Consider the following 72,089-nt stretch of genomic DNA (forward strand, 5'->3'; position numbering starts at 1 on the left):
TTTCATCTTGAATCCATGCTTTATACACTTATCCTTCATCTCTAGTCCTCCAGGTTTTCAAAATCTTCCTACCTGTGGCTCAAAACATAATATTTACACTTTTTTATTCCTTCCAGTGTGTAAACTCTTCGTGGTGAAGCATTCAGAGTAAGACACAGCTGTATTGCTTCTTTGTGTGGATACAATCTACTTGATATATATCCTCTGAAATGTATATCTGTAGACTTATGGGAAAATTAATAAAACAGAAATTAAAACTGACAGCTTTGAAATGATATGCTACCCTTAGCATATGGACTACCTCACACGAACACTTTACAGGATTTGTATCCAGATTATGGACAGTAACTCAATGGGGGATAGCTTCTGAACTATATTCCTAAATCTCATTTGACAGGTTTTGGATGCTGTATAACTCTTACAGTATTATAATGTCACGCCAGTGATGCTAGAGTCATCATTAAGATAGTCCTTTCATTCTTAGTGCTAATTTTGTCTTATAATTGCTTTTGCAGTGAAATTTCCTATTCTTTTTCTGAGCAGACAAATGAGCTTCCTTAAAAAAAATTAAATGCTTCATTCTCCACCAAGACATGTTCTGAAGATCCAGTTTCCTCAGGAATAGGAAGCCATATCTTGAGAGAAAAAACACCACCACCAATGCTTTATGCTCTGAGCTTTTAAATACATACTGATGAGTTGTAGTATCAGCTTTCACGCCATTATAAAAAATAAGTTAGGAAGTAAAGACGTGTAAACAGCATTAATTTTATTAGGATTCTATACTAATTTTCTTCAGTATTGGCATACATCAAGAATCTTACATCTTTAAGGGAATGAGTGAAAGATTAGGACAGGCTTAATTACATAAGACAGAGAGCAGGTTCTTCTGCTGTCCTCTGTCACATCCAAATCCTAGAACAATGGTTAAAGCATTTTCTTGGAACATGGAAATGACAGCAATTTAACTTGGAATACTTTTCTACTGGTGAGCCTGGTTGGTATTTCCAGCAGCTGTTACCACTTTGCAATCCTTGCAATTTAGTGTTTTCCTCTTGGAAGTACCGGAAGTATGAGGAAAGAGATGGGGTAAATATCAAAGTTCTTCAAGTCAAAGCAGCCAAAGCCTGAAGTGAGAGTAACAGGTAACTTGAAGTGAAGGAAAGATTGCTTACTGCGGGATGAAAACACAGTCTTCCTTTCTGCATAGCTGTAATTATCTTTGTTGACTTAACCTCTCTGTTTATATTTATTCAATCTCCTTGAAATGAACAGGTATTACCACTGGTTTGATGTAAGGACAGTGGATGTATTTGAACTTTAGTAAGTGTTTCCACCTCATATATAAGAGTTCTTTGCTGATAGGAGCCTTCTTTTGTATTTACTTCTGCTCATTCTGTGAAACCCACCAAGCACGTTTGGCAGTTACTTGTGCTCCACACTTGTGCTCTAGATAGAGGTTAGGACTAGCTTTGCAGGGTATAAGCTGTGCTTTGTACTGTCTGGAATACCTTTGTTCCAGACTGTGCATCTCTGTGATTGTTAAAATATTCTAGAAACATGTTTTTTGCTTTTTTGGAGACAGATTGTTGCTTTCAAAGACTAGCAATACCCGCTTTCAAGATATATGCTTTCAAGATTATAAAATAGAGTTGGTTCTTCACTCCAGATGCAATAATTTCATAGATAGTAAATATAAATATAGCCAGACAATGTATCATTGTTTTCAATAAATATGAAGATCTTTATTGGTGGGATGTGAAATTCCAGCCATTGTGCTTCATTAAAGTCCAAACTGATTATGAAGCTCAAGGAGAAGAAAAAGCAACCTTCCTCAGGTCACATGTAGTAGCTGAAGAACCAGTTTGTGGAAACTGCCAGGAAGAGACTTGGAGGTTCTGCACAGCAATTAATATTCTAGCTCTCTGTGTATTCTCACTTTCTGTTCAGAGCCATCAGCACAAGGAGTTTCAGTGAATTTTGGCTGCCTATAATGTAGTCTATGCTAGTCCCATAGGAATTCCTGTTGATTGTACCCGTATATAGTACAACTTTTCTTCTATCCTTGTTTTATTTTCTTGTGAAAGTATATTAGAACATATGTGAAAAAAAGTGCATTTTCAAATATATGTTTCATCACAAAATAGTGAAAGTGGCATATAGGGGGTTAAGGGAATCATGAGGCAAAAAACTGCAGTGCCAGCAGAATTCCCCAAAGGGTAAACAAAACTCTTAACTGTTGCAAACAATAAATTGTCCATACCTTGTAGAAGCAGTGGATAATGAAAAGTTATAATGCCTATAGTTAGTACCCTCTTTAAAAGAATTTACGCAGGATATGAAATTAAATTCTGTGCACAGTTCTCTTAATTTGCCCTTAATTAAACAATACTCCATAAATGGTGCATTCAGTGACCAAATGTTCAGAGACAGCAAAATGGTGGGTCCCAAGCCATTAGGAATGAAATAAAGTCAGTCCCCTGAGAGCCTGCTAGAATCTGGTCTATCTAAGTGACAACTGATGGTTTAGGAAAGATAATTAACTTTGCAATTACAAAACCGCAGCTTTCACCAATGCTGTTTCTTTCAGTATTCTCTTCTAAATGTTCTACTATTTTTACAGTGAAATAAAATGTTTTTTAAAAATACTCAGTTCATAGGGATTCATTTTTCCTACACAAATATAATTTGAATATTTTATTTTAAAGATTTCAGATCAATACGTATATGTGCAATTATTTTATAAATTACAAAATGTAAATGTTACTTTTTTTTTATGACTGTCAAGATTTTTTTTTCTCTACTTTAAAGATAAAAGGGACATGCTGCATCAAACAAATTTTATTTTTTTTTCCTTTAGTAGGAAATCCTGGACCTAGCAAATCTAAATTTGGTTTGTTCTTTAGCCATGTAGATTGAAATTCTCTTCAATATAGGGAACATCAGTTCTAACCTACTAACGTAACTTCATATTGATAAAAAATACCTGTGTTGAAGGGGGATTACTAGTTGAATCCATATGTCGATACCCTTGATTATCTTTACCATAATGTCTCCTAGCATGTAAATTAATGTATTTTCATGCTGGCATATGTGTCATGAAATCACCAAATACCACAATATGCTCATACTTATATATGCAAGTACCAGTGTTTTGATATGATATATTAGGGGATTAGGAAAATGCCTAGCTTAGAGGTTATAATATTAATATTATGTTCAATTTTAGAGTTTTGTTGAGACTGTAAATGTCTGTGTACTGAACAGAGTTCCAGGTAGGTATGGATACAAGTAAGCAAGACAACAGAATCAGGACTTAAACTTCGTGAAAAATCTATTTGTGACTCTATTTGCTGTGATTTCATATATTGTAACATATCGTATAGCACTAGAACTGGCTTCAGAAAATCTTCAAAAAATATTTCAGAAAAAGCTTTAAAAGAGCAAACCGAGCTAATTTGGCATGTTACAAAGGACAAGTTCCATACATTGACGTGATAGCTGAGAGTAAAATTTAGACCCTGATGTCCTTATCATCAGCTGTGGACTGATGCTGATGCCTGATACCAGGCTCTGCTGTAGGCAATGTAGGCTCTGGCACTGTGTTTATTGGGATGTCCTGTGGAAGTCCGCTGCTTTAACCATCTCCTCATTTTGCCTGTCCTTAGGGCAAGCTGATTTATCAGTCTATGCCACCATGATACGTGATAAGGACATTTTTCTCACACTCTTTTTGTTTGAATTGGAAATTAATTGGAAACTTTCTTGCTGCATACATGTACAATCCAGAATGCAATACTCAGGTCTCAGTCACAGACTGTGGATGCTCTGTAAGAACAAATTATTTTAAATAATGTACTTTCTTTCTGGTAAAGGTGCATTTCTGTGAATTGTGCTGTATCTCCAGTTACAATGGTCACATCCGTACAACTTCACATTTGCCATTTATATGTAATTAACCTTAGAAAAGTTAAAAAGGGAAAATACTATGGTAATAGTTTGATATTTAATTACAGTACTTGTCAGTGGCATTTTTAAAGACTTTAATGACCGGCGCTGTATACTAACACGTAAATTTATAAATTGTCAGGGGGAGAGATGTTATTGCTGATAACTCATATATATTCTGTTTCCCTAACTAATCTTCCTTCATGAATATGCTTTAAAATATTCATCTGTCTTGTATGTAATTTTGTCCAACTTTGCCACTTGTGAAGTGATACACACATATGCTTTGTCACAGATAATAGTTCTATCATATCAGAGGCTTTAGGGTTTTAAGGTAGTCTGAAAACTTGTATGAAAGGAATTGCCGCGTTCAAAATGCCTGGTTGCCCTCACTGATGTTTTTACAGACCTCTGGATGTTTTGTTGATATTTACATTTAACATCTCTTTCCACTGTAATGTGGTGCAATTCTCTGCAATTGTGAGGGATTTAAAATTCCTGTTGATGAGCATCACAAAATCTGCAATGCTATTTCCCTGTTTTTCAGTGTTGATATGTCTGAAGACAATACACAGAAGTAGAGGACTATTGTAATACAGGAATCAGTAAAGATCTTTTCTTTGAAAGTTCCAGAATGTTTGCATTTTTTCTTTATTTATTCATACAAAATGCATGTAGTTACTGTCAAGCACTGTCTGTTAATTTGTATTTAGAAGTAACTTAAGAAATTACATGGTCTAAATTCATCCCAGGTTAATAAAAAGTGGAAAAAAATAATACATCTATGGGAAAATACAACTTATACATCTCGTTTCCTATAAATACAAAGAGGGATAATTATATTAATACAAAAAGAATTAACTTTAGTTCTTGTCCATTCTTTTTGTGTAAAGGCTTTAGTAGTTTTAATTCTAGATCTTAGTTTGAACTGATGCTCCATATGGATTAAAAAACAGATAGTAAGAGATGGATTCAGGTTTTCAAAATCATCAAGTGATTTGAAAGAAAAGTGCTTCACAGTGTTAAGTTCCAACAATTTGATTTGGCTGTTATTGTGGAACCCTGGTATCCAACACTGAATTTCTTCAGAGAGGAAAACTTTATCTCCACCCTCTTTTATGATGTGTGATCCAAAATGCCAATCACTGGGAATGGAATACAATTATATTCACTAATATGTCTAAAATAGAAACTCTTGCTGTCAATATATACTCATTAGTACTGAGCTGTAAATGAATTCTGGAATTGTGCTCTTATTAATTAGGTGGCAGACTAGAAAACTTCCTTGCTTCTGTTTAGCCAGATGGAGGGACAGTGGGTGTAATGACCTATGTTGGGCCTTTCCCAGGGGATTTCTTTGGTGTTTCTTGGTGTCAGTATGGGTCCCTTTTCCACTTGCCATTTAAAATAATCAGCCCCAAACTCACACGAGTGTGCACTCAAATTACATTCACAAAAAGACATGATAATTTTGTTTAGTTTTAAAATCAGTTATGCATCACTTTCTTAAAATTCCAAAAGGATACGGGCACACAGATACAAGGTGGAATAGTTTTTTTAGGAAAAGGTAAAGTCAGTCTGCTTTGTTTTCCTGTTACACTATCCTACATAGTCTGCCACATAGTCCATCAATTTACAAGGGTTTAGTTTTAAAACTCACTCTCTTTCTTGTCTTTTACTATTTTTTTTCACTAGGAATTGTTTAAAATTCTAAGAGGCTTCAGTGATTCAGAAACAGACTTTGGTGGGAGGGGAGGAGCAGGGGAAGTTGGTGACCAGCCCACATGAAAAGTCCCTAATTCTCTAATTGACCCTTTATATTCTAAACAGCCATGAAGATACTTAAATGTGTATCTTCATTGAAGGGTATGAGTAATAACATACTGAATGGAATTACTCATACTCTTTAAGTTTTGCATGAATCAAGTATCATCCTGCATAGTAGCCTACATAAGGAGATATTTCAAACAGTCAGAAGATATCATGTCTTTTTTTTTGGTTAAGATTTTTAGTAGATGCTTCAGCTTTGTCAGTGTAAGAATGATTCTTTGAAAGCTGGTAATTCATTTCAAATGAATAAGAAACAGAAAAAAACACTTTCAAAATATTACATAACTTCAAGTTGTGGGTTTTCATGGTACATTTTTATGGGTACATTTCTGTATTTGAAACAAAGTTTTAAAATCTATGGCACCTGAGTTAATTGGAAAAAGAAATTTTCTACTGACCTTATGGATGACTCAATTTTCTGCAACTAACTTTATTCTGTGTGAGCTCCCAGCTGGTGTTGGTTCTGCCAAGTAAAAGCTAATACCAAAAGAATTAGGTGAGCACTCTCATTTCCCACTGTGTTTCTTTTCAGCTCCCACTGTCCTACTTACTGCATAAACAAATATTGACAAATATTAACATCTGAAGGATCTGGGGCTGTTTAGCTTGGAGAAGAGAAGGCTGAGGGGAGACCTTATCGCTCTCTACAACTACCTGAAATGAGGCTGTAGCGAGGCGGGGATCCATCTCTTCTCCCTAGTAACAAATGATAGAACAAGGGGAAATGGCCTTCAGCTGCACCAGGGGAGGTTCAGGCTGGATATTAGGAAGAATATCTTCACTCAAAGGGTTGTCAGGCATTGGAACAGCCTGCCCAGGGAGGTGATGGAGTCACCATCCCTGAAGGTGTTTAAGAGACGGGTAGATGTTGTACTTAGGGACATGGTTCTATGATTCTGTGATTCAAAAGTTTATTATTTATATGAATATGACAAATTTCTGTCTAAATGCAGAAGAATGTGCAATTTTTGCTCTCTACAGAGAGAAAATCCTTTGTAAAAAATATCTGGATAATAACTTCAGATAATAGAAAGGCTTCAGATATTTTTTAACAAACAAATCAAGAAATATATTTAATAACTTATTCCTAGTAGATCATTCACTTGGCTTTGCATTTATAAAACTTTAAAACAGAAAATTGTGACAATGTTTTTTGGATTTTGTGAGTCTAAAATCATACATACAAGTCATATGGTAGCTGTATTGTGATACAAGACTTAAAAGTTTGCTATTATGTGGTAACATGTTTTCTCATTCTCATATCCACTATCTTCAGCTTGCAAATAAGATGTTTGATTTGATTTGATATTCTTGTGAGTGCTTGCAATCTTCGCTCTGGCCTACCCCTTTGCAAAGACATTGGCCCAATGAGTCCGTGATTTCCTTCCCCTCCTTTTGAAATAAAGGATGAAAGGCAATGTGATTAAAATCTCTTGCAGGCCTGGGGACTATATATATACATGGAAGCAGGCCGGCTCTGAGTATTTGAATCTGGAAGACAGACAGAGCGTATGACTGAAACAGTTATAAAGGTTGTATCATATGCTATAACGTATCTGATCTCTACATTATGATGGCAGTGGAATTAATTGCCCACATGTAACTGTCTGCCATAGTACCACTGCTACTGTCCGAGATAATCCCATTTTTTACTTTGTGTGCTAATGATAAAATCATTAAGAAAAAAAAAAAAAAGAATTTTATTTCAGAAGTATACAGTGTGACTCTAAGTGCAAAAAGAGAGCAGATGAGGAGTAAGCAAGATGCTATTTTGACATAATTTCCTTTCAGAAGACAGTTGTACTTCAAGCAGTTTTACAGGCATGGCTTAATGAGTGCCTGCCTGGGGCCAGCCATATCAACTTTGAAGTCCTCTGAAAGCTGAGGGAAGAGAGACTGGGTACTAGTCGTTGGACACTTTCAGAATAATGTAAAAGGGCATGACTCTCATGAGATCCATTTTTCAGTTTCCTACATAGTAGGTCACTTTTTGAGGCTGACCCTTCTATCAGACAGAAACAGTGAATGTACAAAAGCTGTCATCTATCATGTCTGCCCATCATGTTCAAAGTAGGATAAAATAAATTTTATTCTCCCTTTTTCTTTTAAGCTTTTTATTTTCCTCCTATTCTTTTACTTCTTTTTAAAGAAATATACAAAAATATGCCCTGGTGAACTGTTAAGTTCCAGGCAATATTTGCCTTTTAGTATTCTTTTCTAAGTTTTGCATATCTTACCTTTTTTTTTGGTCTTTTTTAATCAAAAAGTATTAATGAACCAATGAAAATATATGCAAGTTCCTATTTAACATTTAATCATTTTTTTTTCCAGTATTTTTAAATACTTATCCGTATAAGACTTCTATGAGGGCTTAAAGTCTTTAACAGTGTCTGAAGGACCACTTTATCAGACTTTAAATAAATAAATTAATATATTCTGCTGTGTGAAGTAGGTTCAAAATAATATCTACACAGTAGATAATGGAAACATGTTGACATTCTTAAGGTTATAAACACATTTGAAGTTATCTTAATTGTAAAATTGAAGATTGTGAAGTACAATGTCCCTGAAAATCCTAGAACAGCATCTTTCTCATTTTACTAATTGCTGCAACACTTGAGATCTCAGTATGATGTTTTTTCCACTGCACAAATGAGCAAGTGGAGGCCACAGAACCTCTTTAAAAAGGCAGATGCGTTAAATAATTAATTTATAAAGAAAATCAGTATGGGGACTAGAGTATGGATATTATGACTTATCCACATGAGGTTTTGGTAGGCTGAACTAGGGGTGCAAATTATTTTTTGTGCCAACAAGCACTTGTTTCTTGGCACAGTACGTTCCAGAGCTAGGATCCATACATCTGTGTGCTATGCTTGGTGCTGTGGAATGGCTTTGGCTGTTAAGGCTGTGTGTTCATCTTGGGCTTCTCTGTGTTTTATGCGTGCATGAGCCTTAGTTCTCTTCAGAAATCCTAAATTGTCTTTTTTCAACTGTTCTGATAAAGAATGTTTACCTTCCTTGTTCTCATTCAAAATGCTCCATTGTTTTGTTTGGGTTTTTTCCCTGTTCTTTTTCTCAAAGAAAAGGAACAAGAAAAAAGCTGCACTTTCTACAACAATGCAAGGAACTGTACCCATCACTGCCTGGTAATCATAGAATATCAGGTGTTAATTTTGCCTTGTCCAGCAACAAATAGGAAGAGGCACAACAAAAATTTTCTCATGAGGGAGTGACACTGCAATTAGGAGCTCTGAATGCAACTCCTTTTTGTTAGAAATCAGAAGTGTAGGGTTGTTCAGATCGAAGTATAGCTACTGAACACATACATTTGGCCCCCATAGCAGTGATTGTGACAAAAATTAATTCAGATTAACTACTCAGAATATTTTTGGAGGAGACAGTCCAAGTGGCAAAGTGGGTAGCATCTGAACTAATTTCAACCCTGACCCCTCTGGTGTTTGTCAAGCCCTCTGCCTATTGACATCTGCTTCTTCAGGATGGATAATCACATTTTCAGCCCCAGTGCTGGTTTCTCTTCTGCCTATTTTGAAACCTCCAGCTTGTGTAGTCATAGCAAGTTACAAGGAGTGAGGATACATCTAAGGCTGAAGATAAGATGAAGGAATAGTCATTAGAAACCATTACCTTAAATAAAATTTCTCTGAAATGAGCAGATCAGGGTCTTTATTACTGTTTCGCATGAGGACAAGCAAAAACCAAACACTCTGTCTCACCTTAAGACATATTTGGTCAGTAGGAAAACCTGCACAAGGACTGCTACAGGCTCCGTGTGACTTCTGAGGGATCTCTTCAAGAACAGATCCCTTTCTCCTGTCAAAAAATGACCACAAAGAAAATGTCTTGGAATTCCCACTTAAACTTCAACCATACCTTGTACCATTTAGACACTTAGGGATACCCAGATTCATGGACAGCTATGCAGTAAGGAGCCTGGAAAGATTACAAAGTCTTTGAAGTATCTCATTAATTTCATTCTGCAAAGCATGACGTACTTCAATTTTTGTTGCTGCTTTTACTTAAATTTCAGAATTTCTGCTGCAGAATGAGTTGGTGCAAGGGCCTCAGCAATTTGAGTAGAAAAGGTTCTTCTCTCAACCCCTCAAAAATTCCCTTAATGATGAAAGTATCATATACAGCCCAAGTACAAGAAAACACAAGTGCAGGTGGTCTTATGCTTTGTCCTTACCTATATGATGTCTCCAATGACATAGGTATTTTAAAGAAACACATACCCTAAACCACATTAGAAATGGAAAGGTTTAATTGTGCTCTGTCTTACAATTAATTGAATTATTGTTGGAAACATAGAGAACCTGATGAGAAGTGGTCTTCTCACGTGCCTATTCTTACTTCCAAATAATTTAAATGAGGGTGAGTGTGAGGAAAAATCCCAAACTCACTATTTTCAACTTTACAGTAGAAATTTAAAAATTAGGATGGAAAATGTGCATTTCTCTAGAAAACTCTTGTGTTATCTATCATGTGCACAGATAAAACTCCAGCTAGAGATGGTGATGATTCAGCCTATTGTGATTGAAATAGATAAGCTGGAAAGCTTTGTTCACAGCTGCCAGAGGGCTATCCGAAAAAATGATGATGTACAATAATAAAGAATGGAGACATCACTGTTTGAACAGAGATTGCTTAAGATTGCATTTTAGTCATTGTATTTGACAGTCCAATAGGCTCATTGAGGTAGCTTTTTTCCAATAGTAGACAGGCGAAAAATGTTTAGCTTTAGATATCCCTAGCCAGCTTTGCAAGCTTTCTCATATATAGGTAACATGGAGAGAATACATCAGAGGACCTAAGTATTTTGAATATTTTTTTTAAAGAAAATTGAGTATACTTAATTACCACAGTATTGCATGCATGAAGAAACAATTCTATTAAATGTTCTGAGAAATTTGAGAGTATTTCCAAGGTTTTTCTCTTTGAAAGAAGTTATTTTTCTAGCATAGTAATCTATGTGGAATATGGAGAAAAAGTATAAATTACAGGAGAGAAGAACTTTGAGGAGAAACCTACTGGAATGTTTCCTGTTGTGGCCTCTGTAAATAATTATTGTACTAAAAAATTTCTTGAATCTTTGAAGCCTGTATAAATGAGAACTGAATTTTTCTACTGAGGAGATCTGTGGACTCTAAAGTCTGGGATCTGTCTCCAGTATCCTCGTTTGGTTGGGCTAGAATCACAACCCAGCCATGCCAGGCAGGCCATTAGCAGTTTCAGGTCAGCCAGGGCAGCTGACCTGCATTAGCTACAGGGGCAGCCCACACCATAATGTCATGGTCATTATAGAGGGAGAAGGTTTGCTGAGGAGAAGGAGCTCCTGTAGGGTTCCTGCTGGGTTTCCTCTTGCTGCTCCTCTGGCTTCTCCTGAGGGCTGCTGTCTGGTTGATCGTGACTGGATATTCATTTGCCAGTACGTCTCTGTATATCCGTGTTGGTATTGGTGCTGTTTCATTAAAGCTGTTTCACTTCTACCCATGGGTCTTCTCCCCTTCCTGGCTGATGAGGGGTCATTAGGTGATAGAGCAACTGTTATAGTTTAGCCCTGGGTACAGGCTAAACACAGACACACCAGTATTTCTGTTGACCTGTATTCTTACCTTATGCAATGTGCTTTTAGCGCTATCTGTTTATCCACTCTATGTTTACCTATTTAGACTGTGAGTGCTTAAGATACCTGGACAAGCTCTTACTACATGTGGTTAAAGTGCCTCACTTAATGAAGCTATGATTTTTCTTGGAGTCTTCAGCTTCTAGTGTGCTACAGCTGAGTAACATTGTTTTGGTATGTAAAAATCATTATTAACATAATGGTTTATGTTTAGAGTCCCTTTCATCCAAGGATCATGAAGTACTTTACAAACATAAAATTAAGCCTCACAAAATCTCTCTATGACAGATACAGATTAAACAGGACTCACTTTATCCATAACAAAAATGTTTTCAACTTTATGAAGGACAATGGCAACAATTCAACACCATAATGTAAAACTAACAACAGCCTACAGCAGAAATGCAATGATACTGCATGTATCCAAACCATACACGTCACTGAATTTGATAGACAGGTACAAAAGGCGCAACAAAAAAATCCTATGAAAATGCTTGGAAAACACTGACTGACTATGAAAACTAATCCTCAGAGTGATGTTTTACTTTAAAGACAATGATTCCCGTGCTGTATTGCTTACTGTGCCACGCTGTTTTACTAGTTCACCACTTAGATCAATTAAACTGAGATTCACCTCTTAATGTAGAGACCTTGAACTGTAAGGCTTCAGTGATTTGTCTCGCATTTTCTTTCTCCACCTTCTGCCACTCACTTGATGTCTATACTACGTCTGGTGGCTACATCCAGATGCCTAAAATTTTTAAGGTGTTCCTTTTGCGTCACCATTATACCCATCCCCGAGACTTTAAACATCTAACATGGGCCCAGCTGTCATGTAGTGCAGATTCTGTTTTGCAGATGTCTAAATCCTACAATGATTTTGCATTTTCAGCCTTGTCCGATCAACTCACTGTGACAAGGCAGATCTGAATGTCCTGAAGTATCAGTGACATTCAATGATCTGTGTACAAGTGCAGCCTCAAATATATGTGGGCTGACTTAGTGAACAATCTCAACAAAGAAAGACAGGAGATAATGACAGAAAGATTTTTCACAGGATTTTTGAGGTAGGTTAGTATAAGGCAGTTGGCTGCATAGCTTAGAAAGGAACCGATAGTATATAGCAGGGGGACCTGGTGAGGAAAGGGACAAGGTTAGCACAGTAGTTGTTTTCTAGTGGCAAGGGGGAAGGAGAGCCAATGAAGGAAGTACAAGGAGGCAGGAAGGGGTGTGTGCAAGCTAGAGACATAACCTGGAAAAAAGCCAGTATGTTTGTTCTGAGGCATTGCCATCCCACTTGCACTTTGGAGGGGATGAATGAGTGGAGCTGGGCGGAAATATTAACCTGTCTCTTTGTACTTTATGTCGTTATACCTCACAGCTGAGGCCTGCTTTGAACACTGCAGGTTGAACATCACAACCGTGCAGACATCCCGTGACCTCTTCTTGAATATATCTGCTCCTTACCGTATTGTTAACATACAGTTTCACTTGAAGTACATGGAGATATTGCCACAGTCATCCTTGTCATGCTTTCTTTCAGCACATAGATAGATTATTGCCTGGCATTAGCAGGTTGACAAACTCCAGGATCCTGGGAATGTTGCCCTCTGTGGATACATGAAAATCTTCATTAGTTTTCCAGCAAAATGCAAGGCACTGTGAACAGAATGTAATCCAAATTCTGAATGCCATCTCTGTGACAGTAGTGTGCACATCTCAGCATCTGGTCTGTGAGAGATGTGCCAGATTCCAGGACCCAATCTGTAACGTGAATGTCTAGTCCCAATCTAACCACAGAGTCCTGTGGTTCTTTATAGGTAGCTCCTGGTAGCTGGCTGCTCACTCAATAACCATGTTCAGTAAAGCTATCTTTTGCCAAACAAACCTTTTTCCTAGCTGCCCCTCAGCATTAGGGACAAGTGCTGCTTCTGGCCTGCTCTCTCCTATTCCTCTGTACTGAGGAGTCTAAGAAAAAACAAGCCCTGTTCTTGATTTTCACTCTTTCTTCTGTTTTTCTTTTCTTCACAGGAATAATGTCTCTTCCCCTGTGCTTTCTCCTATACCTCTGGTGAGTAACTCATAGTTAAAATCCATGTTGTTCCTGCTTCATGACAGAGCAGACCTGTGGCATCTCAAAGATGAAGTGGTTTTTTCACCATTTCTGCTTGACTCTGCTATTACCTGAAGTGTGATGAGATGAGGAGGGCAGCCAGAACTGATGAAGAAAGGCCTGCAGGAGGGTTTTGAAGGTGAGGTGCACCTCTGCAAGACTGGGTCCACATCCACTGGACAACTTAGCAGCGGACAGCTTGTTGACCAGAGTAAAGAAATTACAGGTTGTCAAAGCAGGAGGCCCTCCAACAGATGGGATCATGTGAGACAGAGAATGAGGGTGAAGTAATTTGACCAGCAGGGAACCGATCCTGTAGAGCATAACTGTAGCAAGAAAAGCACTTTGTAGAAGGTTTGTAATAATAAAAACATAAAACAGGCAAAAGAATTAAATCTACCTCCTTCCTGCCTCTCAAGACTTGTCACAGTCTCCAGTGTCCAGGAACACTGCAGCGTGGGAAGCAGAGTAATCAGGGGAGCTCTGGCTGGAGCTTTAGTTACTACTCTAGTAACAGCCTTGAGAATATGAAACTCACTATGTCTCATAAGACTAATGAATTGAATGCCACAGTGTGCTCAGTGTTCATCAGCCTCTGAAATTTTTATGATAGTTGGAGAAGGACATTGAGTTGGGCTATATCACTTGGGATGTGGGCCCAGATATCTAGGGTGTATTTTACTGATTATCTGGGGGAGATAGTCATGTGTCTTGAGTAGTTACATCCTGACTATTTGTGGATGCCTAGGAAATGTTTACTGAAAATTTAATTAGAGTAACATTGCTGTCTTCTTGCCATCCTTCTTTTTTTTTTTTCCTATGGGCTCTGACTGCATAATAGTAACAATAAATGTTCTCTGGTACTGAGGGTGACTGGCATGGAAGTGCTTCAGTCATACTATTCCATGTTCTTATCCTTCAAAACAGGGTGGCTGCATGAAAACTTATACCTGGGAATAGTACCTGGCTTTTACTAACTTTCCAAACCCACCAGGGAATTTTAGCTGGATCAAAGGATGTGGTATCTTTAGGGGACAGTGCTCTCTGCATCAGCCAAGTTGTGCAGACCTGTGTCTCCCATGTGCATGATGCAAAATTTCTGTAAGATGGGGAAAACAATCAAAAATATTCAGGTGACGAAAACATTTATTTGAGATTTTAGGTACTTTTTTGAAACCTATATAGATATATAAGAGAAGCAACCTGAAAAGTAGCAGTATATTCAGCAGTCATTTTCTTCAAGATGGGATCATGTTACTGTAGTTCGGCTAAACACCATACATTCGCTGATTCACAGGTTCACATGTTCTTTAAATATAGAAGTAAATGATCTTGTATAAACAATGAGACATTAAAATCTTTTGTATGGTACTGTAGGCAAATATTATGCATTTTAAACTGAAATACAGTAAGAAGTTGCATAACTTTCAGAAGGCCATGTAGCAAGTCAGTGGCACAGCTAATTATTGGAATATTTTTCTAACTGTACTTTCTGCTGTTTCTGTAAGCTGCTGCCCATATAAACTTTTTCTTTACCATAGCACATTCAAGATTGTAGGCATAACATGTTCATTTTCTAACATATTGGCTACTATAACCAGTCTGCTAAATCTGATTTTACTTCTCTCCCATCAAACACTCATTGCAGTTCTTGTTACTGAGTCTGACACTGGGGATATCTGGCAATCAGCATACACATTCATTGGTTTGCATAAGGGGAGGAGATAGGACTGCAGAGTGGCAGCAAGTATGCAAACAACTCATTTCACATTAGTTCCCCCAGGTAAGAGGTTCTTTCAAAGGAGATCATTGAATTTACCTGTTTCATATTTCAGCCACCATTGTCTGATACCCAATTGCACATAAAGCATCTGGTGTAAGCAAAACTAATTTGGATCTTCTTTTGTAAAATGTTAGCTGGATTAAGGGATCAGGTAGCCTCTTTCCTTGCAAGAATCACTAGAGGGAACCATACTGTGGAAAAAATAAAATAATTAGGACAGCAGAAAACAGGCAGCATGCATCTCAACTGCAACTGTTCTTGTGTAAACTCAGCCTATAAAATTATATTAGTTTGCTTATCAAGCAAGCTTCTTTTCAAGTTTAATAGCTATCTACTTTAGACTGACTGTATCAGCAGCTGTGACTGTTATATTCTAGATGTTTTCTAGCTCTTATGAGCTTGAGTTCTTATCACATAGGCAAAAAAGATTAATATTCCACAGCCTGTTTAGTTTTTAAAGACATTTTTGGGGAAAAGGCAACGTAAAGTAGTACTTCATCAAATGCAGTATTTAATGCTCACATTTGTAGTAGAATAAACACTACAAAAGTTACTAAACGTAGAGCCACTTGGCCAAAGTCTTAAACACACTGCAAGGATTCCTAGGACTTACTATAATCCAGTTAATTGTTAGCCACAAGAACATGCAGAAGTGTTAGATATTTTTAAATGCATTTATACATGAGTAATCTTCAGAAAACTTAATGTCATTCTCAGCAAACAACATCTCCTTGCTTGAGTCAAAAAAATTAAATACTGTTAGAAACTATTCTAAAAGAAACAGAATACAAAAGAGAAACACCAGTTTTTATGATGCAAATACATATTATGTATGCATCTAGAACAGTCCAAACAGTGCAACAAAAGCCTAAACTCAAAAGTGAGCTAAAGAGGTACAGAGATGCAACAGAATGGTTACAGGTATAATGCAGCACTTGTTTGATGAGATACTAGGTTGAGCCCTCTTCATCTTGCAAAAGTGGCAGCTCTTGGAGAATAGTAATAGGGTTGGCATTGAAAATTTTGAACATCTAACCTGCTGATTGCGAAAAGGCAGCAATTATAAAGAAAGGATTCTCCTACTTGTTCTGTTTCTTAGACTTTTTTTTGAAGAATGCATGACTGGACATTGGGCTAAATGGACTTTTGCTCTGACCCATTGTAGCCAGATCGTTTGCTGAAGGCAGTCAGCAGATTGTTTTCTGTGATCACCAGATTCTACAGAAATCTCCTGTGAATTTTTAAAAATGAGATTAATGCTTTTGCATGTTGGTAGCTATTAACTGAAATGCCACATCACACACAGTATTTGTGTTTAGTTTGTATGCTGTTCAGGAGATTTGAGTTTTTTTCCCCACTGCGCGGTCAGAATGTACTTGGCACATTTCCAGTCTTATCTCAGTATTAACACTGAGAAAATCAAACATATAAAGAAAATAAAACTTGTTGCTTTGGAAAGACTAATGCTTATTCCTGTATATATAACTAAGGTTCATTCTAAGAAAACAACAAAATGTTTTCATCACAATCAAACAACACAGCACATAATTACTAAATTAGTTTGGAGATTTCTGAAAATTTTGGCCCATTATATCTTGGAATCCTATAGTGCTTTGCATGTCTGCAAAACGTGGTCTAAATGTCAGCAATCTTCTGACACTATCTATTCCTAGCTTCCCATATTTCTTAGTCCATTCCACAACTACTGATTCTGGGGAAAGAATAAGCAAACATTAAAGAGTCTCTCATCTATCTAAATCCTATTCATCCCAGAAATACTCAGCCTTTTCTTACTATATGGTATGCTACATTGTTTCCTTTATAGTTCTGCAGTATTGTAGTTAAACTTGTTTCAGTATTTGTCTTATAACCCTTTACACTCAATAGCTTTGTCGTTGACTTAAGATTTACCCCCACCCGGCAGCAAGACACAAAAGCAACCATTTTAAATATAATTCCTATTCTTTATTAACACAAAATAAAATTACTACTTACAGAAACAAGCTCTAACAGTATTACAACAGCCAGTTAATCTTCCTGCCCAGCCTTCAGAGCCCCCTGTAGGCTCAGTTCCCACCACTGCTCTGAACTTGGAACTAGCAAAGTCCTGACTGACTGCTGTCTTTGTTCCCTTTCCAGGAAGAATCATTCCCTGATTTTAAATGTTCTTTTAAACACTTGATTCTGGAATAAACATATTGCAGGCCTATGTGCCAACTTAGAACATTTCTTACTTAGAAGTACTCCATGGAGTTTAGAGTAAATAAATAAATAAAACAGTGGAAAAGACACTTCTGCATTTTTACTTTGATACTCAAAGAGAATAAGAAGAAAATCTAGCAAGGGAAACTCATGGGATTAGCCTGATGATAATAAAATAAAGGTATATTTCAGTACTGATATTATACTAGTCCCAGTACATTAAATGTTCAGACAACCTCTGAGGAAGAACTGTTTTTTGCATGGGTAAGTTTACTAGACCTTTCAGATCTTTTTATTAATGCTACATTTGTGTATGCCACTGGATGCAGCGGGTAGAGTGAAGAAGAAATCTGTGGGAGCATATTAATTGATTTTTATATTTGAGATTTTTCTTCAGTCATCTGAAGTGTCAAGGACCCGTTCTGAGGATGAGCAGCCTCAAAACATGGAAGCACTGAATTTAAAGAAAATGTACCCTTCAATACTGCAATAACTTCTATTTACCACAAGGTGGTACAAAACTGTAGCTGTGTGTTCAGCACCAGTAAAGGATCCAGAATCCTAGGATGAATGTCAGTCTCATGGTGATTTGCTGTTCTGTATCTCCTTATTATCCGTGTGTCTGTTCAGCAAAACTAGGTAGCTTCTTCATGGCAGAGAAGAAATTGCATGCTGTAAGGCATAGGTTTTCACATGTAACAGACAGCAGTACAGCTTTTACCTGTAGCCCTGTAAGAAGGCCCCTCTGGCAGACCACTCACAGAGAATAGCTAGAGATTTGGACGTGGTTGAGTTTACCTGGTGTAAGAAATTACTGTTGCTGAATAATGGTACTAGTCAGGGAGCTAAAATGTGAGACTTGTAAGTGTGTTGAACTTATTCCAACAGAACAGTCAGAATGCCTTTTATGTAGCTAGGGTCCTAGCAAGAGAGACTTGAAAGTAAAGGTGGTATAAAGATAACATAGCCTCTCTAAATCACCAGAAAAATCTCCCCTGAACTGGTGTATCTTGAATTTTGACTTGCTTTTTTTCCCTGTCAGAATCTGGTCCCACATCCTCTGCAGCTGCAGAAGAATTCAAACAGGCTTCTTTTTTTTTTTTTTTTTTTTTTCCATTATTTAACCTTCTGTCATATACAACAGCTGTGGATAGTTAGAGTAACACACCTGTTTTGGCCCAGATCAACCCAGTGTGTTTTTGATTCATGTCTGTTTGGACTGGTTTTAGTAAGTGTTTATGTGAGAAATGCATTTGCAGTGGAGTTAAAAGAGTAAAAGAAGAGATCAGAAGTGTGAAGATTTTGATTACAGCACAGTGTTTTGCTGAAATGGAGATTTATGTAGACTTCTGTATTTCTGCTGTTGGACCATCTTTGGTCAAGGAAAGCAGGAAAAAGTATCATAAATAAAAATTGGAAGCTGTATTTCGTAGGCTGAAAAGTAACCAGTCACAGCAGTGATGCTCCTTGCTTCCGTCATCATCATCTAGTTGGTCATAGCTCTTATTGGCTGCTTAGTCTTTTAATATTAAAGCATTTTATACTGTGGCATAGATGAGTATTAGCTGTTAGGTTGGGAACAGTTGTTTTGAAAAATACTAGGGTGGAGTCCAGCTTCAGGAACTATTCCTGGACAGAGAGATTTGTTTTTTTTAAAATAAACAGTGAACAGCCTTTGTATAGAAAAATCCTGTCAGTTGCCCATAGAAAAGGAATAAGGATTTTTTAAAAATAAAATATTAAGAAATACTAGCAAATAAATTCTGATATTTGCATACATGGATAAAAAATTGTATTGATACAATAAAGCCTTAATCTTCCGAAACAATTTTATTAAACATGCAATGCAGACCTTAATATAGGCTTTGTTAACATTCTCATTCACATTTTAGCTTCCACTAAAATTTAAAATTGGTTTACAGATCTGTCTTTCTAAAGAGAAAAAGCATCACTATACAGATGACACGGTTCAAAGGGGACAGTGACAGAGTAACCTTTCACTATTATGTTAAAATCTCTTTTTTAAAAAAAAAAAAAATCCTATTTGCATTATGACTTTCTATGTATTGTTTTAATATTACTCTTTAGCCTGTAAATTCACCCACATTTCTGGGTACTGTAGGGTACAAAATGACTGGCTACAAAATGTTTTTTCAGAGACAGAAATTTATGATGTCAGCAAAATACAGGACTTCAGGGAATGTGAAACTCATAGGCAAGCTGTCATTAAAATATTTTTAACAAACTTCATGTACCAAGGCAAGGATGTGAAGCAATAGCTGTCATTGAAGATACCTTCCATCTTATAAATCCAGGATTAAGAGTGGGAAGAAAATTGTTGTTTGGTAACAAGTGCACTGCCCCACAGTGGCTGATATATCTCTCTCACTGCTAAGCAAATGATGCTCTTTATTGTCACTTCCCTTTCCTGACTGGATGATGTTTGCACATGCCCAGAACACAAAGACATTGGTGAGCATGGTCAAAAGTACAGCCTTCACTTAAAAACACCCCCGCAAACAAACCCCAGAAATAGTAATTGGCAGTGGTTCCTCCCACCTCTTAGACAATTTTCAGGTGGATGGATTCTCATTCAAGAAATGTAGACACCTGCCTGAATCATGACATCAGGATGAGAAAATTTGTAGGACTTCAACTGCCAAGATTCTTACACCCTGCCTTAGATGTTTCCTCATTCACTGTGATCATTGCTGTAAATTTCATTCTTAGGCACTTATGTCTACTCAGCTAATGAATAAGGAATGCGAATGACTGGATTGATTCATCAATGTCAAAGGCCTTTGCCTTACCTATAAGTAAAAGTTTGAGCTATATGTTCGTTCTGAGCTTTAGTGTTTCGACAGTCCTGAAAACTTAGCTCATATAACCCAGTTTTTGCTAAAGTTTGGTTTAATGGTCCATACTTATGAAGAGCTAACGCTCCCAGAAGTGTTGTACAGTTCTTAGGAAAGAAATGCTTCCTGAGCTTTTGGCTAAAATGACCTGAATACCCCATTAAAGATAACATACAGACATCGGTCACAGAATCACAGAATGGTAGAGGTTGGAAGGGACCTCCAGAGATCATCTAGACCAACCCCTGCTAAAGCAGTTTTGCCTACAGCAGGTTGCACAGGACTGCATCCAGGCAGATTTTGAATATCTCCAGGGAGGGAGACTCCACAATCTCTCTGGGCAGCCTGTTTAGACCCCCAAAGTAAAGAATTTTCTCCTTATGTTCAGGTGGAACTTCCTGTGTTCCAGTTTGTGCCCGTTGCCCCTTGTCCTGTCACTGGGCACCACCGAAAAGAGCGTGGCCCCATCCTCTTGACACCTGCCCTTTAGAAATTCGCAAGCATTGATAAGATCCCCTCTCAGTCTTCTTCAGGCCAAACAGACAAAAGTCTCTCAGCCTTTTCCTCATAAGAGACATCCTCCAGTCCCCTCATCATCTTTGTAGCACTCCACTGGACTCTTTCCAGCAGTTCCCTGTCTCTGTTGAATTGAGGAGCCCAGAACTGGACACAGTACTCCATATGTGGCCTCGCCACAGCAGAGTAGACGGGGAGGAGAACCTCCCTCGACCTGCTGGCCACACTCTTCTTAATTCACCCCAGGATGCCATTGGCCTTCTTAGCCATTAGTACACATTGCTGGCTCATGGTCAACTTGCTGTCCACGCAGACTCCCAGGTCCCTCTCCACAGAGCTGCTCTCCAGCAGGTCAATCCCCAACCTGTACTGGTGCACAGGGTTATTCCTCACCAGGTGCAGGACCCTACACTTGCCCTTGTTGAACTTCATGAGGTTCAACTGTTCATTAGATCACACTGTACCAGTAAACAACATTTTCCACAAACATACCAGACTTATTTCTTTCTGTACCAATACTTGTATATGTTCACACCAGCACTTCTGAAGCCACATTTTGACCACAGTATGCACCCCTTACTAGGAGATTATATCTTGCCTTGCAAGATGACAGCTTTTCATTACTTTGCTTTTCAGTCATCCTTCATTCAATCACTCAAGAATACAGATTAGATCTGTTTCCCTGCTCTTGCTTTATGTTTTTAAGCAGGATGTCATTTCAAGGAAATGCCACTTCTTCAGGCTTGATATTTCTAGGAACAGTAGTTCACCATGAATATGAAGATACACAGACATGCAGGAGACAAGAAAAGAAAAAGAGGATATGAGGTAGAGCTGTGAGGAGACTTGAGAGATTACAGAACACAAATGTTTGCACTGAGGCAACATCAAATTTCCAAGGCACTGCCAAAACAGAGAAGACATTTCTCAGTAGCTGTTCAAGCTAGGCATAAACTAAATTTTTTATTCAGCCTTTCAGTTCAGATAAAGGTTCTTTACCTGAAATGCATAATGGATTTTTTGATGGCAATGTTGTAGCCATCTACATATTTGTCAGTGTTGCCTTATTGCTTCATTTTCTAAATCTATAACTAAGTTTAGAAAAGGTAAGAAGTATTGAATGTCCAATAACAACACCCTTTTCCCTAGTCACAACAAAACAAAGTAGAACCGTGAAAAAAATCTTCTAAGCAAGAATTGTAAGCTTCAGTAATACATTACTGACTATTCTTAACTGTTCCTCTTCTTGCCTTCTGTCTAATCTGGTTTTCAAATTCCAGACTGCTATGGTTTTCACTGTAGATCTTCAGGAGCTACTTCCTTTATCTTAATGACTCAAACATATGGTGTTTTTTTGTTGTTTTTTTTTTTTTTTAAATATTACCATAAGCATTATTCTAAGGCAGAAAAAAATCGTTGTAAAGTGGACTATCAGGAGTATGTGATTTTTATTTCCTGTTTCTAATGGCCTCAGTTCTTGTCAGACAAGAAAGGATTTTGTCTACATCTGGAAGTAATGGGGAAATATAAATACTCAAGTTTAATTTTATACTGCTTGTAGAATCATGTCTGCCATTGCTGACTTATTTTGTGTTGGTTTTAGTTATTCTTTACTAGTATGGCAACCCCAGAAAATGTATCTGTTCCAGGAACTGAGGTTGAAGAATCAGTAGCTGGCTCTCTTTTGTAGTCAGTAGTGACACAATGTACTACTACAAAATCTCTTTTGGCTCAAAATACTAATCTTGGGAGAAAAGGCTAAAATATGGAACTTCACTCTTAGACACCTATGTAAGCATAGAAGGTTTAGATAAAGATTCGACACATTATAAATCCCTTTGTGAATAAACTAGGTTGAAAATCTTCTAAGAAAGCATGAGTAAGCATCGTAACTAATTAATTTAAAATAATCACAGAGGTTGTGGAGGACATCTAGAGACCCTCTAGTACTAACTTCTGCTCAAAGCAGGGTCAGCTACAGGAGGCTGTTCAGCACCATGTCTAACCATGGCCTTGAATATCACCAAGGACAGAGGCTCCACAGCTCTGGACAACCTGTTCCAGTGCTTGATCACACTCACAATAAAAAAGGGGTTTTATATATTTAAATGGAATTTCCTGTATTTCAATTTATGCCTGTTGCTTCTCATTCTTTCATGGAACACTACTGAGAAGGCCACTGATGTGCCTTCATCTTCTTCATTCCCTCTCATCAGGTATTTATATGCATTGATAAGATCCTCCTGAGCTTTCTCCAGGCTAAACAATTACAGCTGTCTCAGCCTGTCCTTGTACATTGTATCTCCAGGCCCTTCAACACCTTTGTAGCCTTTCATTTGACTCTCTCCAGTATGTCCATGTCTCTCTTGCACTGAGGATCCCAGGCTTGGAGCCAGCACTACAGATATAGCCTCACTAGTGCTGTGCAGCAGGGACAGATTGCCTCCGTCAGTCTGATGGAAAACTCTTCCTCATGCAGCCCAAGATGTTGTTTGCCACATTTGCCACAGGGCACATTGCTGGCTCATGTTTAACTCATCAATCACCAGGACCCACCAGTCCTCCTTTGCAAAGCTGTGCCAGGTCACAAATGGTGTTCCCCAGGGCTCAGTACTGGGACCAGTTCTGTTTAATATCTTTATCAATGATCTGGATGAAGGGATCGAGTGCACCTCAGTAAGTTTGCAGACAGCACCAAGTTGGGTGGGAGTGTTGGTCTGCTGGAAGGTAGGAAGGCTCTGCTGAGGGACTTGGACAGGCTGGGTAGATGGGCTGAGGCCAATGCTATGAGGTTCAACAAGGCCAAGTGCCAGAACTGGTCAGGCAGTTGGACTAGGTAACTGTTGTAGGTCCTTTCCAACTGAACTATTCTATTCTATTCTATTCTATTCTATTCTATTCTATTCTATTCTATTCTATTCTATTCTATTCTATTCTATAATACTAAATCATAAACTGAGCGTGGCTTGTTATCCAGCCTAGGCAAAACTTCATGTATTCCCACCACTCTCTCATGTAAAGGGCAACTCCCCACGAACACTTCCCAAAGAGCATGTTCCACCCGCTACAGATTGACAGTTTTATGTAATACCACAGAACACCCCATTATTAATAGCAATAATAACACAAGTAGTAAAATAACTTTGCATCTAATATAGCTCTGCTGCAATAAGTGGATCTCTTCATTACTGAGAGCTGCATAGCCCAGTATTTTATTTTGGGTATGAATTTCCAATAGTCGTAACTCTTGGAAATCAAACCCGTTCCTTACAGACTAAGTTCAGGTATGGCTTCTCTTTGACATCCTCCATCTTCAAATTGCAGTTTTATAGTCTTACGCATTTTGACAGTTGCCCTATTCAAATTTGGGTACCAAGATTTTTTTCCACGGTGGGAAACATGGAGTGTTTAGATTCCTCTAAAGAGCTGAACTACCTTTTTTTCAAACTTTCTGAATCCACATATGAACAGAACTTGTGACCTAAAGGTGAATATTTCACCATGTGTTGGTTGTCTAAGACCTGACTATTGTGAAACTCTTCATCATAGCAAGACCTATAGTGCTCACAGCAGTTGCTGCTTCTACCATAATAATGGTTTCAAATTAGTTTATAGCCATTCTGCTTCACCTTATAATAGAGATTGCTCGGCAACAGGCATACTTGCTTGTCTGCAGACACAATTCTTTTAGGATTGCCATTTCTTCATATAGGAGATTGGTTTTTTGTCTGAAAGATTATCATAAGCATCTTTTGAAAATGTAGAAAGTTCATGAAAATGAGACCGGCAGTAAAAATGAGTGCTGCAGAAGTCACAAGGATATTGTTCTGCATTCTTTCTGCCTTGTGCTTGTACCTGTTTCTGTAAGAGCTTTATTTGTCTGTTGGTTGAATTTTAAGCTTATACATTGCTTTCAGTTCTAAATTAAAATTTGGATTTCTTTTTGGTTTTGTAATTTCCTGAAACTGCAATCCATTTTCAGTACAGACTATTACATATTTTAATATTCCTCAGAATAGCACTCTGGTGTCTTTTTTTGCGTCACAGACACACAACGAAAATACCACAAATGAGACATTGTTGACCAGGTTTTATGCTTCTCATTGCCATTTTGCAAAAAACCTAAATTACTCAATGTTGTCTTGGCCTTTTCCATAAATACTGACAGCCCACAATTTCCTCTTCCACTTTTTAAGTATCAGATTTTTTTTACAGTAGTCTATAAACTACATCGTTAATCAGATAGTGTAAAATCCAATTAGAGACATTAGAATCCAGAAATACAAGTGTTAAGGAATTTATTTCTTGATTGACAAGAAAGCCAAATAGACTCATCTATTTAGAATCTTAGCAACAATTAGCTGCCTTAGTTTCATTTATTGTGACATAAAAAATCTGGTTTATTGAGAGCTCTATTGAATAAGATTTCTATGATATGCACCAAGAGAAAATATCTTCAAACTAAAATGATTGTTTTGCTGTAATAAATTGAACCATATGTACACTATGTTATTCAATCCTTTTTCTTCAAGGCATAAATTGATATTAAAGAACATTTAAGTCATAACACATGGTTATCCAGGCATGAACGAGGCAATAACCCATATAAGTTGTCAAGGTGAAGCCAAAGCATTTATTAGAGGTTTGTGTTGTTTTTGAAAAGTGCACGGTTGGATAAACATGGATTAGTGCTATTATGCTGCTACGATGACTCAAGTGTGTTTTTACAGTGTCAGTAATTTTTATGTTTAAAAATCACTGGTGCAGTATATTAGCTATAATTTATGTTTATCATCTTGTGTACTCTAATAGGTTTCAACAAACCATTTAACACTTCAGCTTGTGCATATACATTACTTAATAGGTATTTATCTTAAAAAAGAGATACTTAAACGGGACTTTCAAAGCTTGCAACTGCATGCTAAGAGCAAATACTGCAGTTAGGCACATTAACTTTTTTTCCTCTGGTCTGCATTTAACTTTGAACAGTGTGACCACACAATTTCTTTGTACACTTTGTTCCCAACTGAAGCAAGAAAGATATATCATCTCTGAACCCCGTCAGTCTGAATGACATCGAAATCCCTGACATGAAGTGTCCGTCACACTTACTAAGTAGAGTAGATGTGATAAAGCCAACGCAGCTGAAAATGCCAATAACTTCCTGTCATCAGAGGTTGCCCTTTCAGCATAGCATAGGACTTTATGCTTTCCTAGTTAAAGGATATTATCAATAGTAGACTGTAATAAATATATGTCTTTCGATATTGTTTTTTAGTATCTTGGTCTACTTATTTTTAAAGTCAGTTTCCCTTTCTCATGACACTCAACACTTCATTTGGGGAGCAAGCTCATCTGTATGTAAAAGAGTTGAGGAAGGCAACATTAAAGAGAGGAGAAATGAAGTAGATGCTCCCACCCAGAGAGGGTTTTTGGGTAGCAGCGTCTGAGTTGTGCATAGTTTATGATACTATTGAATGCTTCAGACAACATGTTGCTTATTATATGGGTTGTGCCGAGGATGTGTTTCTGTTCTAGACAGTCTAGGTTTGAATTACTAGTGTTTAGTACTTTCAATGAGGAGACTGATGGCAATTTAAAAAGTTTTTTAAATGACAGTTTGGTCTTTTATTGGGGGGAGTGTTCTCCTGAAGTTTCCTTAAGCTAGCTATTAGTCAATAATTTGGAGAAAAAACCCAAACAAATATAAGTGTAATTTCTGTTTACCAATCTCATAAAATGCTTGATTCATTCACAAGTGAGGTCATTTCAGAAGAAGAAAGAGTTGATGCAGAACCCTGAGATTATGGACATGCTGATCTGGTCTGTAATAGATTTTTACAAAGAGGCTATCAATTCTCCTGACTCAGTCAAGCATATCTGTTGGCTGAGTTGGCAAACAGGGAGGATTTATTACTCACATGGGAAAAATTGACCAAGATGGACTACTTAGTATTGCAGGCTACTTTTTTGTAGCAACTTTATTCTTAAACATAATTAAAGAAATATTCCTAAACATAATTAAAGAAACACTGATACAACTTAGAGAATATTCATAAGTGCCTGAAAACAGATAACTTATTCTCTCAAATTTAATTTTTATAGTAGTACATTTACAGGTTTTAGATTTCAATCAATACCTTCAATAATTACGTATACATAGAAATGCCTTTTTTTTAATATTCACTTACCTAATAACCAACAAGCTGCACTTTACTTTTTATTACACAGGAGAAAAATATGCCATTTTCAGTGCTTTAGAGTATACACTTCCAACATATTTTGGGAAGATGTACTACTTGCTTCCATGTTGCCTTCTGCCAGGGCATCATGCAAGTTTATACTGTTGACATTTTTAGTAGTTTTGATGTTCTATGCAGTAGGTGATGCAGTGTAATCTGTGTTTGATGTGTTTCCTGGAAGCATTACTTATTCATTTTGTTACAGTACTCCCTGCAGACCATACAGGAGTGTGGTCCCATTTTACAATGTGCTATACAAAAGCGTAATGAAAGAGTGTTTCTGCCCCAGGGAATTTACAGGCTTACGTATTTAGAAATACTTGAAAGCATGAAGTTTTCCCTGATAAACAAGGACAAGGAAGTGAGAACTTAATTTTTGTGGAGATCTGTACTGTGTGTTTAGGTTTTGGTGGTTCCCAGTTTAAGAAAGAGTGATTTTATGTATCACAACTGATGTAAGGAAAAGACTGGAGCAAAACTGACATTAACAGCCTCATACTGACATGGCTTTTCACTTTTCACAGCAAAACTCTTAAAACCCTCCCATGGGGGAAAGACTGCAGTTCTCCACTAGTACTGTTGTCTCATCTGTAAGGCTTTTCAGAGCTGCTTTTAGTCCTGTGCAAAAATTCGGAGGCTTTCCTGTGAGCGTGGGGACCCAGGATGCTGCAAAGGCCAATTGCTGCCCATGGGACAGAGAGCTTCAAGACAAGGGCTGAGCTGCAACAAGGTCAGCAGGGTGGATGCATCAGTGGCCCTGGTGGGGCAGAGCTTGCTGTGATGGCAGCCAGGGTTGCTCATCACCCAGATTATCAGGCAAATTTATCAAGTCTCCTGCTATTACCAATCTTAAAACTATATAAGGTATTAGAAAATCTCTTCTTTTTTTGCCACTTTGTTGATGGTAGTGGCTGTTGCAAGTGGCTGCATTGTCAGTGTAATATTTTTTCTCACTCTGTGGTGGAGCTACTTTTGCTGGCCATGTTGGTAGCCTTCCATAGTCTTTCAGCAGTACTTCAGACTTGGGTAAGATGAATAGGTTGCTTTAAAGAGACCACATCATGGCTTCTGCTATTGTGCACCAAAGACCTCTGACGACATCATCTACTGTAGTTCCTTACATGTCTACCTCAGAAAGCACTGTCCTCTTTCTGTCCCAGTGACTGTTTAAAGGAGTCATCTGGAAGAGAACTAAAAGCTGAAAGTCTACAGAACAAAACAGATAAATGGAAAGTTGGGGAGAAATGTATGAAGGGGTAAGCAGACAAGGTTATCTTATTTTTTATTACTCACTGGAAATGCCTTTCATGTTGTCAAGACACCTCAAATGGATTTAGGTTTCAAAGAAACAGTTGAAACAAACATCTAGAGGTTCTGATTTTGGTGAGGCTGTACCTATTCAGTCATAGCTCTCCTGGATCAGGAAGGATACCAAGAAATTGGAGAGGGTCCAGCAGAGGCCTCTTAATATGGTTAGGGTTCTTGTGTATGTGACCTACTGGGAGAGGCTGGTGGAGTTGGTTTTATTTATTCTAGTGGAGTGATTGCTAGAGGGAGATCCACCTGAAGCCTACAGCTGCTTGAAGAGAATTATAAAGATTATGGAACCATTCTTGATACTGACAAATGATATAGCAAAGGAAAGAGTCATGCACTGCAGTTTGAAAGGTTCCAGCTGGACATTAGGAAAATATCAAGGTGAGTGGCATGGAACTGGAATAGTTTCCCAAAGACCATAGGACCTCCATCCTTGGAAGTTTTCAAGACTCAGCTAGACAAAGCCATGGCTGACCTGATCAAGTGCTGGCAATAATCCCGCTCTGAGTGGGACATTGTACTAAATGACATCCAGATGTTTGCAGACAGCATCTCTGTGATCTATGAGATATAATCCTCCAGATTTCAACTGGTTTTCTTTTTGGTTGTGATTTTTCACTAGAGATCCATTCTTTCCATTATAAAATTGTTTACTGTGACAAAGTGACAATACTTTGTCTAGGTTTCCTCTTGTCCAACTTTCAATTAAATCCACATGAATGTTCCTTACCTTCAAGACCTACAAAATAAGTTAAACTCTATTTGCCTTACAAACATTTTCTCCTTTCCTCGTGGGAAAAGATTGTTTCCAATTGCTAATGAAAGCCCATTTTGAGCACAAAAGAGCTAGAAGCAAAATCTTCTCTATAGAAGGCTCTCAGGTAGAAAACTCACTAGAAGTATACTGGAGGATGTTTTTTTCTGACATTTTTTTTTATGGTGGTGTGCCTGTAAAATTGGGACCTGGTGTACTTCCACAGTAAAAACTGTAGGCCTAAGTCGATAGTAGAAGTAATTTGGAAGGGCTGTTAGAACTGTTTTTACAAAACCAGTCTGAAAGGACTAGAAAGTATGGTTCTTGAGAGTGCCTGGAACTCATTTTCTTTCTCTATGCCATCTCTTTCTTTCTACAAGACTCTTACTATTTGAGAGAATTTCAAGTTGGTTTAGTTTGAGTGTTTAAAATTACGATAATCTTCTAGTGCACAGAAAGCTTGATGCTATTAAAGCTAGATGGACTGTACATGGAAGCGGGATATTCAAGAGCTTGATGTGAACCCTATTCTTAGTTAATCAAGATTAGCTTTGATGGCTTTTCATGACACTCCTGACATCATTATAAGTAGATCAGCTGTAAAATATGGGAAAGAATGTAAATATTATGTTCAGATGTTGAAATTATATTGTTTAATTGAAAAATCAAATCACAAACCGGTTTTGTCAAATGTATATATTTAGATTTTTTTTCCTGGTCAGATAGGTAGTTTACATTTTAAAAGGTTAATTAATGTTATATTCATGTGAGAAAAGGAGTTTGCCAAACTTGATCAAAGGTTTTTGATTGTTTATTCTCTGTTCTCAATGATGAAAAGGTAATGATACTCCTCCAGAAATAAAATTACTGCATATTTCTTCAGTAAGGCCCTCTTTTTCACTATTATGAAAGAAATGGAGACTATGCTGAATTTCTTTTTTATTACTTGCCATGGCAAACCTGTTCTTGCATTATGGAAGAAGAGTCAGAAGAGTTTTCTTCAGAGCAAACTGTACAGAAGAAGAAATATACGTCCATCTATTTAAATGTATACATATACTAATAATAAATGCACATGCATAAGTATATATATGAAAATAATGTGTATATAATGTACATGTAAACCTTTCAATCATTCTTTCATTTCTTACATTGTTCATCTGGTGACTACCTAAAGATAAATCTTTGGTTACGCACAGAGGTGTGGATCTAACGCTGATATTGATGGCAAGTTTCTTCTACCATATGAAATGAAGATGATATTAATAGTGAAGAGAACAGAACACTCTGTACCTTACCTGTCCTTTCTCCCCTGATAAAACTACAACTAATAGGTCTAATTTTATTGTAATTTGATTGTGGCTTTGGACCCATGGTTAATAGCTCAGTTTTGACTGGGAGCACTGCCTGTTTAAATGCACAATATGACATTACTTCTGTCCTGGAGAATTTTGTCTTCTAATTTGAGAAAAAGAAATTTTGAGGGGTAAGAGTAGCAAAAAAGAAGAAGCATTAAGGACAATAAAAGTCATAGCAACTGTATGGATAATTTCTTCCATTATTTCTGAAGGATCTTAGAGAGTTTATGAAATCTGTTATTCCTACACATGTGCCAGCATCTTAAATTACTGCAGCTGTGCTCGAATACTGCTTTATATTAATACAAAATCATTTAGCTCTAAAAAATATAATTTTGCTAAGATATTTCTTCTTTGGATAAAAACATTTGCACTTAATATATCTCATTAATCAGTTACTCGATAAAACAAAACTGTGAGTGTTCACAATAGTCACTGTCATACACTGGTTAAGCCTAAATCTGAGTTACTTCTCTAAGGCAGTAGTCTAAAAGCTGCATTACATGAACTCGCACAAGACTCAACTCTCTGTTTCTTGATACTTGTGTAAGTGTACTCCAATGTTCGTGAATATCACGAGTAATTCAACTCATAAAAGCAAATTGAGAAAAAAAAAATCCAAACTCAATGACCCAGTCTAAAGGGCTTTTCCTTTAATTGCAATTTCTTACAAAACAAAAAGTTTTTAGCCTTTCTGGTTTGGGAAGCAGTTACTTGTGTATCATGCACAAATCTCATACAGGACATTGAAAGCATGCAGAGTTTGGCCACTGTGCAAAAGAGGCATTACAAGGTACCAGGCAAGACATTTTGTCTGAATTCCAAGGTGGCAAATTTCGTTCACTGATTCACTTGTGATAACTTTGGCTTGTCATTTTGTGCTCGGAGTTTAGAATATTTTCTAAACAAATACTTAAGAGTAAACTGTACTAAGTAAGGAACTATCAGCCTTAACAGAAGCAATTCTGACAAACAATTATTTTCATTTTAGCAATGACAATTATGTAAATGTGTCTGGAACAGCAATGGGCACCTTAATTATGGCACCTAATTATACCAATTTATTTATACACCTCCTAGAACAACATTTTATTTATAACTCCCTCCCACTCATTCAAAGACAAGAAAAGTAAAGCAGAATTTCATAGATGGTTGCTTTATCATCGAAACATAAACACATGAACTATTTGAACTTGAACATTCACATGTATAGCATGTCCACATTGTGTTATGTTCTTTTTCTTTTCCAGCATTCAAAGGAAGACAACTTTTTATATCTCAGTATCTAATAGAAACACTTCTATGAAAGAGTGTTTTATTCCTGGTACAAATCTTTCAAATACGCACATATTCAGAAAATGCACCCCGAAATTACCTACATTCCCTTAGTTTTTTAAATTTTCACCATCTTCTTGCTGAAAATTATTACCACTGTGTACAAGAAACCAAGAGTTATAAAAATATTTTATGAAGTGTAAGATTCCAATTCTCTGCTTGAACAAATCTTTCAATCTTCTTTCTGGGTTATCATCACATGTTGTATGCTGAATTTTGTCCTTTTCAAGAGAAAAGTATTTCTCTACAGACAAGCAGCATAGTTCTATGTAAATGATCATGATCATGACCCCTATGTCTAGGGTAATTCATTTAATAAATAATAGAAATAATGAATCAATGATAGTGTCTCATTGCTTTTCCAATTAGACTGTACTGTCTATAAATAAAGTATTACAGAGAGAAGCTGTATGTGTCCAAATCTTTCCATCTCTAAATTACCTGAACGGCCTTGGGATGGAGCACAGAGAGCTTGTTGAACATGGAAGTTGCTGGAGAAGCAGACTTACATGTGTTTAACAAGAATATGCTCTGTTGGGGTTTTTTCCCACTGCACTCGGAGAAACAGGATTTTATAACTGCATTTTTTTAAAGCAAGGACCATTTTATCTTCACTTTATAAAGAAAACTGTTGTAATGAATACACCTGACTTAAGGGTTTCTCCACCTAGAGGACACAAACCTATGCAATCCCAAGTTCTGGCTAGCACTTGGCTAATGGGGCAGCATTGTTATGTCATTATAAAACAGCTCACAACATGTTCTGAAGAGATTGCTAATCTTCTCTTGGCATTTAATTTATTTTCTTTGAAACATTTCTTGTCCTTACATGAATTTCTTCACTGTTTTCTACCCAATGAAATGGTGATTATTTTGGGGTTTGGGTTTGCGGGTTTTTTGTTTTGGTTTTTTTTTTTTTTTAAGCTGGTTTAACTTGTGCTGTGACACTGGAAAATAGGATTTTTTAAATTTACTCATTTGTTAAAACAAACCTAATTTCTCTGTACTGGAAGAAAAATCTGAAATATAGATCTTACATTTGCCTGAATCTATTGTGTCCTACTCTCACTCATTTATATTTCCTGACAATACTCTCACAGTATGTTTTTTTAACCCTGTTTCAAGTTATTCTGTAAAAAGTCCCAACTACACTGTAATTTAAAAATTATAGTTCAGGGTGCTGCCATTATCCTCAAGATTTCTACTACAGAATGAATCACACAGCCAGAGGTTTAAATTTCAGTAATTGTGACTGGCACATCTCTTTCTAAAATTTCACTTGTACATTTACTATAATTAATGTCTTCTGGTCCCCAAACTCGATATATTTCTTTCTTTACATACAATTAAATTTATATTTTCAGAGTTCAAAATTACCTCACCAACAAGAGGACTAAAGTTGAATAAAATAGAGATTATAAAATTTTACCAGGGGGAATCAGAGGATACTAAACACAGTAAGGAAGCAGAACAAGACAGAACAAATTTGTCAAATTCTGATTCTGACAGGAAACTTTCACTTTTTTTTTTTCTTTTTTTTCTGTTTTCTGCTTCATTCTTTTTTTTTGCTAAGGTTTTTTTCAGTAAGACAAAACCTACTATTTTTATAGCTGTTGTTTGAGAAGCTCTGGACAGAATCACCTCAGACTCGTAACTTTAACATTTATGGGAGAGTAGGATCCAGAACAAAACACCGTGCCCAAACTTCTGATCCGACTTCAGGTCAGAGCCTGAAACTTAGAACTCAGCACAGTTTGAATAGGACCATCACACGCAAGAGCACTTGAAGTCAGGGAAGTTCCTGACATAAACCTTTAATACGAGGAATGCAGGAGTGTACACTTGTAGATGAGTACTTTGCTTACAAACTACAGGAAACAGTACTATTCTAGGACTACTAACTAGATCATGGATTATTTCCATAAGAAATGTATACAGTAAATTCATGAGTGTCCTCAGTGGGGCTGATTCCAAGACAGAAGCACATGGTTGATATATTCCCTTCTGACAGATTTGTTTTCAAACTGGTGTCAGTAATCTGGTTCCATGGAAAGAATAATGTCTAGGTAAATAATGGAGCTGAGACTGAGAGTGCTGAGTTTGGAGCCCTGGAACAACAGAATATTTCTGATGACTCTCAGCTGGATAGTGGTATTTTCCCACATAAGTGCTGTAAAGATACATTGAAGAATTGCAGAGCCTTTCAAAGCTCTAAACAACTTGCTTTCTGCATGTCATTAAGAGTGTTGGGGATATCTACAATGCATCTGTTCACAGGTATGCACAGGCATCCCTGAGAAAGCTTTAAATCACATAGCCTGGGACTCTGTAGTCTTGAAGTCATAGCAGCGTGGGCTTCAGCTGCCAAGAAACTGTCAGTGTTCTGGTGGGTTTGTGCAGTCTGCTGTACTACCTGAACTGTTTTGGTACATGAGCTAGTTGAAGGATGTTTACAGGAGCTGCAGTTCTGTGCACCTGGATGGCAGTGAACATCCTTCACTTTGTAGCTACAGTGCAGATCATAGCATAAAAACCCACATATGGGTACATGGAAATATTCATAAGTAGAACTATACCATCTGCCTACAAGTTTGCACTCAGTTTCTTTCCAGTGAACAGAAGCACCATTACATCTGCCTTAAACTGCCTGTAGCTGCTCAGTAGCCATTCAGTTCATATAGTCCTTACAACTGCTGATACCGACCCTTGCACGGCTGGGATGTAGAAACAGGGAGCAATGCGGGTGACATGGCAGTCCCAACTTCTTGACTCTTTCTTGCCCAGAATCACTATACTTTTGATATAGTCTTCAAGAAGAGTAGTTTTTTATTTCTTTAGCACAGCAGATTTATCTTCGTTTCTATTTTTACACCGTCAAGAAGTTGTTATGTTAGACACTGCTCATAATTCAGATACAGCCTACTTGTAGGGAGGCATTTAAAAGAGACAAATAACTTCAATGATAGTATTTTGAGAACTAGAAAGGAATATTTTAAATGGCCAGTTCATTCAGAATCCCCCACTGATCTCTTTAACAGCATGCATTAAAAACATGGAGAATATATCTTGTAAGTTTTTGCTACTGTACTCAGATTATCAAATTTGTCATTAGGTGGGGGTTAGAGAGGATGTAGCACCAAGAGCAACTGGGTTTCCAAGTCCCTTAAGTAGCTTTGGAAATTTCAGTCAAGCCTTCTATCTTTCGAGTCACTAACATATGTTTTAGTCACTTCACTGATCTGAAGAGAAAAAGAAAAATAAAACCAAAAACATCACCTCCAGTTAAGGAATTCCTTCAACGACAAGGAATCTTTAAATTTGCACTCATTTGGCAGCAGCATTATTGTAAGATGATTACACAGCGTATGAATGTTTATTGCCTGAGTTTAAGATGCACAATGTAAGATTAACAATTGCAGTGTTTTTTTCTATAAATGCTGTATTTCTACTATTGTGTTTGCAGAATACAGCTAGATAATAATTGATTCTGTGACAGGGATTGGCTAATTTGCCAACAGTATAGTATAAAACACATTTATACAGTCAATTACACCCAAGTGCATGGCCTATTTGCTTTATAATTTCATAAACTTGCCAGCAATTTAAATAAAAAAGTTCCATTAAATTATCATATCATGTGATAGAATGATATTGCCAAGTATATTAAACCATGTGTGTTCAGCCAGAATTAATTAAATATTATTACTTTTTTCTTATTAACACATTGAACCTATCCTTCCTACTCAGTACTAGAAATAGAAGCCTATTAGTGAACAAAGTAAACTTAAGGGCAAAGTTTAAACATTTTCCTGAGGGCGCTTCATTAAGATTCCTAGTTCTTTTGTTTAAACATTTGCTCGTGGTAAATGTACTTGTATTGTGAAAATATTTTATGTTCTTAGATATGAATACTGGAAAAGTTTAAAGGTAAATCTTTAATAATAATATTCAGACATCTGAGGCAGATCTGATCCTACTTTTCTCATCCAGAGTCTCAGAAGTAACTCAGAAAGTATTTTGTTTCTGTGTTCATCCTGAACTTTATCCCTTACTTATTTTTTGTCATATTTTGATAGACTTAATCGGGAAAAAGCAATATTAATGATTCAGCATGATCATTATCCGAAGTGTCCCCATCTCCCACTGTCAAACAGTGAAATAAAATAGGAAATACCCATTTCATATGAAATATATTAACAAGATGGCTCAAGGGAACTTGTAACTTGAAGAAGACAGCAACAAACAGTGAGAATTAACATTTTCCTATAACTTTGATACAAGTAGAATTCCCATGGTGTTCTCCTAGAGAAATTGACTGCTCTTGGCTTGGATGGGTGTACGCTTTGCTGGGTGACAAACTGGTTAGATGGCCAGGTCCAGAGAGTTGTAGTGAATGGAGTTAAATACAGTTGGCAGCCGGTCATGAGCAGTGTCCCCCGGGGCTCAGTACTGGGGCTACTCCTGTTTAACATCTGTATCAATGATTTGGACGAGGGGATGGAGTGCACCCTTACTAAGTTTGCAGATGACACCAAGCTGGGTGGAAAGTGTTGATCCGCTTGAGGGTAGGGAATCTCTACAGAGGGATCTAGATAGGCTGGGTCGCTGGGCCAAGGCCAATTCCATGAGTTTCAACAAGGCCAAGTGCCAGGTCCTGCACTTCAGCCACAGCAACCCCCAGCAGCCCTACAGGCTTGGGGAGGAGTGGGTGGAGAGCTGCCAGGCAGAGAGGGACCTGGGAGTGTTGATTGACAGCTGGCTGAACATGAGCCAGCAGTGTGCTCAGATGGCCAAGAAGGCAAATGGCATCCTGGCCTGTATCAGGAACAGTGTTGTCAACAGAAGTAGGGAGGTGATTGTGCCCCTGTACTCGGCACTGGTGAGGCCGCCCCTCGAGTACTGTGTCCAGTTTTGGGCCCCTCTCTACAAGTAGGACACTGAGGTGCTGGAAAGGGTACAGAGGTGGGCTACCAAGCTAGTAAAGGATTTGGAGCACGTCTCATATGAGGAGCGGCTGAGGGATCTGGAGCTGTTTAGCTTGGAGAAGAGAAGGCTGAGGGGAGACCTTATCGCTCTCTACAACTACCTGAAAGGAAGCTGTAGCGAGGCAGGGATCGGCCTGTTCTCCCTAGTAACAAGCAATAGAACAAGGAGAAATGGCTTTAAGCTGCACCAGGGGAGGTTCAGGCTGAATATTAGGAGGAATTTCTTCACTGAAAGGGTTGTCAGGCATTGGAACAAGCTGCCCAGGGAGATGGTGGAGTCGCCATCCCTAGAGGTGTTTAAGAGACAGGCAGGTTTTGTACTTAGGGACATGGTTTAGAGCTAGGACAAAGGTTGGACTCTATGATCTTGAAGGTCTCTTCCAACTAAAACTCTTCTATAATTCTATGATTCTAAATGGACCTACTGAGTTATAAAACAAAACCTTAATAGCCTGTACTGTGCACACACAAATATGCCTTCTCTCTTTCTCTCTTGTCAGGTTAGAGTTTCAGGCTCTCCTGGTTTTGAAACACAGGGGATCCTTTTAGGGAAAGCTTTATCTTCTTATTTTTAAAAGACTTAGAAAACCCCAAATTTAAAAAGTGCAGCTTTGGAATTACTGGCATGCATTTAGTTTAATAAGATAGTGTGTTTGGAAGTGGATAAGCATATCTTTAACAGCAGTCTACCAGGAATCAGCAGAAATAATTACTGTCAAGATTTAATTATGTCAGACAAGAGTATCTGTCCGGAATAACAGTGTCGACAGAAGAAGCTGGCATTGCTGTATGTTCAAGCCAGCTCTCTCTATACTTCTGTTAAACATAGTGTTAGTTGTTCTACTGTGACTGGCTATAAATTAATACAGTTGAACACATGAAAGCAGGAAAAGAATTATGTATGATACAAAAAGAGGGGAATATGAACAAAAAGAATCTTTTGGAGGGATTGGGCTTGGTGCTTCTCTCACACGCTAGACATTGATCAGAAACATCTCTGCAGGTTAATGCAGGAGCAGTGTTGTAAAAGAGTGTAAAGGAGATCAGAATAGGTCTTGCTGTGTCTATGTGTAACAGTCTCTACCTGTTACTGCCTCTTAATATGAACTTCAGAAACGATGTAAAACTCTTTTGACTGTGATGACATTGACTTTCTGTCCTGGTTTGGCTGGGACAGAATCACAGCCCGGCCATGCCAGGCAGGCCGTTAGCAGTTCCAGTCAGCCAGGGCAGCTGACTTGAGTGAGCTACAGGGGCAGCCCACACCATCATGTCATGGTCATTATAGAGGGGGAAGGTTTGCTCAGGAAGAGGAGTTCCTGTGTGGTTCCTCTTGCTCCTCGGGACTGTGCTTCTTTTGACTGTGACCATCGCATATTCATTTAGCTGAGTATAATTCTGTACACCTTTGTTGGTATTAGTGTGTTCTACTAAATCTGTTTCCACTTCAACCCATGGGTCTCTTCTCCTTTTTCTGATTTCCCCTTCCTGGCTGGTGAGGGGTCATCAGGTGATACAGTGCCTGTTGTAGGTTAGCCCCGGATACAGCTAAGCATAGACACTTTCTGATTTTAAGGAAGGCTTGCATTAGAATGACTCCAAACTATGCAAAATACTCCAGTTTGTGCTGGTGCCAAACCACAATATGAAGTTTTTGATTATTCAAGTGAGTGGTATTACTGAGCAAAGCAAATCTATAATCTGAGTAAATTATACACACTATTTTAAAAAAAGCTTAAAAAAAAAAAGAATTTTACTAGGCTTAATTAAGGCTTCAAGTAAAGCTTGCTTTTATTGGCAATATTTTTGTTGCAACAAGAAAACTAAAAATTAAGAGGATGGTTGGCAGCAATATTGATATACTAATGGAAAAACATGCTAATTTAGAAAAAACTAATCAGCAAAGACATTACTAATGGAAATGTACTGGAAAATGGCTAATGCTTTATGCAGACCTGGTATCTACAAAATCAAGAACAACTCATTTTGTGTTTATAACTGTAACTTGAAAGCTAAGCCTTGATCTATTCTCTGCTTTGCTTTGGTTAGTATTTAAAGATATTTCAGATGACCTGGCCTGGTATGATGGCACCTGTTTAGATTCTCTATAATTATGCTGTTAAAATTACGTATCTCTTTACTAAAAAGAAAGCTAAAAAACTCAGATTTTTTTCTATCTAATTTACCGGTGTCTCCAGACAAAGAGACCCTTCAAATTAAAGAGTAGGCATGAGTCAGGTCTTCTGACAGGTGTGGTGGAACATCTCTGTTGGTATTACATGTTCACTATCTCAAGATTTGAAAGAGTAGTGATATATTTAGACACTAGGGTAAGACTTTGAAAATAGTGTTGGCTCTGCTTTGTTTACATCTAATGAATGGCTTTAGTTGCAGCTGAGTTAAGCCAGTTCTAAGGATTTTCTGACATCCCACTATCACTGGTGTGCCTCTTTTTTTTTCCCAGAAGTGGTTGTTCTGAATAGATTTCTAGTGGGTACACACTCTACTTCCAATTTTAGCCTGTATTTTGAGTGTACTGCTGTAAAACAGCTTATTAGCTTATGGTATCAAAGGTTTCTGATGTGTTTTTAAGCTTCATAATCTTTTCTATATTGGGAAGGGCGTCATTCAAAGATATCAATTAAAGAATTAAATAATGGATGTTGGTCTGGAACAATTTTCAGTCTGTTGGGGAGGCGTAGAGGACAAAACATAAGTTCTTAGATTTGTACAGTCTGTAAGGATGAAAATGATTGAAGGTTGGAAATGGTTCAGTTTAATGGGGAGGTAGTGTTTGAAGGTCTGAGTTACGTAAACTCAAGATTCAAGGGAGCATTTTAAATACGAATCCTGCACACATACTTCTCAAACTTTGGACAGTTTTCACATGGTCTTATTTCCTGTTCATTTGAAAGAAACACTGGGATATGCTGGGATTAAGACTGAATTTAAACACAAATATACTTAACAGCAATGGAAGGAAACTTTTTCTCCCTATCATAGCCAATAGGTCTCCAAATTTTACCTTCCCCTAAGAGATAGTGTGTTTCAAATGGCACAAATGTACATGAGTTTAGTCAGATTAATGCAAACTTTCAAAGTTTGTTTATTTTGTTTTCATAGTGTTTCATATAAATCATTGAGAACAGGTTTGCTTTAAATTGAAAGGTGAGGTGCTTGTCTTAAGGTGAAATGTATACATTGTGCAGAGTTAAATAATTTTAAATCAATCCGTATGCTTTGTATCATAAAGCAAGGTCAGACCTATTGACATTGTTACTTGTCTAATGTTTATAGAATATACCTGAAAAGGCCTAAATCTGCAAGAATTTTATAAGTGAAAGGAATTCTAAAAGAATTTTCATGTCCTAATAAACCCCAGGATTTCATGTTTTATGCCCTGAAACAGCAAATCAATTAGAGTAACTCTCCTGGCTTTGACTGAATGCATAATAAATTGTCATGATTCTTTTTTAAGGATAACAGAAGATATCTATGAAATTAAGAAGAACTAATCTTTTTGGCAGATTGGCATAGGACTAAATAAAATTGAGTTCTACAAGATTATTGTAGATAAGGGAGATTTACTCAATCTTACATGATTAACCTATAAGCAGGAAAACATAGGTTATGAGAACAAATGGGTCATTCACTTTGGATGTAGACATGGTATCTGAACATAAAAAGAGAATTTTAGAACGATTTTAATCAGACAGTAGTTGAAGTTTCCTGTTGAAGTTTACACAGCTCAGACTATTAACTGAAAATATTATTGAATGAAGAAAACTTCTTGTCACCCCCCCCCTCCCCCCCCCCCCCCCTCCAGACATACAGTGTAACAAAATCACTCATAGGTGCCTCAACATTTGGAAATTTTACTTGCTTTTTCACTTATTTATCAATAAAACTAAACTGGAGAAGAAATAAACAAATAAAAATTAATTTTCATTAAGGCTGATTGTGAGGAAAAATAAGCATTGTTGTCCTGAATTGAAAGTTCAGTGCCGAAGTAAGAAGAATTGATGGTATTAACAATAACAATTTAAATAAAAAATATTACAGTTATAATGAAATTACAGTGACCCTGTGTAATACAATGAATACACTTGATCATCCTCAAGCAAGTGATAATACTCACAACAGACCATCTCCTTGAGATTATATGTTTCTTACACAGAATAAACTTTTTATTAAAAAATGCACTCACCCACATATAGCATGTTAAATGTGTGGAATAAATTATTCATTAAAGATGTTAGGCATATTTTTTAATCACAAATTTCATTCAATTAATTTCATTCAGAATTTTCTTACTAAAATCTTTTTGACATAACAGATAAATCAAATTTATGTCTAGTGGATTAGTACCAACCCATAATAAGTCAGAAGCTGTTTAGGGAATATCTGATGCTGGGGCCTGGAGATGCAACACTATATGCATTTTGGTGGTTTTACTCTGAAGTAGCTCTATTGTGGTCCTATGAACTGAAGACCAATTAGCAGCTGGAGTACATTAAGTGCACTCCCGAAGAACAACTTCTGGTTTCATCCAGAAATAATCCATATCACGTGTTCTCAGGCTATTTCATGACGCGAAGTACAGACTGGGAAAAGACAAATGTTGTACCCACCTGAAAAGTAGACAAGAAAGAGAAAACAAGGATCTACAGGCCAGAGAGCCAAACTTCAGTCCTCTGAAAGTTTATAGAATAAATCCTCCTGGAAGCCATTTCCAAACATGTCAAAGTCAAGAAGGCGATTTGGAACAGCCAGCATGGATTTGTCAAGGACAAATCACGCCTAACCAACGTGACTGCCTTCTGTGATGAGATGACTGGCTTTGTGGTCAGGAGAAGACTGGTAGGTAGGGTATGTTCTCACTTTAGCCAAGTCTTTGGTATGGTTTCCCACAGTATCATTTTAGACAGACTGATGAGATAAGGACTGGATATGTGAACGATTAGACTAGAAAATTGTCTGGACTGATTAGCCTCGGGAATGTTGATCAGAGGGATAAAGTCCAGTTGGTCAAATTAACGGTGTCCCTTAAGGATCAATGCTAGGGCCAATACTGTTTAATGTCTTTATAAATGACCTGGACAACGGGACAGAGTGAAATCTCAGCAAGTTTATGGATGATATCAAATTGGAGGGAAGAGTTGCTATGCTGGAGAACAGGGCTGCTGTTCAGAGGAACTTCAACAGGCTGGAGAAACGGACTGACAGGACCTTTATGAAGCTCAACAAAGGAAAATGCAAGTGTCCCTCCCTCTCCACAATCAGTGCAGGCTGGGGGCCAACTGGCTAACAAGCAGTTTTGCAGAGAAGGGCCTGGGGGTCCTGGTGGACAACAGTTTGAACAAGTCAACTGCGCATCTTGGCAGCAAAGAAGGCTGAGCTGTTAGCAGAGTGTAGCTAATAGGTGAAGCCAAGTGATTCTTCTGTGTTCAAGGACTTATGACATCATTTCTGAATTACTATGTCCATTTTCATCTTTTCAGTACAAGGAAGATGTTGACTTGCTGGTGTGAGTGTGATGGAGGCAGCTGGAGCACATGATGTACAAGGAGAGGTTGGAAAAACCACAGAACCGGTCACTTTCACACAATGTTGGGACAAACCACAACAGACAGGATTTGAAAAGCTGGAGATTTCAGCTCAATAAAAATAAAAACTTTTTCTGACCATGAAGGTAGCCAGTCACTGGATGAGGTTCCCCAGAAAGGCTATGGGATCTTCATTTTTTCAGATTTTTTGAAACTTGACTGAACAAACCCATTACCAATCTGATCTAAACAGACCTGCTCTGAGCCAGGCATTGGACTAGGGGACCTTCAAAACCCCTTCAAATCTTAGTTATTCTATAGTTCTGTGATTTTTGGTAAGTGTGGGACAGTCAGGATACCTGCTTCGAAAGTCTGTTTGTGATTTTAAGTAAAATACTAATGTAGCTGCCTCCTGACTTACGTAATATTTTTCTAGTGAATTATCTTTGATTGTCTTTAACATTATAGTGTTATAATACTATAATGAATTCCCTTAATGTTTTGTGGATAAACCAGGTCAAGAAAACGTTACTTTAGGTAAGATTGTAGTTTGCAATTTACTGATTATTACTAACAGTAGCTCAGTATTTCTGAAACACTTTTTCAATTATTAAATAAATAGAAACATAAGCTTTGCTGTAGGTGACATTGTTTTGTTTTGTTTTGTTTTGTTTTTCTTTTAAAGGCAGATTCTGGTTTATTACTGCTTGGTTGGTGTTACCACAGGTCAAATGATTCCATACTATGCATTCTGTAATATGCTTTGGATTTAGCAATGCTGCATATATATGCATATGAAAGTTGCTAGATGCAATCTTACTTCCACAAAACTATTTTTACAGGATAGTACTTGCATGTTATCCGCATCTGATAGGCAATGGTCACTTGCCTCTTCACTTTAAATGTTCAAAGATATATATATAAATTGTGTACCCATTCAAAGTACAAATCTCATCAGCAATATAATTGCAGAATTATTACTGAAGTCCTCTTATAGTAAGTTTCAGCGGTAGTATAAAAGAAAGGATTAAAGCGTGAATGGCAGCTAAATGATTGCCAAAGGATTGTTTAACCTAATCAGAGATAATGAGCCTTAGTGGATTTAAAAGTGCTTATAAACAACCAAGTATAGTCACAAAAATTCATACTCGGCCCTTTGTATTCTGAAGACAGAGACCAATTTTGCTCCCATTGTACACATAAGGTTTTTATTTTTGTTGTTGGTAACGATGCATTTCATCTTTGGCTTTAGATAAATTGTCAACATATACAGTCCTTTGCAGTGGTTCTTCCTGTAGAAATGTAAGGATCATCCTCTTCGTAACTCGTTGACAGACCACATGATCTATCATGAATCCTTTTGGACATATTTTTTAATTATTTCTGTTGAAATGCCATATTGTCTTTACCTCATTCTTTCCTGGAAAAAGAATATTATTACACTGGATAATGAGCTGCATACCACCATTTAAAATGCTATGAAGTATAGGTGTCTCTCCCCATAACTGTAATCCTATAGGTACGTAAAAAAAAGAAATATTGTAGACCTTTTTGAGGGATGATTTTTCAGGAAGGTGACACATATATTACTCAAGCATAAGAAATACAAAATAGCTGTAAGATATTTATGCCTTTTACAGGCATTCTAACCTTTTTAGAAAATGGCTATAATTTGAGGATATAATGTGAAGGGAGTGTTCTTAATGCTACATTAATTACAAGGGCTCGCTTTCATTCCCTCTTTGGAGCCATTTTTATATTTTTATATGAAAAGATGCATATAATATTGTGGCAATAATGAGCTTAATGTAACTGGAAGCTATCAGATAAGATTGTATCAAAATTTCAGATACAAATAGCATCATCTGCATGCCTGAATGTCTTTGTGTCTCACATACTGAAAACTTTTTTCCTTGCCACTAAGTGGCACTGTATTATTTGTAGTTGACTGTTCAGGTCATATTAAAAACCCTTTGGGCCAAATTTATTCCTGATACAGCCTCATTAAGTCAATGGAGTTACATGTGAAATGGATTTGGCCCAGAGTTTTAGAGGCACCTAATTCTAAAACATTGCGGTGAATTTCCATTGTGGAGGCCCACGAGAAAAGTAAAATCAGTTAGCATTTAATCTTGCAAGCAGCTGACCCTTTCATTTGGCGTTTAACCGTTTCATTATAATTTTTTCCTACCAAATTAGCCCTAGTTAAAAAAGGATCATCTTATCTATTTCGGTAGGACTGACAGTAAATTTTGATTTAGAAATGGATGAGCTCTGTGCTCTTTTTGTTCACCCTTAATTTTCATTAACATTATGTATTTTGAAATGAATCTGAAAAACTCTGCTGTTGAAAACCTTGTTATACTCTAGTGAAATATGTCAAGGAATAAAGAACTGAAGATGATCAGGTTTGTCCAGTGTCACCCTTTACTCTCTTTCTTGTTTCCTTACCATGATATAAGAATAAATAGGCAATTGAGAATTTTCTAAACAGTTAAGTCACTTTTATCTTTGACTTATCACTGCGCAGAAAACACAGAAATATGTTACTAAGTATTGAGACACCATAAACATTTAAGTAAAACTGTTTACACCTTTGACACTAGTCAATCCTTTCCTTCTTAATATACATATAAATTGTCATTTGCTTAGTTAGCAGAAGAAAAATGACAGCTATTTTCCTAATTCCTTAGAAAAGAGGTAGTTTATTTAGTCCTTTACAGATGAATGAAGAGCTTTATTTGAGAATGAAGGACTATGTTCACATCCAAGAGCACCTGTCTTGTTGGCTTCATACAGACCAAGGAACGTGTGCAGGACAACGGAACATGGCTCAAGATCTCTGGTGGAGGAAAGGTTGTCTGTATGTCAAAATATTACCTTTGCGGGTGGAACTCCCTGAATTCTCTGCCTGGGTCTGGCAAATATTTCCATTTCTGTCTTCTGCCAGGCATCTACACTGTCTATTCTTCCTATAACAGCAGTACAAATAGTTCTTTAGTAGTAGGTCCTAACACTGCATTATCAATACATGCCAGGATATTTTGAGTCAATTTTGTATTTTTTTCTGATAAACGCTAAGTGATCGTTCGTAAAATGGGAGAGATATTACTCCCTAATTCCCTGTGATGTTGGACTCCTTGTGGATTATTTCACTGTTGTTTCTGAAATGCCTTGGGGATTTTGGATTGCAGATAACTGTAGCAGCACATGATTTATTGTAGATGGGATTTTTCACTTTCTCCACAGTGCTGATTTTGTTAAAAACAGGAATATTTTTTCTATATCTAATAATAATCCTTGTTTAAGGCTTACTGATTTTCTGAGAAGCCCAAAATGGCACAACCTTTATCAGAGCGGCAAGGCCAATTGGGACAGATCTATGGGTCTAGATCTCTGCGTGGCCAGCTCCACATGGGGACAACTCCATGTGAGTCAGCAGATTCCACCGTTCCTCCCTGCTGCATGGTGCCTTGCTGGTCCTCAGTGACATGCTGGTCCTCCCTGCCACATGGCGAGCTTCACAAAGCCCTTGAACATCAGTGGGGGCTCTGTGTGGTGCCGCAGGAAGCCCTGAGTGCCTGGCAGTGAGCACTCTCTCGTGGGAGGCAGAGGGGGACTGCCCATGAGCTTGTTCCTGACATGCCTGCAGTATGCCTTACATTAGGGGGAGGAGGAGGAGGTGCTGTGTAGGTAGGGGGGCAAGCAGCAGGGGAGGTGGAGAGGAGCAGTTCCAGGTGTGGGGGGGATGCGTGCCACCTTAGCACTGCCCGGCAGGAGACCCTGCTATTTTGTTGGCCGTGCCTTGATTTTTTTTCTTTTTTTTTTTTTTTTTTTTTTGGCGGGAGGGGGGGAAAGTGGTGTTGCTTTTGAAATTGTTTAATAAAAAGTTTTTGATGTTTTACTGTTGCATTTTTTTAACATTTCCAAATTTGACCGCATATATCTGAGCAGAAATGGGTCTAGAACTGTTCAGCTTGGCAGTGCTTAGATGGTGCCGAGGACCAGTGCGGTGCTGGGCAGTGAGGAGGACTGGTACGGTGCTGAGGAGCAGTGTGGCATGGTGGGGAGGACTAGCATGATGCTGAGGATGGATTCCACCAGCAGAATCTGCCAACCTGCACGGAGTTGGCTGCGCAGAGCTGGCCGTGCAGAGTTGTCCCGTTCCCAAGATCTAACCTTTCATTAGGCCTTTTGATATAACCAGCTAGAAGAGAGGAGCTTTTGAACAAACCAATATCATCTCAATTGTACGTAATCTTTTTGGATATTAGAAGCAGAAGCAATGGTGATTAAAACTGCTCTTGCAATGCGTGTGGAAGACTGAAATCTGTCTTACATTATGTGACCAAACCAGGAAGTAGTGGGAAACTTTCAAATGTTCCTTCCTTATCATATCGTTAATCTGGTCTTGAAAACACCAACTCATAGAATAAATCAAATACTACAATAATTCTTTCTCTGATATTAGAATTTAGACTGCCAACAAATATACTTTTGTGTGTTTCTGTTTGGGATGTTGCTTATTTGTTTTTATTATGAATAAATATATGAACAATACCTACTTGACTGTATGACAGTAGAATCTCTTATAAACACTTCCCTTTTAGCACTGTCTGTCCTTATCTGTTTTTTGATTTAACCAGTATTAGCTAGAATTAGTTAATATTCAGACATCTCAGGAAAAACATCCTGATTTGGAGAACTACTGCACTTTCATATTCCTCCTGCCTTTTAATAAAAACTTGAACATTGTGAATATAAAATGAATGTAAAATATTGTAAACATTAAGAAAATTGTCTGAAAAGGATGCATAAAGGCAACAGTTTTAAAAACAGCTTAAGTTTGGAGCAGCTGACTTGGCTCTTACAGTTCAAATCTGTACCCAGCAGAAAATTTGTCTACAAAATATGTGTTGGGCTAGCATGTGCCTACTGTGTGTGGTGCCAGTCTCTAGCTGGATCCACATAAACTAAGTTTGGAACTGGAATTGTGCACGGACTGTGAGAGTCAGCATTGAGAATGGTGTAGTCTTAGCATCGTTGACAACATACTACAGATACACATGATCTGGTTTATCCAGCAATATTTTGACCATTTCTGTACTGATGTTCATTTTAATATCATTCTTGGCTATGCTTTCTTCGTGGATAGCCTCTTGTTACATGATACGGTAACCTGAAACTACATCATTACTTATCCAGGCTGAACCTGAAAGAGCAATAAATCCCATCATGATTCCTAAGTTTACTTACTGGAATGCTCCACGCATGAAGTATTACTGCGCTTTTTATCTTGCTCAGTACTTTTTCATATTAGTCTGAGCTGTTGCAATCTTATTTCTGCAGAGCATTTTTATATTAGGTATCACTACATTGGAGCGCTGACTATGAATTCACTGCAGTTTAAGGACATTAATAAGGTCAGTCTAGCAACATTTAAGAACTGATCTGTTAGTTCTTTGCTGACATCTGTGTTCATGAACCAATTGCCATTTAAAGATCTCATCTGACATTTTCAGCTGATAACCATTATGCCATTATGATGAATCCTATGATAAAGTTCTGTAGCCACTGTATTTATTATGTTTTTGTCCTTCCCACTTGTTTAAAAAAGCCTTCATGATCAGTATTTCACTGTTGTAAGGGTTGAGGAGAAAAAAAAAAAATCAATTTTTTTGGACTATAAATCTACTTTTCTTTCTAGTGCTTCTCTTTCTCTTCAGAAAAGAAAAATAAATGACCCCTCATCTGTAGCTTGTAATAAGATACTATATTTGTTTTGAATCTGTTGACTGGCATACATAATGTTTCTAAGTAAGGAACAGGACATAAGGACTTTTGGACTTAGTATACTCAACATTTTCATACAAGTTACACAGAGATGTTTTAAATGAAGAAAAATAAAAATCAAATATTAAAAAGAGTGTGCTTTTATAAATCACACATAAAAATACAAATAAAGTGATTCATAATATATATCTGCATAAAACAGTATTACATCTCCAAATTGTCTTTTGTAAAAAGCTATCTACTCTCAGCTGTGGTAGGATTGTCACCTCTCTTCCTCTATCATCTTCCAGGAATAAAAAATAAAAAGTGAGTAAAGTCTACTGTATTTGGCCCATAGTATGTAACAGTAGTAACAATATTTATTAGAGAATCAAGTCTGTGCTACCAGTTTATCCGAGAATGAATCTTTAAGCTCTTTGCCCTCTGATGGGTATCTGGAGTTCCAGCCGAACTATCTGGGAAGTAAGAGCATAATTCTGCAGGCAGATGATAAGTTCTGAATGTGAGAATACCACAACTGGGCAAAAAGAAATCTACTACAAGGTCAGCTGGTGAAAGCGAGTACAAACGCACAAACTCTGATTAATGCAAGACAGAACATGTCTCTGTGAGAGGATGCCTATGTTTAATAGGTAGGATGAGATGTTTCTAAAAGAAGAGCCTTCACCAACCATTGCTTCATGTCACAGATAGAAAGGGTAATACAGTGTTATTTGAGTTTGTTTAGTGGTAAAGGGGAAGAAGGCACACCACCTTGTCTTGAACGTTACGCTGAATTAACGCATCTCCGCCCTGCCACTGATCCCACGTTGCTTTCTATATTGTTGTCTCTATTGACTGCATGCTGTGGGTATTATCTCACATCTGCGGTAGAACATGCATTTATCCTACCATTCATATGTGGTAACAAGAGTTTCGTAGAGAATTCAGTACTTGCTTTCTGAGATTATATATCTCAGAGTGCTGAATGCTGGTTCACACCAAGTCTGTGAGGAGGCTTGGAGTCATACCCGTGATTTGCGAAGACTGCAGCCTACGCACACCTACAACTTACCCATACTTAGAGAGATCATAGAAACCTAAGTAGATGGCACGGTAACCTAAATATGTAGCACCTGGGGTTTTGCACATTTTCTCAGGCCCTTTTAACTCTGCTTCTATATATTTTTTTTGCCATTCTATGGGTTGTCTGACCAATGTATGCATAAAACTGTGAGATGTGCTTATCATTTGTATCAGGGCCAGTATCTCCCCCACACACCTACATAACCAGCAATGGCCTACATAAATCTGCACATAAGTTGCTTTAAATTATATGTGTCAAGCTGCAGGTGTTTCTGCACTAGTCAGTAAATGTAGTTTTTTCAACAAAGCTTGTTGTTTTCCTGATTCTTTCAGTTTAGAAAGCTTGATGGAAAAAAAAAGTCTCCATGATTTTGCAGAGATAAAGGTTTTGTGATCCACTGTTTTTTATGGAAGCTGAGAATGTGCCCATTCCTGATGGTGTAATGGCATGCCTTAATTATTTTTAAGCAAAATTGAGGGCAGGATGTTGCTGCCAAATTCGATTCGCTAACAGTGTTTGTCTTAAGAATTTAAAGTACAGAGTTGAAAAGATCAGTGCTGGGGGTTTTGTGACAATAATCCTAGATCACAGCTCAATGTATTTTTTTAATCTTTTTTTTTTTTTTTTTAAATAGTTTCTTTTATATAATTAATTGTTAAAATGATAGGCATTGCATTGGTTGTTTTAAGCTTTAAAACCCCCTCTGATTTCAGAAGTCTTCTTTAGACCCTGAGCAAGTTTTGTCTGTCTGTGACTTGCATAGCCTGATGGGGCTACAGAGGAACTCAGAAAAAGGAATTAGCCTTGGACACTGGGCAATATGGTGTGAAGTGCATAGAAAATATACAAAACGCCTTCCTAATACCATGCAAAAATATTTTTTAAAACCTGTCTCATCATGCTTGCTTTCAGACAATCTGTGTGTTCTGTCATTTGAACTTGTCTCGAAGGCTAAATGCAAAAGAATAAACAATAATTGTTCAACACAAACTTCATTTAAACTTGCAAGGAGCGTTATACATAGGAAAAAAGGTAGGAATGACCAAAATAACTTACCACCCATTGACAGAGTCGAAAATATTTCAGTTAGCATTCTTTCAGGTATGCTAGATACAAGTAAAAATCCGACATACTTCAGTGCTGTTCCCTGAGGCTGATCTTGTGTACCAATGAATTAATGTGCTGTACTTAGGTTCACATTATAACATTGATTTTTATCATTGGCTTTAGTGGAGTTGGGAGCAAGAGTACAGTTGCCTTGAGTCAGATACTAACCAAGGAGCTTAAAAATTAAGTATACATTGTTTCAAAAGAACATTGCCAGGCACGAATTTTCAGCTTCCTGCTCAACAAACAAAAGAAAATCAGCTTGGGCCTAATCCTCCTCCCTTTAAAGTCAATGGGATTCTGGGCCCTAGAGTCTATTTTAGCAGTTTATATCATTTGAAATGAAATGTGACAGTTGTAAAATTATCCTTCCTGACTAAACACTCATAAAACGAAATTCTTTTGAGGGAAGGGAGAGATGAGAACTGGAATTTCAGCGCTTGTTGTATACTGAAGTATTTTCTTATTTAAAACTCTTGCTCCATTTTCAGGTTAAAAATGTCGCTCCATCGTTGCCTTGTGTATCAAGGAGGGTACCTTCAGACAGCAGTCTGCTGATGGTCTGTGATGACAGGAGGATACGTAGAGATAGGTATTGCTCAGTGGTAAATTTGAACGTTCTCCATGAAAAATTTCACTTGCTCTAGTATTTCATCTCTTCTTGCTATCAAAATGTTGCATTTTCCCTTCCAATAAAGATGTTTTATAATGGCAATAAGGGACTGTAACTCTAGAAGGTGGTATTGCTCATCTTTTCTTTGTGTCATGCAACTCCCACTGTATTGTGATAGCATATGTTACCTCTCTGTCATGAGATATTGGCTAAGTGCAGCACATTTTTATCTACATTTAGAAAACAACCTTATTCTCTCACAAAGAACCATGAGCAGTGCTAAGCTGACCGTATCGCATGATGGTTTCTACACTATGTAAAATAATTTCATTTGGTACTTCTTTCTTGGGTTTTGCTTCCTAAATCCTTAATTGGCAAATATAATCTTTAATTCTCTGGGCCTTTGAGGCATTTTGCCGTGCTATATTGAAATAACTATTGAGGCTGTCTTTGTACATATGAGATTTATAATAAGAAAATTTATTTTCAGTCAACCAAGAAAATAGCTCAGGTCAAATAATACCAATTCCAGAAAAACTGAAACATTAATTTCCAGTCACCTACTCCTCCACACTTCCACAAATACTGAAAAAGGAATTATCAAAACGGCCCGTTTTCAGTATTTTTAGAGTGATATTTGTAATCCCACTATAAAGAAGTTAAAGAAATTGGGGAAAGACACAGTATTGTTTGGCCCAGTGAAAGACCTACAAATTCTGAATCTGTGTTCTGTGTTATATATAATACTGAAAATGGCAAATTTTATGTAGGGTGTTTTGTATTTTCTAAATATAAGGGCTCTGCACAGACAACAGGTGTGTATGTATGTATTATCAGAATTCTTCCTGAGAAGGCTATGGTATCTTGGACTTTTTTATTTTTCTTGTTTCCTAATTTAAACTTTACCTGGAGTAGAACACTTAAAATTTGTTTATAGATAAACTTTAAAGAGAAACCCCCGCAGTCTCAACGTTACAGGATGTGGAAGCAGAATAATTACCTAAAGCTAAGATGTTTAAATGTACACTTTGACCTCCTTTAATGCCAAGGTTCTTACTCTAGTTTTTCTCCCAGGCAGTAACTGCACCCTGACTGTGTTTTTAGAAAGTTCTTCCACGCTGTTTTATCACTTTTTTTTTGCCTTCTACAAAGCTGTGAGTATCACTGGTAAATTATTCAAGGCATCAAACTGTTAAGTTGCTTTTGAGAGCAAGCCTCTTGTCATATAACAAATGCACCTGTTCTCCTGGACTACTGATGAGGTGACTGAATCTGAAACATGAATCTAAACACACTGACTGTGAGTCAACTGTGTTGATGCAAGCCTGCACTCAGGCACAAGCATTAGGTAAGCTTCAGAGTGCAAAAACAGGGAGAAATCTTGTTCCATCCTGAATGAGGATTCTTACTCATATGTCTACCTGGAACATAAATTTATCATCAACTTCATTATGCTTGGTGTGACCACAGCCACACTTTTTTCTACTCTTACCATGTATCTGTCCTTATGGGTTGTGTCAGAACTGGAACTTTGTGAGGGCTGCTATTCACTGAGCAGGGATTTTTGTTTAAGTCATTTTGAAGCTGAGGAAGTTCATAAGCCATAGCAATTAAACCCAAGAAATACAAAGACCTTGGGCAACAATAATTAATTTCAGAGATCTCTAACCAGAACAAAGATTTTTACGATTGGCAAGCAAGAAAAAGAATTTCCTACCTAAAGAATGGAAATTAACTGTAAATATTCTGTATACAAAGGAAAGTCAGAAGTTTATTCAGAGAAAAGGCGCACAATATATAGAATAGAAGGGTTTTTTTAACTACAAAATAGAGTTCTGGATAAAAACAGAACAAGCAAAGGAAAACCTACTGGCTGGTAAAATTAAGAAATTGTGAGAAATTAATGGGGATAATAGATTTTGCACAGTACTGCAAGGTAGCTTTCTGATTAAGCACATTTCGATTTGATTTAATGGTTAGAAACAAGATAGAAGCAGAAAAACATTAAGCTGGTTCTCATAAACTAGGACTGTATGAAATATAATGCCTGTATGATATACCTGTAATTTCCAGAAATAGTGACAGAAACGTAATGGGAATGCATGCTCTCATTCTTCCAGACGAAAAAGAAGCCAGAGTAATCTTGCTTTCTGAGTAGAAATATTATGAGGAGCAATACAGCAACATTTTTGGAACATCGGTCTGTAAAGCTTGGCAGGTCAAAGGTGATACAAAAAGAAAATTAGGGTAAATCTTCAGGCTGGATGTGATACAAACTGTACTGAAATACCTGCAGCCTTAGATGTAGCTAATGCTTCCTATAATATGTTGGTGGGATAATCAATGAGCTTATAGAGACATCAGCTTTTAATTCAAGTCCTGACAAAATGTCACTGTTAAAAGATAAATTACAACAAAAATGGTGTGAACTGGCTTGAATTTAGTACTACACTAACTTATCATATAGCACTGGTTTGTTGTTGGTAGATAATGTTTCCTAACATTTTTTCTTTGTGTTTTAGTAAAACAGAGTATCTTTAGTAATGTTCCCAGTAGTATTATACATGGTTATGGATTAATAGATTGCTATTTTTGGGATACATACCATTCTCTTCAGTAGTTTTCTTGGGGAAAAAAATATTAGATATTTGGAAGGTAAGAAGTACAAATAACCTTTCAGCATCTACTGCAGAGGCCTCAAAAGCCTGACTACTTATGGAATTGAACTGACATGGTCCCAGACAATATACCAGGGGTCATTTGTAAATATGCAACCTAGTATAAAAGACATTAATTAAAATTACAATTCTAAAGAGCAGTATGTTCCATAACTATAAATAGTGATGGATGAGTATTTTTAGCTATATAAGAAAAATAAAATGCCTCCTAAAATGCTGCAGTTTTATGTGTCCATTGCCTTCCTTTTAATTAGCAGCACTTGTGTGATACAAGAAGTTTAATTCCAACCTAGCAGAAATGGGTTACAACAACAATTGTGTCCTTGTATTTCTAGGTAGGTTTCCAAGACACACAGTAATTTTAAACCCTGATGCAGAGACAAATATATTCTATTTGGTTTGAAGTGATAAAGCTCAGAAATTTATGTAAAGTGTAATAAAAAGAAAAAGTTGTTGCCATTATCATTACAAGTAGATTTACCAGATTGATCTGAACCAATTGCTTTTGACAGCCCAGAAGATATTTATATTTTCAGTGAACTTTTTATATCAATTTTTCATCACTAAACTATTTACTCTTGCTGGTTTAGCTAGATTTTGACTCCCTTGATTGTTCATATGGGAAGTAGATGATGACGTTGTATTTAATTTTCATTACTCCTGTGAGTGTAACAGTTGAGATGCTTGGTGTGATGTATTCTATTCATATCATATTACTTTAATTCCCTCTTATCCATAAGTTTGTACTTATATATTTTTATCAAAAGGAAGAAACATTCCCAACAAGACAAAAAGTAAGGCATTAGGAAAAAAAAAATGACACAGGTATGAAGAAAGGGAATCTTAGCTACTAGAAGATGCCTTTTCTGTTCTACTAGGTGGTACTAAGCCTTGATCCAACACACAATCAGTACTCAAAGTTCCTAATAACTGCTATGAAGTTCCATTGCAAACTCAGCAGACATCCACAATAAGGAATTTAAAAGTGGATGCATATGCGAAAGAGAATCTGAGCATACCGCAATACATTTTAAGCAGAGAATTTGTAGACGTTTTTGACAAATTTAATTTGGCTATACTCCATTCACTGTTCAGTTTATTTTCCCCAAAGCTGTTTCTCACACCGAAGAGTCAGGGAAAGATTGTGTATTAGAGAAAATCTAGTTATTAACAAAACTGAATTTTAAATGTCAGGATACAAATACGTATACCAAAAATACTTACATAGTCATTCAATCAAAAGCTGTAATAGTATCAGTGATTTTAAATGACCAGTGCAGCTGACTGGATGATAAACTTCAAAGGCAGTACAACCAGAAGAGCTATATGACAGCATGCAGAACTATTCTGCCATTGTGGGACAGTATGAGAATGTATTTTAACACCAATTTCACAGGAACTCCTAATTATACTCCTCATCAGCTTTGCCTTCAAAAGTGATCACTGTTGGCCAATGACTTGTAATAAAAAAATGAGATGGAAAAAAAAGCCAGAGCCCCAGAGAGAAAGATGTCCTCATCTGAGTCCAGATATGACTTTTAACGTTCGAACAAAATTTGAGTTCACTCGTTCAGACCCAGGGAAACAATACAGCAATCTGAAGAATAAGTGGTCCTTTTTGAAGGAATTTAGCCAAAGAGGCCTGAGGAATACTGTTGGAGGATGTTTCATCTGGGGTTTAGAGAGTGGTTTCATACCATGCTAGCTAGAAGAAGGTTGACTCCTTGCTGATAGCCCAGATAATATTATGAGAGGCGGATAGTAGGTGTTCTCTAGCAGAAACAGAACATATTTCTGAAGAGCAAACTCTTACAGTTATTCTATTTGCCTCCTTTAATATCCAAAACAATCTATCCGTACCACACATGCTATGAGCAATTGCCAATTTCTTTGGAACACGTAACGTGCTTATGTTTAAAGAGAAGATATTCTATATACATGTCACACAGAAAGTCTTCGGTAAAGACAGCTCAGATGTATGTATAGCAAGAATAACCTTTTAAATACCTCTATGATAATTACACGGGATGCCAAGGTGTCTATAGGAAATATACATATATGAATATCAGCTTTCTATTTTCATAGGCTCAGATTTCATATATTTTATAGGCTCAGATTCTGAGGGAGAATATGGGTGATGAAAGTATGTCTCACAGTCTCTCTTCAGGTACTGAAAGAAGTCTGGAGAAGATAGATGAAGGACTGGGCTTAACACCCGAATGAAATAGCAGTGCTTGCTGCAGAAGGACTGCCAACATGCAGGAGAAAATCCAGATAAAACAACATTTGTAGCCTGTTAGAGCAAAGGAGAGTGAGAATTTTGGCAAGAGATAAATGTTTCATGTTTTAGGCAGTGATATCCAATGCGAGGGACAGGACAAGCATTATTTAGCCAGGGACAGATGTAAGGTTCTGTACAGGGAGTAAAGAAAAATAACTCCCAATCTTTTATTTTTTATATTGTGCTTATGATGTTCTCATTCCTGATTTTCAAACATACAGAGCTGGCAGTATAGTCCTTCTTAAAAATGTCAGTCTGGTATTTCTTGAGGGGACTGAAACTTTCCTTCCACTTTATCAATAAGGAAGAACTTATGAGAAAAAGATACTGCCTGCTAACAAAATTAATCCAATCCCTCCAGGGCTGAGTAGGACTGAAGTAACCCTTTACAATAATCCAAGGTCTTTGCAGTGTTTCTGGACAATGTGAGGTCCAATAAAATGAGGAGATAAGCTTGAGTTAGTTCAGATCTACAGACTAGGCATGTGAATGGCTGGACCAACCTACACTGTTTTTAAGAACAGATCTGTTTCTTTACTGGGCTCAATCATCTAGCAATAATAAAATGTGGACATTTGGAAAGGAGGCCTGATGGACTAAGTGCCCTCCACCTCTTTACAAAAGGAAAAAAAAATGGTGACAGAAGAAAGCAAAATCCTCTTTACTTAATGTGGACCTCTGTCTCTGGTGTGTAACTCCTCTGTGTCCAAAGATAATTAGCACTTTATAATGCTAATTATTATAATTATGTCTGAGAAAAAAATCATTAGGGGGTAGGTCTGTTCAATGATTTTCAATTGCCCCCTCTATTAAAAAATAAGGTCATTGTTTGATTAGCTAGTTTTAGAAGCTCAAAGCTGAAAACTGTGTTACAGAAAATCCTTTGATTGTTTATTTCCTCATTTAAGATGATTTGTAAAGACTCAAACAAGAAAAAAAATAAAATAACGTCATAAAATATGGCTGTCATAAAATTACCTCAAACTTTCTGGCTTCATGCTACAAATATGAAACAAAAAGAAAAAAGTGTATATTGTCATTTTTTGACACGAGGATGTGAATCCTGTACTGAAAGAAGCTAAGAAAAGTCACCTAACTGTTTCTTCTGTCACATATTTATTTGAAACACCAGACATAGTAGCTGAAAATTGAAAGGCATACATTGTAGAACATTAATGGGAAATATAAATGTGGACCAAAAGTAAACAATTCAAACTGGGACATTATGCTGGGAGTGAAACCAACCAGCTGAATACAAATTCCTTGGTTTTTCCCTCTCAATCAGCATTACATTTGTCCAAAGATATTTTATTTGTTGAAAACTATGATTTTCAAACTGCATTTTCAGATGTACTTTGAAAGCACTGTAGAATTAATATTCTGACCAGTACTTAAACTCTCATTGATATTATGTATTATGTTTGTTTGAATTCATTTTACTGGGAAGCTAGAAAGAGAGTTTCCTGTGAATGAATTTGGCTTCGTTCGATCGTAGAATAGGGAAACAAGTTGGGGGTTACTTTTCCAGGAATACACAGAGACAGGAAAGAAGGAAGACGGTGGGGTTGAATAGGCTGTACTGCAAATGGAGTGAAAGAGGTACCGGTTTTAAAAATTCTGGTGAATGGATGGCTTCTAGAAGGCAACATAACCTAGTTGTCAATCCAGTAAGTGAAATCATTTGTTAAGATACTTTTGTAATACAGTCTGATCAGCTAGACATGGGGGCTAAAAGAACGTGCATTTCATTATTTATACAAGATCAGATTAGAGAATTATCCTAAAATGCAGCTTCTGTTTCTGACAAATCACAATTTTTTTCTGATTTGGGCTGATATATCATGTTGTCTTAAGTGTTTGAGGGTAGAGAAGAAATACAACATGACTTCTGCCATATGGCTTAACTAATGTTTTGTGACAAAAAGTAGCTTAACCATATATACCATATACCATAAAAAACTGGCTGAAAATTTTCCCACATAAAAATGTGTTGTGAAAACTCAGAAACGCCCTGAGGGAATTCTCAAATATTCAGAGAACATGAACAAACCTCTTTTGCAGATTTGCTTTAAAGTGGAACCTAGGATGAGTAGAAATGCTTTTGCAGCCTGGATCAGATAGTTCCTTACAGCTCTAGAGGCTGTCTGTGACTTAGAGAAAAAAAAAAAAAAAAGTTATTCAAGAGGAAAACCAAGGTTGTGAAGAAGAAAGATCCTCACTGATAAGGTCTCCAGATGGAAATTAGCCCTTCACATGTAATTTGACATCTTAAAAGGAAAAGCTTCCCAGGAGAAAGCAAGATATTTGTTGCATAGATTGAACACTTTGAAATGGAAAGGCTCAAATGAATTTTGAGAAGATGGCCACTTCACATTTTCAGAAGATTAACACTGTCAAAAAAAGAAATTTAATGAAAAAACCTACTACTTTAAAAAACAAAACAAAACAAAACAAAACCTGTTAAGGTCTTCCTTCTAAATGTATGTTCCAATTTTTTTTCTAATGTAGTAACAAAATACGCTCCGCTGCAGATGTGCTGCATTTCTTTTTTTAAAAAAAGAAAATAAAATGCTGGCTTAACAATTATTTCAGAGAACAGTTTAAATGAAGTAAATATCAAGTTTAAGTACAATAAAGCAGATAACTCTTCTATCCTTCTCCCCCCTTTCAGAATTTCCATTATTACAACTTTGGGGAACCACCAGAAATTCTGTGTTGAAATCCATTTTAGTAAAGCATTCAAGCATGTTCTTATTTTTGAACACCAATGAAAGCAATGGAATTACTTGCGTGCTTAAAGTTAAGCACACTTACAAGTACTTGCTCTGTCCAGAGCAGCATCCCTTCATCCCTGATGAAGTCAAAAGAGCCTCTTATGCCTAAAAATAAAATGCTATTCCTTGTATTAGTATCCTGTGGAGACTGAGGTCAAAAGCTGATGTGAATGTATCAGGCAATCAGGCATTCCAAATCGCCTAGAGCTATCCCTGATCCTAGGGAGCCTCACTTTTAAACAGAAATAGGAAGTAAAAGTAATGGTGCCTTTTTCCTTAGCTCTTTTCTTACTGTCCTTGGCATTTCTGTTTGGCTATCCGTGACATTTTTTCACAACACACAACTCTACAGAAAGAGAATAAGACCTCAGCACAAACACTCAACTGACTCGTCAGTTGCCACCACAAAGGTATTTGACAGGTATCAGCTGTAAGCCACAAAGTTTTATCATTTAAGTGACCTTGGTTCACCTGGATTACCAGTCTGGAGTACCTAAATAATTATGACTTTCATTCTTTGCATCAGAGAAACAAGATGGACAAGATTGGTTTCTTTCAGTTAAATTGTAGCCATGACAGGGACTGTTCTCAGAGTGATTCATGGACCACTGGTATGGAATGAGACCATGGCAGGTAAGTTTCCACCAACTTGCAGATTTAGTGTGAGCCTTTAATATTTATGTTTCACCTGAAAAATTGATGATAATGCTACTTGTTTGCCTGTGAAGAACTGACAGGGATCTCTTGATCCAAAGAGGAAGTCTAAGGAAGACAATTTGTACCACTACAGACAGATTTTAGCATGCTATCACAGAATGACAGAATGGTTGAGGTTGGCAGACACCTCTGGAAGTCATCTAGTCCATCCCTCTTCTCAAGCAGGGCCATCTACAGACATTTGTCCAGGACCATGTCTAGATGTTTTTTTGATATCTCTAAGGTTGGAGACTCCACAACCACTCTGGACAACCTGTCCTAGAGTTCAGTCATTCTCACGGTAAAAAAGTGTTTCCTTATGGATGGAGCCTATTATGCCTTTTGTCCTGTGCACCACTCAAAAGAGCCTGGCTTTGTCCTGTTTGCACCTTCCTTTCAGCTATTTACATACTTTAATAAGATCCACCTTGAGCTTCCTCTTCACTAGGCTAAACAGTCCCAGTTCTCTCAGCTTTTCCTTATATGTGAGGCGCTCCAGTCCCTTAATCATCCTTGTGGCCCTTCACTGGAGTGCATAGAATGTTGAATAAAGATAATTTTTCTGTTGACAGAAACGTTGGCACATCTACATGCCTTGAAGTAAAAGAAAAAAGTAGATTTTCAAAAGAAATGTCCATATACTTTGCTGTAAAGTAGTCAACTCCAAGAAATTATTGGAAAGAACGATTTCATAGCTGATTTGGGTTCTGGGAAACATACAGTTCAGTCATAATAAACCATCTTTTACTGGAAATACAATGTAGAGGACATAGACAACCCTTTTTAGAACCTTGGATTTATGGACAGATTCTGACCATTATTCTGTTGATTGTTGCTCACTAAGCAAAGAAGGACTAGATATAGAGGTAAGAACTTCTAATACAGGCAGATGGTAGCTAGTCTGTAGAAAATATTGTTTATTCCTTTTTTTTTTTTTTTCTTTGCTTCATACAGTGATTCTGCTGTTGCAGGCTGGATGCCAATAATTCAGGGTGGTGACACATGGGACTAATACAAAATGTGTTCAGTTTATAGTTAGGTTAAAATAGAAGCAAAGTTGAAAACAACCAAAGTTGAAGTCAGGCAGTTTCAACTTCATAAACTTCCCTGCACTAGTTTAGAAAGATTACTTGTGATGAAGCAAATCTGTTGGTTCTGGTGGGTGTAGAGCCCCCAGTGCAAGCTGTGAGATCTCTAGCCCAAAGAATCAATAAATCTTCTAATTGTGTCATGCCACGTCTGTGATTTAGACTGGAATATATTCTGTGATTTGTTTAATAAACTTGCAAGCTTAAATACCATGCGTTTGTGGGATGCTCCCCTGGGATTCATCCTTAAGGTTGCCCAAATGTATCTCCTCTTCCAGTGACCTACGTAGGAAGTGACATGAGACATGTGGTAGTTTAATTAGCAAAATGTTGGCATCAGATTAATAAAGAGAATATCCTTTTCTACAGTTTCTGTTTCATATAAATATCTTTCTCAGAGCTCTAGTTCCATATGGCAATTAGAAGTACTTGTTAACATAGTTGTTTAGGTATATGAATAATGAAGGTGGGTTTTTTCAAAGCCTGCAAGAACCAGGGATGGACAGACTTGTTCAGATAACATTCAAACTCACCCATCTACACATAAACGTTAATCTAATTTTTAAAACAAAAAAATAAATTTGAGGCTTCTAATATTCTCATTTCTGTTTGTTTTTTTTTTTAATAATTATTTTAAATTAGTTTTTATTTATTTATGCATTGTTAAGGTTTGTTTGCAAAAGAAATTCATGATTTCATGAAAAAAACACCATTTCAAAGGAATACTCAGGTAGTAATGGCAGATTTGATTACCTGCATAAGCTGAGTACTGTTTTTAAATATAGTGTAACACTGGGTATTGGGTTTTAAGTAACCCACAACAAATAACTGTAGGTTATTTATTCAGTTAAATATTATTCTGCCTTTGGAATATCCATGAGAACATAAAAAATTTCTTGAATGTACATATTTTCAGTATCTTTCAAAGATGTTTTTTCAGCATTCTTACTGTTTGATAGGTGATTTGCAAAAATCAACATTTCATACACAGTATTTGAATCTTTATTGATGGTAACAGAAGTCATAGAAATAACATAATTGTGCACATTTAGATGGGCCAGAACTGCAAGAGGAAAATTCTTTAGTGTAGAGAAACTATGAATTAAGATTGCTCATATATAATTTTTAACATTTCTTCCTGATTTGGTAAAAAACAAATTCTTAAGCTTTTTTGGGTCTAGGAAAATATAGTCATGTTTGTATAGTTGACACTAAGGCTGCTACAATAAAGGACAATGGAGGTGAAACTATGATGAGATTTTTTCAGTTTCTCATTAGCCTGAAAGTGGAGTTTGGGAGTATCGAAATTACCTTACTCCATTGAGCTTTAAATTATCCTTTGCTCTTCCTTTTCTTGTTGCAACTTATTCTTAAAAGACAGAAATAACTCTGGTGTTTGTATGTCTTCCAAAGAGTAACTTTTAGCAACAGAAAAAGAGGACTTAAACAAATTAGAGACGTATCTTGACAAATTTATGAGATTAAGCAGCCAGGCAGAAGACTGAAGTTCATGACTGAAAAAAAGTCCTTTACTGTTCTCTATCTCTATAAAAGGACTGCCTCATTTTATTGGAGAAGTTCTGTAATTCTCATGAAGTCATTGGCTAAAAGATCTTGGTATCTTTCTGACTGAATTAATCCATAATTCTTTCTGATTCTCACATGATTATCAAGTAAATAAACTCTGCTTGGTAGTGTTTTGTGTTACTTCAAGCCTTCGTTCAAAATTACATTCTTTTTTTAAAATTCATTGGTTATATATATCTTAATATCAGAATAGACTAGAGTAGAATAGGATAGGACTGTTTCAACTGGAAAGGACCTACAGCAATCATCTAGTCTAACTGCCTGCCCACTTCAGAGCTGACCAAGTTATAAAGTATGTTACTAGGGGCATTGTCCAAATGCGCCTTAAACTCTGACAGGCTCGGGGCATCGACCACCTCTCCAGAAAGCCTGTTCCAGTGTTTGATAACCTGCTTGGTAAACAAATGCTTCCTAATGTCCAGTCTGAACATCCCCTGGCACAGCTTTGAACCTTTCCCATCCATCCTAGCATCAAATACGAAGGAGAAGAGATCAGCACCTCCCTCTCCACTTCCCCTCCTCAGGAGGCTTTAGAGAGCAACGAGGTCACCCCTCAGCCTCCTTTTCTCCAAACTAGACAAACCCAGTGTCCTCAGCCACTCCTCATAGGACATTCCTTCTCACCCTTTCACCAGCTTTGTTACCCTCCTCTGGATTCATTCGAGGACCTTCACATCCTTTTTAAATGGTGGGGCCCAGAACTGCACACAGTACTCACAGTGAGGCCACACCAATGCTGAATACAGTGGGATAATCCCCTCTTTTGACCCGCTGGTTACACTGTGTTTGGTGCACCCCAGGATGCGGTTTGCCTTCTGGGCTGCCAGGGCCCACTGCTGGCTCCTGTTGAGCTGCTGTCAACCGGCACCCACAGATCCCTTTCTGCAGGACTGCTCTTCAGCCATCCTCTCACGATTTATACTTGTGCATGGCAATTTATACTTGTGCCCAGCATCAGACTTGGGGTTCAAAGCTCCTCAATTTTATCTATTTGTTTGTTATCAGAATGGTTGAATGGCTTTTGCAGAATTTCAAACTGCTTGAGCAATGTGTCAAATTATCTTTACATGTGACTACATTGTTTTATTCTACAAAGACTGTGCCCTAAAAAGGGGGAGGAAGCCCACTTTCTCTGTTCTTAAATGTATGTAGGTTAACAAAAGCATTCTTCAAAGGATTTGAGTGAGACTGCTGGGACATGTGCAACTAAATGATGGTACTTGCAGAATCTTTCAAAGACTGTGCAACAGGATACGGTCTATATTGTTATCTATGTAAAACCATAAACTCCAAGATCAACAGATCTGCAAGAATGGTTTTCTCAGAAAACACGCCACTTACACAAGTCAGAAATTTGAAGCTTAAACTATTGATTTAAAACACTTGGGGCTAGATTTAATGAAAAGAATAGTAGAGTCCTAGTGCTGGTTAGTACAGACAGGCATAGCATAGGCTTACACAATTTTTATGTCTATTCACCTTGTCCTGCTGTGTTACACCACAGTTATTCCAATTTTGAGCTTTGTGAACAGAGGCTTTTCTGTGTTCCGAACTCTACTGGTTAATATAATAGTGATTCTGTTACAAAGGTGAAAGGAGAATAAAATAATCAGATTTTCTTTTTTTTTTTTTTCCCTTATAGCCTTAGTCCATATTTAAGGCCAAACTCTAGAAACAGAAAGGTTAGTATCTTCTTCTTCCAAAGAGGTCTTCATGGACCGACTCCCTTTGAAGTCAATGGGACTTTGTGAGAATCATAAACGGCATTTGCAGGGAGTAATTGCAGGGTCAAGGAACAGTGTGTCAGAGCACTTACCTCTCAGATATTTCTCTGTGCCTGTTAGCAGCAACAAAAAGTATTTCTTTCATTTTCTTCCAGCAAGTGGGTCTTTTTAAATAGATGAAGAAAAATAAAACATGAATTCATTCTTACTCAGATTTGAATTGAATGAATAGAACTAATGTATAATCTTCTTTCTGCAAAGTGATAAATATTTACAGTGTGTAATGAGATTTCATGTCAAAAATTGATGGTATTTATTGTGTTTTAATAAAAGCAGATTTGAAAATGTTAGTTTTATTAAAGAAAAGAAGTGTTGAAAATATTGCCATTTTCACATTTGCTTTTTCTATGGAGACCTTATATGCAAAGACAGATTTTGAGCTAACTATATTACTATGGAAATCAGTTGCAACAGAATAGAAATAGTATGAAATAATGAAAACATTAATACTTCTTTACACCTTGTTTCATTTATTTATCAGTTACACTCTCTTTTTTTCTTTGCTGTTAGGGCTCACACATTTCAATATTAAAAAGGTTTTCCTTCTTTTCTTATAATTTCATTTCTTGATTCAAAATTCCTGAAATTATAACAAGAAACAGGTATTTCATACACACCAGAAATCTGGAAGTTAAGGACACAGTCTTGTTCAGTGTTTAGGTTCAGTGCTACACAAATATTTCTGTCTCAGTGAAGAAATTATTTTCAAGGATGTACTCTTGCTAGAAAGAGGCTGTATCCTCTCTCCTCAGTGATGAGTCCAGTCATCAGTTACTTCCAAACTGACTTATGGCAGTACCTTAACATATACTGCCATTAAGCAATCTGCTAAGTCTATAGAGCTCAGCTTTCTTGGAGATTTAAGACACATTAGTCAAAATATCAGTACACAGGTGCTGAGTGCTTGAAAATATCTATGTGGTTCCTTCCATTTGTACCAAACTTTTAATCATTTAATGTTTCACAAATAGATGAAGCAGGTGATCAGACTTGCTTTTAAAAGGCTGAAAACTCTAAGCAAACTCTAAACTGGTTCAATAATATTGAGTTCCAGGTCATGTAGCTGTAAACCCCTTGTTGGCTGGTAAGGCAACAGTATTTATGTTAAATTAGTAAACCATTTTCAAAAGGAAAAATACATGAGAAAGGGAGGTTTTGATGTAAGTTAAAAAAATAAAGGAGGTAAAGTAAGGGTACGAGGAAGCAAAAGATATGAAATCTATCTCGTTTTACACATTAATAGATTTTTTAGGTTGCATGCATGTACATGCATGTGTGTATGTGCACATGTAATTGTAGATAGGCATTTTTGCTTCAGGCAAACAGAAGGAAACCTCTTACAGCATCCCTTTAACTGGCATGAAGCCAGACTTGCTCATTTTCTGCAGCTGGCATGAAAATAAACTCATTTTTCCAGAAGTGACCCCCATTATTTCATTTTTCCTAGCTCCCAACAAGTTGATGAGCTATAATACAAAGCAAAGCAATTAATTGTTATATGGCATCTTTGTTAGAGTAGTAGTGGTGATTAGCAGTTGGGGAAGAGGAAATAGTCTTCAGCATGTGGTAAAATACAGATTTTCAGCAGAATAAATGAGTAAAATGGCCTTAGATAGAAGTTGCATACTATTTAGTTATGGGTGGATAAGGGAAGAGAGGTCTCATGTAAAGCGGACTAGAAAATTCTCAATTAATTGAGAAAGCTTTTTGGAGCTTTTTTGTTTTGCTTTTATGTTTATTTGCTTTTTGCTTTCTAAATCTCCCTTCTTCACTTGAAATGCAAGTATCAGTTTTGGTAAGGATGGGCTTATCTTCTAAGAAGAGTCGTTGCCCTGCCATTCTGCTCTGCAACCAGAAATCAAAAAACAGAGCAATCAGTCACCCAATCAATCAATGTTACATCTCCAATGGGCTGACACCAGACATACCTTGAACTCCTGTCTTTAGGCGAGCCCCACCAAGCCAATAGATCTAAAGGGCAGATTTTTTGTTATATTTCCTGTTGAAATTTGTTCCACTCTATGTCAGTAATTAAATACTGATTGGAGTTGTACTTAAAGTTCAGTCTCTCATCCTGTTTCAGCACTACAAACATGGCTCACTGGCTGTTCTGTTGCTAGATGATGTCTCTTCTTTCTTTGTATCTCTCTCCTTTTTTCTGCATTTCCCATACGAAAAATGCACAGGAATTCTGAAGTAATTTTAATTTAAGATCTTACAGCAGTAGAGTCGTACATAACTGTAGTCCTGAACTGTGGACACTTCATGGGAGGCCAAATCAGGAAGATCAAGTTACAAGATAGGGCAATATAAAGCCAGTTAGTGAGGCCTTAACACAAAACTGTATAGTCTTTGGAGGCAGAGATTACGACTCTATTGTAGACTATTGCAGAAGCTGGAAAAGGTGAAGGGAGGGATTTTATGGCAATGAATGACTAACAGGATAGTTCTTCTTAGACAGAAAACAAGAGTAGAAGATCATTAAAGTTAAAATGGAATATCGCAGATAACACATTTTGACACCTGACATTTGTTAATGTGAATAGAGGAGCGGCAAGAAGTAGTGCTGTTGTGGAAGGAGAAAACAGGCAATTGTGATCTGGATCATTTTCTGGATACCATGGAAATGACTACAAATTAAGTCTATTATCTAGGTTTCATTAGAGGACATAGTATAAAGGGGCAGAGCCTGGGGAAGCAGAAATCTAATTTATGACATTCTTTTTAACAGCAGTATGTCTAACAGAGTCAGCTTAAAACAAATAGTTTTTAACAGGTTATTTTTAATCCTTGTCAGTTCATCACATTCCCGTTCTACTGGGTGCACAGCTGAAGGGTAGAAATGGTGTGGGAACATTAAACCAGGGACCAGAAGGATGAAAGGGAAGAGTCAGGCTGTTTAAAATGCTACTGCTACCAAGATCACTACTCATCAGACTATGATTTTTTTAAGCGCCATGATGCAGTCTACATTTCTTTCCATGATCAAACAGCTAAAAGCTGTTTCTTCCCTGCACCTATGCTGAGAAACAGAGGATCAGTTTGGAGTGGATAAGTCACTTGATGAGAACTTGGGGTCCAAAACATCTCTCCAGTTAAGAACATTTATTTTACTGATTAGCTGTAGGTCTTTGGAGGCTCATCAAAAGCTCTTAATACAATTACATGTTAATGTTTCTCTTGGTACTTGCAGAAGGAGTTATCTTAACCAGCAGTGATTTTCTTTATCTGAATCCCTTTCTTAATCTACAGAATAAGCAAAGTTTCTGTATCTTGAACCTGGGCTAGAGAGACCATGCTACAGGCATAGAGGAGGTAGTTTGGTGTCTACCCGCATTTGAGATTCTAATTATCTGAGGTGGCTGAACTGCAGCAGATGTGGTGGTACATACCATGTTTGGAACACCTGCCTTCTACAAAGTCATCTAAGAATGAGGTTTTTTCCCCTTTTCATACTATATCTTTTGATATACCTGACAAACACTGCAACTCTGAGCCACTAACAGCTTGAATGGTATGTGTACTTATTTCCCACAAGTGCGTATGTGCTCTTATTTCCCACAAGTGACAATGTTTTCTGTCTTGCTGACAACTGTTTGAACTAACCCACCTCACTGGAGAAGCATGCAAGTTTGTAAGAAAGATGTAAACTGTTTGGTATCGGTGTATGAATGTAAGAACGACAGTCACTGTGTTCAAGTGCACCAGTGAAGTACCACAGCAGCAACAAGGAAATAACCTCTATTTGGTCCTTTATCTTCTGGTAGAAACCACCTTCCTAAGCAAATACAGTAAATATCTTGAGAGAGAGGAACAAAGGGAAAGACTGATGTTTTGGTCAGTCCCTGATGGAAAGCAGTTCCCTCCTATGACAGAGAAGAGCAGGCCTCTTCAAAGAGAAAGGAGAGGAGGGGAAACAAAATTGTACATGAACAAAATGCTGATGAAGAGGCAGTGATGCCCCTTCTTCCCTGTAATATGCCACACAAGAGGAAAGACCTGCAGTATCTATCAGTAAATCCACTTAACAAGAGAAATAGTAGCATGGAAAGCAACAATTATTCAGCTGAAAACCCATAAGAACAACTCAGTTAAAGGTTAACCCAATGGGATGACACCAGAAATATTGACTGTGACCTTCTGCTTTAAGGGAGAAGGAAGAAAACCTGCTCTAATTGGAACAGTAATGTCTATTAAAATGTTATTAGAATTTTGTTAGCATTGCTATTCTATTTAATAACATAATGTGCTAGATGGTAAGACTTATACAACACTATTATGACAGATTACACATCTTAAGGCTATACTGTTCTAAAGTTGACTAGTCCCCATACAGTCAATTCACAGTCTTGTGAAGTCAGTCAAAAGAGTAATTTAGCCATATGTATAGGACTTGTACGTCTGAAAAAACATAGCAGGAGGACATGGCAATGTAATGGTAAGTGTAGAAGAAGAACACATAAGTATAGTATTTATGAAAATACTGGATGGAGTCTGAGGGTTACATTGTACGTAAGACAATAAAATAGAAAGTCCGAAATTGTTTCTATGGGTTTAAAATTACTTCTGACACTGAAATGGTTTTCCATGTTATTGAAGAACATATCCAGAACTGGTCAAGACTCCACAACTGTCATACTTGTTCTTATGATAATATATTTGGAAACAGACACAGGAAACAATCCGAATAAATTATGTTAAACCACCCATAGCAATTCCTAGTTTATGTTTTCTGCAACATGTAGTTCATGTTGACCACAGACTGGGTAGCAGTGGGAAACTGTTTCAAGACATTGTGCATGCATGTGTCTTTGTTTTCATAAGTGATAAATCAATCCTAACTTCAAGTGACAAAATTACAAGTATGGAAATATTGCAAAGAAAAAGTTGTGAAAACTTTAGCCCACCAATGAGGTAGCTGACCTACATACATCATATTCTACTGAGTTTCCTTTTCTTTGTTGTCAACCTGAGATTTGCCACTGGATCAGAGCATTGATCCACCAAGTCTGTAATCTTTTGCCTGTGGGAGCAGCTAATAGCCTATAAACAGTTAAAACTAGCCAAACAAAAGGCTATTAATTTTTTTAGTAGTATTCCCTGTAGTGATTCTGTTTGACCTTTCTTCTGATTATCTTATCACATGTAGGTTATGTATTTTGTCTTGATCTCTGATGTAAATCATGCGCAAGTCCATTTCAGTAAAGAACTATACAGAGGAGATCAGTGCTATGGGCTGAGACAGGCTGGCTGACTATCTCAGCTGGCATAAACTGGTGTGGGAGGGCTAAGTTATTTTACCCTAGATGAGAATCTCTTTATTGTGTCTCTCAGAATATGCCTTTATTGAACGAAGCCCAAGGGGAGGAAGGCAGAGAAGAATGAAGGAAAGAAGGAGACCAAAAGGTACGCATGGCAGAAGTACACAAAACTCTCTTCCCCTATCACTGATTACAAATTATTATACAAGCTGAGCCCCATATTGTATACTTCATTTACAGTAATTGTACAACAGCTGTATAATAGGTGTAGTTTAAGGTATGAGTGTTGCTCAGAGTGTAGCTTAAACGTCCACAGTGAGATGTGAATATGAATATGAATGGTCCTGACTGCATAGTAATTGGTGGTATTATGGGAGTGAATGGAAAAGCTACATATGGATGAATGGGTGGGGCTAGGGAAGGGTGCAGCACAAGAGACTAATGGTAGATTTTATTTTCTCACATAGATGCCTTTTCCTTTAAATAATTAGCCAGCGGCAATAGAAGCGAATGAAAAGAAAGAGAAGGAGACCAGTTTGGCACACTGAAGCCCTATACTCATTATATTAAATCATTCCAATTTCTTTCTCTGCACTCCACCTACCCACCTATCGATCCATTCTCATTAAACTTATAACATGAACAACGGAAAAGTTCCAACTGGGGGTGGGGGGGTGGGATGGGTGGAGAATTTGAGAATATGACAGCATTAAAATAAAAATGTGGTTGTACAAAATGCCTTAGCACTCAGGAAAAAAAAAAACAAAAAACAAACAAAAAAAACCCCAAAAAAACAAACAAACAAACACCTGGAATGCAATCATTCTTTTTCTCTTGCACACGTGATACTGGCTTATGTGTGTTGCTGTTAGGGTGTCACAAAATGAGAGGTATATTCTGCTGTGAGAGTATGATGAGTTAGGAGTCAGAGCTAAGAAAAAATTCATGTTGCATTTGTTCAGTTTTGTGCTTTTGTTACCATAAAATTTGGAAAGCATTGTTCTGGTTTTGTTGGGATTTTTTTCCCCTTCCTTAATTCCTTATCATTTTTGTAAATTCAGGTGCATGGTAATCTGTCTCTTTGACAGAGCTTTGATACTGCAGGCTACGTAGTTATCAGGCAAATTATGAAATTTCTTTACTTGGGAGATTTGAGCAGTTTGTTGCTATATCCAAAATTCCTTAAGTGCAAAGCAAGAATTAAACTTCAGGACAGCAAAATTACTTAAAAAGCATTGTGAATTATTTTACAGTATCACAGCCAATTATATTGCCAGTTCATATGAACTCAGAGGCTGATCCTGCAGATGTTAACACTTGAGAAAACTTGAGTTCAGCGTGATTTCTCACCCAGTTTATGTACTCATGTCCACAACTGTTTTTAGGTTCTACCTCCAGCCAAACCATATTAATCTGATTTTGCATTATAGGTTGTAGTGCAAAGCTGTATGCTAAGAAGTAGCAAATTACGAAACAATTGAAATTCATTGTATATCACATTAAGACATTAAATATATTTCGTGTTAAAAACTTGACAAATTGATGTAATGTGTATCACTGATCCTCCAAATTTTTGTCATTTTGATAATAATTTTTTATTTTACCAAAAGCAATTTCCTAAAGAAGACATTTAAAACAGAAAGCCTAGTATTGCATCATGCTACCTATTTGTAAATCCTAAGGAATAAACACAGCAAAAATTAATTACAATTATTCGTGTTCTTGAAAATGACAGTACATGACAAGAAAGAAGGGTCACTATTGCTCACTTCTTTTTTAAGACAATCTTTGTTTTCCTAGTTCCCAAGTGTTAAGAGCCTGTTCGGTACATTTGCATAGGATAACTAACATATACCACACCATTTTCACGTCTGCAAGTACACGTGAGTAACCGTAATTACACGTGACACCAATTACTCTATTACTTTGTATTAAATTATAATGGAAAATTCCACTAGAGAATTGAAGCCTAATTGCATCTTAATTTGCATATTTTTGCATATTAATTACATCTCAGATGAATAATAAATTTCAGCAGATTTTTAATTTATGCATAGACACAAAAACAAGTGGAGAAATAATTTACAAAAAAATACCAGCAACTATTACTTAGGGCATTCAACTAATTTTGCTTAGTTTAGCAAAACAAAACTTGGTTTGTTTAATATAGCATCTTTAGACTGATTGCTGTTTATTGCACAATATGTCAGTTTTGAAGCACAGAGAGAAGCTGAGCCTTTTTAATATAAAAAAAAAATAAATGTTAATTTACAGCATTTTAAGTTGAGGGATTTTAGATTTTTGAACAAAATGTTTGGAGGACAGTGCTATTTAATTAATTTGAGAATGGGCTTAATTGTGGTAGTTTTTTTAGTTGTAAGATATCTTATTTCGTTGCATTTTTTTAATGAAGGAATAAAAAATAGAATATTAAAAGAAAAAAATCTTGATGAGGAGGTTTCTCTGTTAATCAAATGCGGAATGTTTTCTTGTTTAAAGCCAGCGGTTAAGCAACTGCAATTTTGATGACTATTAGTTTCAGACAAAGGGCAAAATTAAGGCCAGGAAATGTGTGGAATTTTAAATCAACATATATTTAAATAATTCTGGAGGTATTGTGTTTATTTCAGAGTCATTTTATATACCAGAAAAATAGCTGCATAATCAAAATACACAAAAACTGTAACTTGAACCTGAAAAGCTTTTCTTAACTTTAGAGGCAAGATAATACAATGAGCTACCCCCATTATATTCAGCTGGATTACTCACATATATAAATTTAGACAGGCAGGAAAGAACAGATTCTGTAACCTCGTTTCCTCTTTTTGGCCTACTAATTTTCTTATTGACATTAGTAAAAAAAAAATTTATATTTTATATGTCTCTGTATAGCTTATTTAACGAAAAAACCCTACAAATGCCACAAAGAA

This window comes from Leptosomus discolor, chromosome 7 (assembly GCF_034619465.1).
Source record: "Leptosomus discolor isolate bLepDis1 chromosome 7, bLepDis1.hap2, whole genome shotgun sequence".
Lineage (NCBI taxonomy): Eukaryota > Metazoa > Chordata > Aves > Leptosomiformes > Leptosomidae > Leptosomus > Leptosomus discolor.